The sequence below is a fragment of the Gossypium arboreum genome, chromosome 5, assembly GCF_025698485.1.
Source record: "Gossypium arboreum isolate Shixiya-1 chromosome 5, ASM2569848v2, whole genome shotgun sequence".
Taxonomy (NCBI): domain Eukaryota; kingdom Viridiplantae; phylum Streptophyta; class Magnoliopsida; order Malvales; family Malvaceae; genus Gossypium; species Gossypium arboreum.
In genome coordinates, this window is record NC_069074.1 from 38,948,204 (window position 1) to 39,020,292 (window position 72,089).

A 72,089-nucleotide genomic window follows, 5' to 3' on the forward strand; every position below is an offset into this window, starting at 1 on the left:
AGTCCTTTTTAACACTTGTGCAAGAATTAGATTCCAATTTCCCCACAATTACATTTATCTTTTAAAAAAGGCTTAATTGACAATTGTACCTTAAACAATACCTTTTTTTCCAATTTAATACTGGTACTTAAACTATTCTTATACTACTCAAATTATCTTACATCTTAATATCATTAAAAAATCATTTACCAATTATATCATGCCATATCTGCACCCAATATTATTTTTTGATTTATAACATTTATATTGAAAATAATAATATTAATATTAAAAATATATATATATATATTTTCCTCCCCACTCCTATTCTTTTCCCTTGCCCCCTCTCGGCTTCCTCCCCCACCACAACTCCCCTTTTCTTATTATTAGATTGCTTCAAAGGAAAGTGAACTCACAGCTAGTCAAGATTCCATAAATCCAATTCAGGAGCAAGCTCTTGCACGATATCATTCGGTGGCTGACCACATTATTTCATTTTCTGTATGAGGTCAATGATCCTAGTGAAGTTATGAGGATCATTTTCATAAACTCAGTTAAGTTCCTTAATTAGTTCATATTGGAGGGAGTATCATCCGTATTCTTCTTTGTTCAAACTGGTTTAAATTCATAATAGAAATAATAAATAAATAAATAAGAGGGGAGAGTAAAGGTGGGGGGGAGAGGGGACGGTGGAGAAGAGGGTGAGGGTCGGGGTAGGGAGAGCGGTAGAGAGAGGGAGGGAGCTGAGAAGAAAGAGCAGAGAGGGACGTGGTGGGAGTGGGGGTTTTTTACCTTATATTATAAAATTAAAAAAAAACTGAAATGGCATGTTTAAAATATTATGTACCAAAATGGTACATTCAAATAGGTGAAGGGTGGTGCATAGGCGGCACCACATTAGAATTCTGACACTTTAAGTTAAAATAATAATAATAATATTTTAATAGTGGTGCCAAAGTGATAGGCGGCACCACTTGTCCAGAATAGTATATACGCGGTATTTTATAGTGTCTATCTGATACGCGGCACTGGTGACCCCTATTTGATAGGCGGCATCAGTAGCGTTTCCCCCCTTCCGCTCCCCCATTCGGAACAATTTTAGTATCAGTTTAAAAAAAATAGTAGAACAAGAGAGGGAGAAGAGAAGAAAGAAAGAAAAGAGAAGAAAGAAGATGTATTATTATTTTATTGTTATTTTCAAATAGAATAAATTATGATAAGAAAAAATATTTTGTTAGTATTATATAGTTTGTTTAGTGTTATTTTTATGTTTTGTTTTAAAGTTATTTTGTTTATTGTGATTTGTTAGTAAGTTTTGTGTTTAGATTAATTATTTGTTTAAGGTTTATTTTAATTTGTTAGGTTATGAATGTTATGTTTCAAATTTTGTTTAATGTATTTGAAAGTTTTTATGTTAGTAACTATTATAAAGTAATTGTTAGTTAGTGATAACAATAGAAAAAAATAGATAAATCTGAAAATATTTCATCATAGATATTGTTAGAAATGACAATAAATTTGATATTGTTAGAAATGGTCTCTTTTATTCATTAAATTTTTTATGTAAGTATTTTTATGCTATTCGATATTGTTTTGAGAATTTTTGTTTACTTTTTAACAGACTGAGTATTGAAGATGAATAATAAGTCTTTTGTATGCGTTTATTTCAATGGAATCATCTTGACAACAACCGTTGGAAGTATATTTGAATGTTGGCAACAAATAACAATGAGATTTAATAGAAATGTTTCGTTCGATGATATGAAGGAAAGGATTAGCGCAAAAATTGTTAGACATTGCGGGAGAAGGATTTCAAAACTTTTCTACAAGTTTTTAGTTTCGACAGATCCAATCAAATTCATCGAAATAGAACTTGTAGACAATGAAGACGTAGAGACAATGATCTCTCTTATTGTAGGAATTGGAGTGACCAAAATGCACCAATTCAGTTATTTGTTGAGTTAGCTGGTATGGAGCCAACTGAAGATCTCACTGCATCTGGTGAAGAACATGGAGCTCAAGAACCATGTATGATGGCTCCAATATTGTATGTTGATAGTGAATTGACTATACGCGGGATCAATATTGATGTTAATGTTACGCCCAATATTGATGTGGTTGGTGATGATGGATACAATAGTAGTGATCCTTGTAATCAAGAGGTCGATAGTGATAGTGATCCCGATGTGGATGAGGTCCCCAATGATATTGATGACGAAGACGTGAATGACGATGAAAACATTAACGCGTCTTCAGTCGAGAACCAGTTTCTATGTATTGTGATACATAATAATCCTAGGCTACACATGTCGCTTATAGACCCCGACGCGGCGCATGTAGCCGAGTTTCCAAAGTACCCTGTAATACTACTTGCTCACCGGCTAACCGTAGATTTTGATCTTGAGGAGTTGCTCGTAGGCCAGAGATTCAAAATTAAGGAAGAATGCATTTTTGCTATTAAGCTGTATAGCATAAATATATCAATGGACTACAAAGTCGCAGTGTCTAAATGGACATTATATATTGGGGAGTGTTGGAAGTCGGCGAAGGCTACAACTGGCGGGTACGAGCTACATTTATTCAAAAGTTGCAGATGTAGGAGATACGAAAATTTGTTAAGCCTCACACATGCAGATCAACACGTATGACAGAAGATCATCGAAAACTTGATTCCAAAACTATATGTATGTCTATCATGCCAATGGTGAAGGACATGCTGACAATTAAAGTTTCGGTACTAATTGCCAAAATTTAGGCACTATTCCAGTATCGAGTATCATACCGAAAGGCGTGGATAGCTAAACAGATGACAATTGAGCAATTGTACGGGGATTTTGATGCGTCGTACAATGAGCTACATGGATGGATAGTCGCTATGCGGGAGTACGTACCGATGACTGTCATGAGCTGCAAACACGACCTTATTATGGCCCGGATGACCAACTACAACCGAAAAAAATTTCAGATGTTCTTAACGTTTGATCCATGTATACGTGCATTTCCCAACTATAAGCCGTTTGTGGAAGTAGATGAGACCTGGTTATACGAAAAATATACACAGATCCTACTTTTGGCGGTTGCTCAAGACGGGAACAAGAATGCGCTCCCGATAGCATTTGCCATCGTAGATAAGGAGAATATGAAATCGTGGGAATTCTTCATTACCAACCTGCGGAGGTATGTTATTAGCAACGTTAATATTTACATCATCTCCGATAAAGGGAAATAATTAATTTCCGCCATTAGGCGTTTCGTTGTGCCATGGAGATCCGTTTACTGCATTTGGCACATCGAGGCTAACTTTCATCGAGATTATAAGAATGCAAACTGACGGAGACAAGTTGTGAGAATGGGTAAGATAACCTTATCTTTTCAATATAAGTTTTAATGTTTTAAGCCAATATTGTAACTTATCTTTTCTTAATACATATACAGTGCACAAGCTAGAGCCACACATTTTCTGCCAAAGAATGGCTCAACTTGAGAATGACATGGAGGGTCAAACGAACATATCTTTTCGATAGAGGTTGGTTACCATGGAGCAGTGACAATGGGGTTAAAGTTTTGACGAGGGCTTTTTCTATGGTCAAATGACCACAAACTTGGTGGAGAGGATCAACTTTGTTGTTTTGAAAACACGACATCTTCCAATTTCATCTGTCTTCTTGGCTACATTCTATAGGTTGGCGACCTTAATGCCAAGAATAGGTCAGCAACAAGTCAACCAGATGGAGGCGGGACACATGTTTGTTGAAGATGTTAAGGATGCAATGTTTGCAAACTATCGGATGGCGAAGTCGATAAATGTAGAATTGTATTCACGACATCTTAAAACATTTCAAGTTAAGGAGACCATCAGTCATCGACTTGGTATACCATCTAGGTCCTATGGAGTTGATATCTGAAACAAACGGTGTGATTGTAGGAGGTTCCAAACACTTCATTATACATGTGCGCATGTCGTGGCAGCTTGTACTAAAGCCTTGCTCAATTTTGAACAATTTATCGATGATGTGTACACCCTCGAGTGCACGTTGCGTGTCTGGGAGAATGAGTTCCTCGTCGTGCTTGACCTATCTACTTAGGAGGTGCCTCCGATAACTTTCGAGCTTGTCCTAGATAAAGGGTTTCGTAGGAATCCGAAAGGTCATCCGCAATAATCCAGAATCTATAATGAAATGGAAATTAGGGAGAAATCTAACGATAAGCGTTGTAGATTATGCAGATTAACTAGTCATAATCGGAGTAAATTCCCGTAGCGAAACTACCATATTGGACAATCGTCATGATCAGGTAGAAATTGAGCTTATGTAATCCAATGTACCTAATTTATATTAAAAGTTTGTTCCAAGTTTTAATGTTGTAATGTATTTTATTTATATAACAAAATTTATATTACAAAGTTTGTTCCAAGTTTTAATGTTGCAATTAATCTAATATATGACCACAAAGTTTGGGAGAAATTTTAATGTTGCAATTAATATAATTAAATAAATACAAAGATTGTCTTTTTTTTTATTTATATTTTTTCAGAATAAAAAACGTATAAACTTTGTAATATTTAAATTGCAAGAAACCCCTAAAATTGATGGTTTGATGGTTTGGTCCTAAGGGTATATTTCTGCGGGATCGACGTTCACATTGTGGGTGATCACGGCGATCAACATCCTCTTCAGTCGCAAGTGGGGGTTTGTGAAACACAGAAGAAAAATCATATGTCCCGAACGCCATAGATGAGCTTGAGCAGGGAGGAGTACAACCCAGGAAGAGTGGAGTAATACGGTGGATACAGGCCGAAAGGAGTGTTGTACTGCAATGGTACTGGATTAAAGATATCAAACTCGGAATGATATCCGTATCCTGACGAACCCGAAAAATAGTCATTGGCCCGCAACTCTGGATGATAAGAACTATCATCGGAATGTGTATACGACTGCTCAGGCTCAAGCTCCGGCTCTGGCTCAGCCTTTATATCAGGCGCTAGCTTGTATGCCCCAAGTCGATGCATGTGCAGGGGGACTATAGTCAACTGCCCACCAAGTAAATATGGTTTTCTCGTATTAAAGTACCATTATATGTACTCTAATGATGGTTTCATATCGGAAGAAATATCTATCTGAGGTCTCCGCGCCATCCGATTATCCCACACTGTAATATATTTCTGGCCGAAAGGAAGTTTGTTGTTTAGGGAATATTAGGTGTTTAAGAAAAGATTATTATTTTTGTTATAAATTAATGTTAATTTGTTTTTGTTGTTATTATTATTGATTTAATTCAGATTTAATTTTTAATTTTATTTTTGTAAAGTATTATTTAGTTAAAAGAGCTATTAAGGTATGTTTGTATTTATTTTATATTTTCATTCATTCATAATTTATTTTTAATGTTTATTGAAGTAAAAAAGCCTATTTATGTTATGTATAAAGAATGTTTTGTTTTTTATATAATTTATTTGTTATGTGTGTTTTAAGTTGATTAGATTTATTTTTATGTAATTTATTTGGTATTTTTATTATTATTTTAATATATATTTTATTATTTTTATGTAGGTAAAAGATGAGACCATTGATATGGAATTTGTGAATGAGAGCATTGAGTTGAATTTATGAGATAATTAGAACTAATAGTTTATATGTTCTAATTTTTTAAGATTTTATAATTGAGAGTAAGAGTTTATGTTTTTAAATTTTATTTTATGTTTTTTATAAATATTATAAATGAAAATTCTTTTGAATTTTCTATGAAAAAATTACATATATACATTTTGACAATAATTAAGTTGTCATGTTATGATATATATATATATATATATATATTTTAAACCAATACATTTTACTTATTGTCATTTTAAAATAATAATAAAAATATTCAGTATTTATTATGTTGAGATAGTTTATGTTATGTTTTTGTTATATTTTTTATTAGCATGTTATTTTTATTATTTTAATATAAATTTTTGTTTTTTATGTAGGTAAAAGATTAAACCATTAAGATGGAATTTGTGAATGGAACCACTGAGTTGGAGTTTGAGTTGGAATTTATAAGATATATTTATTTTGTTAATGTAGTATAGCAAAAAATATGCCGTATACAAAAGCTGTTTGGTATTTTTTTGTAATTAAAAGTAAAATATAAAATTTAGGTATTTTGATAAATATTTAAAATGCATCAAACTTTGAAATTAATTATTGAAATTTGTTTTGAAATTGCAAATATCGCAATGGGTTCATTGATTAAAAACGATGGTCACATATCAAACACAGTTAATAATATGGTAATATATTGTTATTTGCTAATCACGGGTTCCCTTAAAAAAAGTTCTACATCATTTACGGAAATAAATTATGTTATTATAACTATTTTCTGTAATTAAATAGTGTCAGGGCTAGTACCGCGCATTGAGGGGTCAGGTGAATGGTTTAGGATATTCCCTAGATGAACGACTGATACCATACTTAGAGTTAGTTGGATTCGGGTCAGCAGCATTGATCCGGACGCTTGATTTGCGGTACAATTTAATATCCGCATTGATCGAGCGTTGGCGCCCAGAGACCCACACTTTTCATTTGTTGTGTGGGGAGTGCATTGTCACTCTGGAGGATGTTGCATTGCAACTTGGGCTTCCAATTGACGGGAGTGCCTTAACAGGCGTAAGTATGATAGTTGAGCTGGCTGCCTTTTGTTATAGCCTACTAGGAGTCTCGTCTAACAATGCCGAGTCCAAATTTACGGGGTTTGAGATTTTCATGGCTGAAAGCCAATTTTGAACATTTATCAATTAATGCCACTGAGCAGGAGGTGATATGCGCAGCTTGAGCATACATTATGCATATTATAGTGGGTGTACTGATACCGGATGCGAACAACAACAAGGTTCATTTGATGTATTTACCCCTATTAGCTGATTTGCAGAATGTTCGCTCGTATAGTTGGGGTTCCGCAGTTCTAGCTATGTTTATTATGAGCTTTGTTGGATGACAAAGCCTGATACCGTAGACATAGGCAGATGCCTTATAATGCCTCAGTCATGGGCTCTTTATCGGATGTCATTCTTGGAATTAGTTAGGCACCAAGCATACGTATTTCCACAAGTGAACAGGTGATTAAATTTAACTTGTAATAGCAATTAATTGATATTTTTTTTCTAATAATACTATTCTAACGATACTATTTTAACATGTAAATTGTTTTCATAGATGGAGTTCTTATCCGGGTATCGGCAGGTCATACACTATCTCAATATATCGTTGATGATTGAACAACATGGGGAAGGGGTGAGCTATTCCAATATTCGTGACATGTAACTACTTTGTATATCTTATTGGAACTATGTTAAATTTTAACCATGTTATTAATCATATAGTTTATCTGGATATCGTATCGGAGACCAAAAATTGCGGTTGTTATACCCTCATCTGCCCGTATTCATTCTCACATACGGTGCATTAACACACCAATTATCAATTTCCAGACAGTTGAGTGGTATAACGGGGATCGAGTACTCCAGCAGTTTGGTTGCATCTAGTAAATCCCAGCTCCACCAATACAGTTGGGGAAGATTCACGAGATTAACAAGAGAGGAAAACATGAAAATCATTGGGGGGTTGTACACTAGAAATATATTGCAGTGTGGGATAATTAAATGGCGTGAAGACCTCAGATGGATATTTCTTCCGATTTGCAACCATCGTTAGAGCACATACAATGGTTCTCTAGTACAAGAAAACTATATTTACTTGGTAGGCAGTCGACTGTAATCCCTCGCACATGCATCGACTTGGGGTATACAAGCCAGTGCTCAATATAAAAGCCGAGCCAGAGCTCGAGCCCAAGCCTGAGTTCAAGCCCGTGCCTAAACAATCACATACACATTCCGGTGATAGTTCTTATCATCCAGAGTTACGGGTCAATGACTATTTTTTGGGCTCATTAGGACACATATATCATTCCAAGTTTGATATCTTTAGTCCTGTACCACCACAGTACAGCACTCCTCCCAGCCCGTATCCACCGTATTACTTTACTCCTCCTAGATCGTATCCATAGCAGTACAACACTCTTCCTAGCTCAAGCTCATTGATTGCGTTCGAGGCATATGATTTTTCTTTCGTGTTTCGCACACGCCCACCTGTGACTGAAGAAGATGTTGATCATCGCGATCACCCACAACGTGAACATCGATCCCTGCAGAAATATACCCCTAGGATCACACCATCAAACCATCAATTTTAGGAGTTTCTTGTAATGTAAATATTGTAAAAGTTTGTACTTTTTTTATTTTAAAAAAATATAAACCAAGAAAAAGACAATCTTTGTATTTATTTAATTAGATTAATTGCAACATTAAAATTTCTTACCAAACTTTGTGGTCATAAATTAGATTAATCGTAACATTACAACATTACTACATTAAAACTTGGAACAAACTTTGTAATATAAATTTTGTAATATAAATTAAATACATTACAATATTAAAACTTGCAACAAACTTTGTAATATAAATTTTGTTATATAAATTAAATACATTACAACATTAAAACTTGGAACAAACTTTGTAATATAAATTAGGTACATTCGATTACATAAGGTCAATTTCTACCCGATCGTAACGATCGTCCAATATGATAGTTTCGTTGCGGGCATTTACTCCGATTATGACTAGCTAATCTACATAATCCACAACGCTTACCATCAGATTTCTTCCTAATGTCCATTTCATTGTGGATTCTGGATGATTGCGGATAACCTTTCAAATTCTTATGCAACTCTTTGTCTGGGACAAGCTCGAAAGTCATTGGAGGCACCTTCCACATAGACAAGTCAAGCAGGACGGGGAACTCATTCTCCCAGATACGCAGCGTACACTTGAGGGTGTACACATTATCGAAAAATTGTTCAACATTGAGAGAGACTTTAGTACACGCTGCCATGGCATGCGCACATGGATAATGAAGTGTTTGGAACCTCCTGCAATCGTACTGTCTGTTTTGGAGATCAACTTCATAAGACCTAGGTGGTATATCGGGCCAATGATCGATGGTCTCTGTAACTTTAAACGTTTCAAAACGTCGTGAATATACTTTTACATTCATTGACCTCGCCATCCGACAGTTTACAACCATTACATCTCTGACATCTTTGACAAACACATGTCCCGCTTCCATCTAGTTGACTTGTTGCTAACCCATTCTTGGCATCAAGGTAGCCAACTTGTAGAATGTAGCCGAGGATACAGATGAAATTGAAAGACATCGTGTTTTCAACAATACAGAGTTGATCCCTTCTACCAAGTTTATGGTTACTTGACCATAGCAAAATCATTCGTCAAAACTTTGAGCCCATTGCCAAGGCTCCATGGTAACCAACCATTATCGAAAAGATGTGTTCGCTTGACCCTACATGTCACTTTCAAGTAGAGTCATTCTTTGGCAGAAAATGTATGGCTCTAGCTCCTACGCTGTATATGTATTAAGAAAAGATAAGTGACAATATTGCCCTAAAACATTAAAACTTATATTGAAAAGATAAGGTTATCATTTACCTATTCTTACAACTTGTCTCCGCTAGTCTGCATTCTTATAATTTGGATGGAAGTTAGTCGCGATGTGCCAGATGCAGTAAACGGATCTCTATGGCACACCGGAACACTTAATGGCAGCAACTAATCATTTCCCTCTATTGGAGATGATGCAAATATTATCGTTGCTAATAACATACCTCCATAGGTTGGTAAGGAAGAATTCCCACGATTCCATGTTTTCCTTATCTATGATGAAAAATGCTATCAGGAGCATTTTCTTATTTCTATCTTGAGCAAACACAAGAAGTAGGATCTGTGTATATTTTCCGTATAGCCAGGTCCCATCTACTTGCACAAGTGACTTGCAGTGGGAAAATGCGCGCACACATGGATCAAATGTCCAGAACATTAGATGGAAAATTCTTTTTCCAGTTGTAGTTGGTCATCCGGGCCGTAATAAGGTCATGTCTGTAACTCAATGACAATCCCCAGTACGTACTCCCGCATAGTGGCTATCTATCCTGTAGCTCATTGTACGACGCATCGAAATCCCCGTACAATTGTACCATTTCCATTTGTTTAGTTATCCACACATTTCGCTATGATACTCGATACTAGAATCATACCTGCATTTTGACAATCAGTACCGAAACTTTAATGGTCGACATGTCTTTTACCATTAGCATGATACACGTACAAATAGTTTTGGAATCAAGTTTGCGATGATCTTCTGTCATACTTGTTGATGTGCATGTGTGAAACCCAACAAATTTTCGTATCTCCCACATTTATGACTTATGAATAAATGCAGCTAGTACCCGCCAATTACAACCTTCCGCCGACTTTCAACACTCTCCAATATATAATGTTGGTTTAGACACTGCGACTTTGTAGTCCATTGATATATTGATGCTATACTGCTTAATAATAATACGCATTCTTCCTTACTTTTGAATCTCTAGCCTATGAAAAACTCCTCATGATCAAAATTTACGGCCAGCCATGAATAGGTAGTATTTCAGGATACTCTGGGAACTCAGCTAAGTGTGTCGCGTCGGGGTCTTTAAGCTACATATGTGGCCTAGGATTATTGCGTTGCGTCGAGGTCTTTGAGCTACATATGTGGCCTAGGATTATTATGTATCACAATACGTCGAATCTGGTTCCCGACTAAAGACGTGTTAATCTTTCCATCGTCATTCACATCTTCGTTGTCAATATCATCGGGGACCTCATCTACATCGGGATCACTATCACCATCGACCTCTTGATCACAGAGATCACTACTATTGTATCTATTATCACCAACCACATCAATATCGGGAGCAATATTAAGATCGATATCGATCCCGCGTATAGTCGATTCACTATCAACGTAAAATATTGGAGCCGCCATACACAGTTTTTTAGCTCCATGTTCTTCACCAGATGCAGTGAGATCTTCAGTTGGCTCCATATTAGCTAATTCAGCAAATAACTAAATCGATATATTTTGGTCACTCCGATTCCCACAATAAAGAGTGATCATTTTCTTTACGTTTTCATTGTCTACAAGTTCTATTTCGGTGAATTTGATGGGATCTGTCGAAATTGGAAACTTGCAGAAAGGTTTTGAGATCCTTCTCCTACAACGTCTAACAATTTTTGCACTAATCCTTTACTTCATATCATCAAACGATACATTTCTATTAAATCTCATTGCTATTTGTTGCTGACATTCAAATATACACCAAATATACTCCCTAAACACTGCAATATATTTCTGGGGCACAACCCCCCAATTATTTCCATGTTTTCCTCTCTTGTTAATCCCGTGAATCTTCCCTCTCTTTCTTTTTCTATTCTTCAAAAATTTTCTTCTCCCTTCCGGCAAAAAGTGGGGCATTGGGGACCTTATAATGGTCCCCAAACACACAACTTACGGGCTACAAAGATGACCCGTCCCATCGCCTGACGGCCGCAGTTTAGTGCCGCCTGTGGAGATGGCGTGACCAGGGGTGCTGCCTTTGCACTAGGCGTGACCAGGTGATGCCGCCTCTCTAACAGGCATGACCCCCACCACTCAATTGTGTTGTCCCATCGTTGACAACGGGTTTGGTTTTAGGTTGGGTTTTTTCCATATACGAGTCGTATTTGACCTATATTTTCTTTAGATACCGCCTATTAATTTGCCTTCACTGGTTTTCTTATTTTTGTTTTTTGTTTTCAGTCATATTTTGTTAGACTTCTAGGGTGGTGCCACCTATGCACCACCTTCCACCTGTTTGAATGTACTATTTTAATACATAATTTTTTAAAACATACCATTTTAGTTTTTTTTTTACAATATTTAGGTAAAAAACTCAGGGAGTGGGGAGGAAAATCTTAATATTTTTTATTTTTAATATTAATATGATTATATATTAATATTAACATAAAATTATAAAATCAGAAAAATAACACATTGGGTGCTGATGTAATACAATATAATTGGCCAATGTTAAAATTTAAAATTTAAAATACTAAATCAAGGAAAAAAATATAATTCAAGTTGCAATTTATAGATTAAGCCTTCAAAAACATAGAATATCATAAGTCATGGCAAACTTCTTTTAATCCAAATACTTTAACTCGCTTTTAACAAAGACAGTATAATATTAGCCTCCAACAACTGTTACAAATAAATATTTATTTACTTGGTTAATTTTTATTTAATTTTATATTGGTTTTTATCCGTTTATGTATAAATTATCTAAAATTTAATATATATTTATAATTTTGTAATATATTATATACATAAACATTGTGAATTAAAATTAATAAATATAAATTGTTTTAAAATTAATTTAAATATTTTAAAAAACTTGTAATAGTATTATAATGTTTTTATTTAAAAATAATCTTATTTTAAAATAATATATCAAATTAATTATATTACATTTTAAAATTGTAAACAACATTCATAATGTTTTATTTAGTATGATTTTATAAATTCTTAATTTTAAATTTAATTATTTATTTTAACTGTTTCAATTTTTAAATAAAAATTTATTTTAAGTCAATATGTATACGGTTTTGGTTTCTTTCTTTCCCGTGGAAGCTATTGGAATTTTATTAGTGAATATTGTTAAGGATAGTTAGTGACAGTTGGTCAAGAGTATCTGTTAGTAAACGCTATTATACTTGCAGGTTTTTTACCTAAAAGATATAAAAAAAAAATTTAAAATCAAAATGGCATGTGAGTCGGATTAAATATCGAAATACTATGTCATTGGGGTGGTACCTTTTCTCAAAGGAGACACCACTATTTTTTTAAAATAAAATTTATTTATATATATTTAAAAATATTATTTTATTTAGTGAAGCCATTTATATAGCGGCACCATATGTATACTACCGAAATACGGTCAAAATATGGGTTAAATTTTGACCCATGATCAGCTCGCCCAAACTACCAGTAGTAAGTGGTGCCATATGGACTGGTGGCACTAGTCACGCCTCCCTGACATGCAACATTGGTGCCAGTCAGCCATCACCACCCTCGCCCCTGTACACTGCAATTTTGCAGTGTTTAGTCCATTCCAAGGGGAAACAAAAAAAAAAAAAAAGAGGATGGGGGACCTTAATGTAACAGTCCGGTTTTAACCCTAGTCAGGATAGTAGTTTCGGGACCACAAATTCGAGTCTAAAAAATATTTTAATATTATTTTCTGTTCTGTGATATGTGAATTTACATATGTGAAAATTTCTGTAATTTAATTTGTCTGTTTCTGTGCTTAATTATGAAAAAGGATTAAATCGCGTAAAGTGTAAAAGTTGAGTGCTAGATGCTAAAGCACCTATTTGGCTTGGCTTTTAAAATAAAGGTCCTTGCATGTCAATTGGACCATTGTACTAATGCATGGACAAATATGGTAAAATGGTAAAAGGTGATTATAATGTTAGAATAATAAAATGAAAACATGAAATTGGCCATATTATCATGCATATAGCTGAAAACCAAAGAAAAAGAAAAAGGAGAAAGTCATTTTAGGTTTCGACATTTTGATTGCTTGATTAAGGTACGGTTTTAACTCGGTTTTTGATAATTTTTACGTTTCTGTAATCGTTGCTTCGTGTTCTTCAAAACCCATGTCTGAATTTCTATTTCTGTTAAAGATTTCATAAAATGCCATTGTCGATATCATGAGTTTTGTGATGTTTTTGAATGAATTATGAAGGCTTGGTAGATGGTTCATAAGTTTTGTCTTTGAGTTTTTAATGAAATTGAGCTATTTGGATTAAATTTTGAAAATGAGGTTTAGAAGGACTAAATTATGAATTGAACATGTTGTATGGGCTTATATAGAATCCATGAAAATTCGGCTAGCCCTTGTTGCAAAGAAATTTTGCATATTGGTGATTTTATAAAAAATGGACTAAATTGTCAAAGTGTGAAAATGTAAGGGCTAAAATGTAAAGTGCCCTAAATATGTGTATATGGATTAAATTGAATGAAATGAATGATTGAATGGTTGAATTTGTATTGTATTAGATCAAGAACAAAGAAAATCGGGCTTAGATTGGGGGAAGTCCAAAATAGTTGAATAGACGACTCGTTTTATCCGAAATCCGTCCGAGGTAAGTCAAATTACAATTACATGTTAAATTTACTAATTTCTACATATATAAATTGTAATCTATATTTGATGGCCTTGAGAGCCTGATGAATATTTTTCGAGTAAAGTCTGATAATTTGTTAGTATCCTAAAAGCTCTGTATACTTCTAAAGGAATATTGACATCTATCTGAGATATCGTGTAAGACCGTGTCTGGGACACAGGCCTTGTTTGAGATTTACGTATAAGACCATGTCTAGGACATCGACATCGTATCTGATTTTGTGTAAGATCCTGTCTGGGACAGAGACATTGATATTGAATTACATGTAAGACCACGTCCGGGACGTCGGCGTTGTACTTGTTTACGAGTATCTGTATCGTTTCTGAACCGTCTGATGATAGAATACGAAATATGAGAATGAGCATATGAAATGTATAACTTATACAGGTAAGTATGAATCGTACTAAAATTCTGAATATGAAAGACTCTGTCTTTGTGAAATATGTATGGAATTTGGAAATGAAGCATAACATAAATGCAAACAAAGGAGCACGATTAAGCTTATGAATTATTCTATGAAATGGCTATAAATCTTTATGGTTGAATTGTACTTCTATGCTTTAGTAGTTAGACCAATTGTATTTGGCTTACTAAGGTCTTTGTAGCTTATTTTGTGTGATTTCTGCCTGTTTTACAGTTATTGTAGCTACTGAAGGCTCGGGGATAGTTGAGGATCTTTACCATATTATCGAACTCATTTTGGTACTTTTTGAAAGTGTAAATATTTTAAATTATGGCATGTATAGGCTAGAAGTTCTATGTATTAAGTTTTGATTTGTAAATATATGTTAGGCCATGAGAGTTGGCTAGCAAATGGTATGAATGTGTTAAGTTTTGATATGGTTTTGAATGTGTTATTGAATGATGTTGATTTAGTTGTAATGAAGCATGTTTTGAGCATGAAATTGGCTGAAAATTGTTGTATGAATGTTGTTTAACATTGCTAGTAGAAAAGACTCATATAGGGGTGACAAGTTGGCTTAAACCAAGCCTGCATTGTGCCACACGGTTAAGACACACGGGCGTGTCATATGGCCATGGGCTTAATTCTGTAGCTAGCTAAGTACCACACGGCCATGGCACACGGCCGTGTCTATTGGCCGTGTGAAAAAGTTAGTATAGGACCTCTTTTTGCCACTGTTGGATCATATGGGCGTGTTTGGTGCCCGTGTGTGTCACATGGCTTAGTCACACGGGCGTGTGACTTTAAAGTTTTGAAAGATTTGGTTAAGTTCTGAAAATTCTGAATGTGTTCCTTCTAGTCCAGACCTTTCTTAAAAGTACATTTTAGGTCTCGTAAACTATCTTAAGAGATGATTGCTTATGAAATGATGTTATATGATATCTGTGATTCTGAATTGGTTTGAAATGTTTTGTTTGTCTGGTAATGCCCCTTACCTATTCTGGCAACGGATACGGGATAGGGGTGTTACATTTTATTGCTATCAGAGCTATGGTTTAGTCAGTTCTAGGACTACCATAGCGTATGTGAGTCTAGCTATACATGCCATATATCTGAAACTGTGATAGTGTAATGAATCCTGACATTGAATTGTGCTTTTATATATAGTAATGGATCCCAATAGAGCCGTAGCTGACGATGTTGAAAGCAACGTGCTTGCCCCCGTGCAAGAGACGGTGCAAGATTATTCACAACCGGCTATGAGTAACCGTGATAACGAGGCTAAGCAAGCTTTCTATCAGATGATAAATGATTGGTTCACTCAATATATCAGAACCAATCTGGCTGTACAGCAACCTCCACCCCTAGTTAATTCTTCTCAACTTCCTGCTATGCCCTCGGTGAGTCCAGTTCAACTAAGTAGACCACCAGTTGATAAGATTAGAAAGTATGGGGCTGAAGAATTCTGAGCTACAATGAATGATGATGCTAAAAGAGCCGAATTCTGGTTAGAGAATACAATACGAGTGTTTGATAGAATCCTGAGGAATGCGTTAAATGTGCCGTTTCACTTCTGAGAGATACAGTGTATCATTGGTGAAAAACTTTAATATCTGTGGTTCCGATTGAACGGGTTACTTGAGATTTCTTCCAAGTTGAATTCCAGAAGAAATACATTAGCCAGAGATTCATTGATCAGAAACGTAAAGAGTTTCTCGAGCTTAAACAGGGTCGTATGCCTGTTACTAAATACGAATGTGAATTTGTGAGATTAAGCCAGTATGCTCGAGAATGTGTATCGAATGAAGCAATAATGTGCAAAAGGTTTGAAGATGGACTAAACGAAGATATCCGTCTGTTAGTTGGGATTTTGGAAATTAAAGAAATGGTAGTGCTCATTGAGCGAGCATGTAAAGCTGAAGAATTAAGTAAAGAGAAAATAAAAGCTGATTCTGATGCCAGAGATGCTAGAAAGAGATCTTTAAGTAGATTATTTCAATCTATGTCAAAGAAATTTCGAGATGATCAAAGCCGTCCAAATGCTAATGTGGGACATTCGAATCGAGATCGAGCTAGATCGCATTCAAACTTCAGAGTCCCTGCTACTTCTGTTGCAAGTGTTGAGAATGTCCGATCTGAGAGACCTGAATGTAAACACTGTGGTAAAAGACATCTTGGAAATTGTAGATTGAATGACCGAGCTTGTTTCTGATGTGGATCTCTAAATCATTTTGTAAGAGATTATTCTGAACCTGCTGAGAGAGAGAATGTACGAAATCCGAGATTGAGTAACACCTCAACTAGGGGTAGACTTTCTAGAGATTCGAGAAATGCAAGTGGTGGTCAAAGAGTTACTTGGGATACTGCTGTTAGATCTGAGGCCAGAGCACCTGCCAGAGCCTATGCTATCCGAGCTTGTGAGGAAGCCTCGTCTCTAGACATGATTATGAGTACTTTTACTCTTTATGACCCTGGATCGACGCATTCTTATATCTGTATGAATTTAGTGCATAGTAAGACTTTGCCTGTAGAGTCTACTGAATTCGTAATTAGAGTATCGAACCCCTTAGGTAAAAGTGTCTTGGTTGATAAAGTCTGCAAGAATTACCCATTAACGTTACGAGATATTTGTTTTCCTGCTGATCTGATGCTTTTACCTTTCGATGAATTTGACATAATTCTGGGAATGGATTGGTTAACTTTGCATGATGCTATTGTGAATTGCAAACAAAAATTCATTGATTTAAGGTGTAAGAATGATGAAATAATCTCAATTGAGTCGAGTTATCTGAATGGACTACCAATTATGGTATCTGCAATGAAAATACAGGAATTTGTGAAGAAAGGCTATGAAGCCTACTTAGTTTATGTGTTAGACTCGAAAGTGGATGATAGGAAAGTTAAATCAGTGCCCGTTGCTGTGAATTCTCTGATGTGTTTCTTGAAGAACTATCTGGTTTACCTCCGATTCGAGAAGTTGAGTTAGTATCTGGTACTACTCCGATTTTAATAGCTCCGTATAGAATGACTCCGACCGAGTTAAAGGAATTAAAATCTCAGTTGCAAGAATTGACCGATCGAGGGTTTGTTAGACCGAGTTTTTCACCATGGGGTGCTCCTGTACTATTTGTGAAAAAGAAAGATGGCACAATGAGAATGTGTATTGATTACCGACAACTTAATAAAGTGACTGTAAAGAACAAATACCCTCTGCCTAGAATTGATGATTTATTCAATCAGTTGAAATGTGCTACTCTATTTTCTAAGGTAGATTTGAGATCGGGTTACTACCAGTTGCGAGTAAAGGATTCTGGTATTCTGAAAACTGCTTTCAGAACGAGGTATGGGCATTATGAATTTTTAGTTATTCCTTTTGGTTTAACTAATGCACCTGCTGTATTTATGGATTTAATGAATAGAATTTTTGGACCGTATCTTGATCAATTTTTTGTTGTATTCATTGATGATATTTTGATTTATTCACGTGATGAATCTGAGCATGCTGAACATTTAAAAATAATACTACAGACTCTGCGAGATAAACAGTTGTATGCAAAGTTTAGTAAATGTGAATTCTGGTTACGAGAAGTTGGTTTTCTGAGTCATATTGTATGAACTTCTGGTATCCGAGTTGATCCGAGTAAGATTTCAGCTATTCTGGATTGGAAGCCTCCGAGGAATGTATCTGAAGTCTGCAGTTTTCTGGGACTTACCAATTACTACAGACGATTTGTAAAAGATTTCTCTGTGATAGCAACTCCGTTGACAAAATTGCTTCAGAAAGATGTGAAATTTGAATGGTCTGAGAAATGTCAAAGAAGTTTTGATCGGTTAAAAGCTGTGTTAACTGAAGCTCCAGTATTGGTGCAACCTGAATCAGGTAAAGAATTCGTTGTTTATAGTGATGCTTCGTTGAATGGACTAAGTTGTGTTTTAATGCAAGAAGGAAAAGTTATTGCTTATGCTTCGAGACAGTTGAAGCCGCATGAGAAGAACTATCCGACACACGACCTAGAGTTAGTTGCCATCGTGTTTGCTTTGAAGATCTGGCGTCACTATCTGTTTGGTAAAAAATGTCACGTGTTTTCTGATCATAAAAGTCTGAAATATTTAATGACGAAAAAAGATTTGAATTTGCGACAGAGAAGATGGTTAGAACTGCTAAAAGACTACGAACTTGTGATTGATTATCACCCGGGAAAAGCAAATGTGGTTGCTGATGCTTTGAGTCAAAAATCATTATTTGCAATGAATGCTCATTTAGTTCTGTCTGATGATGGTTCAGTTTTAACTGAATTAAAAGCGAGACCTTTGTTTTTACAATAGATTATCGAAACTCAGAAGATTGATAATGAGATTATGGCTAAACGAACTCAGTGTAATTCTGATTCTGATTCTGAATTCTGAATAGATGATGATGACTGTCTGAGGTTCAGAAATAAACTTTGTGTTCCAAAAAATCCAGATTTGATTCAAATGATTTTGAATGAAGTTCATAGTAGTAGATTTTCTGTACATCCGGGAAGTACGAGAATGTATAATGATTTGAGACAACTATATTGGTGGCTGGGAATGAAAAGATATATCTCTGACTTTTTTTCAAGATGTTTAATCTGTCAGCAAGTTAAAGCTGAGTATCAGGTGCCATCTGGGTTATTACAATCGATTATGATTCCGGAATGGAAATGGGATTGAGTGACCATGGATTTTGTTTCAAGTTTGCCTTTGTCTCCAAAAATGAAAGACGCAATTTGGGTTGTAGTTGATCGTTTGATGAAATCAGCTCATTTTATTTAGATTCAGTTTGATTATTCACTTGATAAGCTTGCTGAGTTGTATATTTTTGATATTGTGAGATTGCATGGTGTACCATTTTCAATAGTGTCTGACAGATACCTGAGATTTACATTGAGATTCTGAAAGAAATTGCAAGATGCTCTGGGTACTAAATTGCATTTTTGCACTGCTTTTCATCCGCAAACAGATGGACAATCAGAATGGATTATTCAAATACTCGAGGATATGTTGAGATGTTGTATTCTCGAGTTTGAAGGTGTGTGGGAACAATATCTACCTTTGATTGAATTCGCTTATAATAATAGCTTTCAATCGAGCATCAAAATGGCACCGTACGAAGCCTTATATGGTTGAAAGTGTAGAACTCCGTTATACTGGTCTGAGCTCAGTGAGAAAAAGATTTACGGTATTGATTTGATAAAAGAAACAGAACAGAAAGTGAAAGTAATCTGAGATAGTTTGAAAGCTACCTCTGATCATCAGAAATCTTATGCGGACTTAAAACGAAAAGATATTGAATTTGAGATTAAAACGAAAAGATATTGAATTTCAGATCGATGATAAAGTGTTTCTGAAAGTATTTCCGTGGAAGAAACTGTTCTGATTTGGTAAAAAATGGCAAATTGAGTCCGAGATTCATCGGACCATATGAAATTATTGAACGAGTTGGGCCGGTTGCTTATAGATTGAGGCTACCATCTGAGTTGGAAAAGATACATAATGTATTTCATGTATCGATGCTTTTACGGTACAGATCTGATCCGTCCTATATGATATCCCCTTCTGAAATTGAGATTCAATCTGATATGACTTACGAAGAAAAATTGATCCGTATTTTAGCTCGCGAGATTAAAGAATTGCGAAACAAGAAAATTCCTCTAGTTAAAGTGATGTGGCATCGTCACGGTGCTGAAGAGGCTACATGGGAGCCTAAAGATTCAATAAGACAATAATATCCGAATCTGTTTAACGGTAAGATTTTTGGGGACGAAAATCCCTAAGGGGGGAGAATTGTAACAGTCTGGTTTTGACCCTAGTTAGGATAGTGGTTTCGAGACCACAAATCCGAGTCTAAAAAATATTTTAATATTATTTTCTGTGTCTGTGATATGTGAATTTACATCTGTGAAAATTTCTGTGATTTAATTTGTCTGTTTCTGTGCTTAATTATGAAAAAGGATTAAATCGCATAAAGTGTAAAAGTTGAGTGCTAGATGCTAAAGCACCTATTTGGCTTGGATTTTAAAATAAAGGTCTTTGCATGTCGATTGGACCATTGTACTAATGCATGGACAAATATGGACATGAGTTGGTAGAAATTAATGTTATGTCATTAAGGGTAAAATGGTAAAAGGTGATTATAATGTTATAATAATAAAATGAAAACATGAAATTGGCCATATTGTCATGCATATAGCTGAAAACCAAAGAAAAAGAAAAAGGAGAAAGCCATTTTAGGTTTCGGCATTTTGATTGCTTGATTAAGGTACGATTTTAACTCGATTTTTGATAATTTCTATGTTTCTGTAATCGTTGCTTCGTGTTCTTCAAAACCCATGTTTGAATTTCTGTTTTTGTTAAAGATTTCATAAAATGTCATTGTCGATATAATGAGTTTTGTGATGTTTTTGAATGAATTATGAAGGCTTGGTATATGGTTCATAAGTTTTGTCTTTGAGTTTTTAATGAAATTGAGCTATTTGGATTAAATTTGGAAAATGAAGTTTAGAAAGACTAAATTGTGAATTGAACATGTTGTATGGGCTTATAAAGAAGCCATGAAAATTCGGCTAGCCCTTGTTGCAAGGAAATTTTGCATATTGGTGATTTTATGAAAAATGGACTAAATTGTCAAAGTGTGAAAATGTAAGGGTAAAATGTAAAGTGCCCTAAATATGTGTATATGGATTAAATTGAATGAAATGAATGATTGAATGGTTGAATTTGTATTGTATTAGATCAAGAACAAAGAAAATCAGACTTAAATCGGGAGAAGTCCAAAATAGTTGAATATACGACTCGTTTTATCCGAAATCCGTCCGAGGTAAGTCAAATTACAATTACGTGTTAAACTTACTAATTTCCACATATATAAATTGTAATCTATATTGGATGGCCTTGAGAGCCTGATGAATATCTTTCGAGTAAAGTTTGATAATTTGTTAGTATCCTAAAAGCTCTGTATACTTCTAAAGGAATATTGACATCTATCTGAGATATCGTGTAAGACCGTGTCTAGGACACAGGCCTCGATTGAGATTTACGTATAAGACCATGTCTGGGACATCGGCATTGTATCTGATTTTGTGTAAGACCCTGTCAGGGACAGAGACATTGATATTGAATTACATATAAGACCACGTCGGCATTGTATCTGATTTTTTATGAATGTAAATATTTTTTAATTATTTTAAAGTTATTTTGTTAGTAGTTTATGACTAGGTTATAAATTGTTTGGGTTTAGTTTAGTGTTTTGTGATTAGGTTATTTTGTTAGTAGTTTAGTGTTCGGAGACTCACACTTTTCATTTGCCGTGTAGGGAGTGCACCATCACTCTACAGGATGTTGCACTGCAGCTCAGGCTCCCTATCGATGGGAATACAGTCACGGGCGTAAGTTCGGCCTCTAAGCCGGCTGCCTTTTGCTGTAACTTACTTGGACGCTCGCCTTGTGAGGGAAAATTTACGGGTTTGAGGTTTTCATGGCTAAAGGTCAATTTTGAGTATTTACCGAGTACTGCTAGTGAATGGGAGATGATGCACGCTATTCGAGCTTACATTATGCACATTATAGGGGGTGTATTCATGCCAGATGCAAATGAAAACAAGATCCACTTGACGTACTTACCCTTATTATCTGATCTGCATAACATCCGGTCGCATAGTTGGGGGTCCGCAGTGTTAGCTATGTTGTATCACGAACTTTGTCAGACAACAAATCCTTCTACGGTGGACATAGATAGATGCGTCATATTGCTGCAGTCTTGGACGCTTTACCGGATGTCATGCTTGGCATCGATTAGTCACTAATCATATGTATTTTCACTCGTGAATAAGTGATGAATTTTTACTCATTATAACAATTAGTTGACATTTTTTTCAAATGATATTATTCTAACAATTTGTTTTCGTAAATGAAGCACTAATCCGGGTATCGGGAGGTCATACATGGTTTCGATATACAGCTTGATGATTGAGAATCATGCTGGAGAAGAGGTAAGTTTTTCTAATATTCATGACATTTTATTATTTTATTTTACTCGACCCTCGTTAATATAACTATGTTATTAATTGTGTAGTTCATTTGGATGTCATATTTTGTCCTGAAAATTAGGGCGGTTATTCCCTCGTCTGCCCACGTCTACTTAAACCTATGGTGCATTAACGCACCCATTATCAATTTCCAAACAGTGGAGTGGTATCATGCTGATCGAGTACTCCAACAATTCTGTTGCATACAGTATATCCTGACACTGCTTGTACAAGTAGGGGACATCCACGGGATTAACAAAAGGGGGAAACATGGAAATGATTGGGAGGAAGTGCATGAAGAATATATTGTAATGTGGAACAACTAGTTGGGACGGATACCTCAAATGGATCGTGCTTTGGATCTGCAGCCATTGTTAGAGTACATACAATGGTACTCTGAGATAGGGAAACCATATTTCTTTGGTGGACGGTCGATGGTAGTCCCCTTACATGACAAATATGGTTTCCCCATTTCAAAGTACCACTGTATGTACTCTAATGAGGGCTGCAAATCCAAAGCACGATCCATCTAAGGTATCCGCCCCAACCAGTTGTTCCACATTGCAATGTATTCTTTATGCACTTTCACCCAATCATTTCCATGTTTCCCTATCTTGTTAATCCCGTGGATGTCCCTTAATTGTACTGACAGTGGCGGGATATACTGTATGCAACCGAACTGTCAGATTACTCGATCATCGTGATACCACTCCACTGTCTGGAAATTGATAATGGGTGCGTTAATGAACCATAGATTTGAGTGGATGTGGGCAAACGAAGGAATAATTGTCATAATTTTAAGGATTCTGTAACGCCCCAATTTTCGGGAATTCTGTGAATGTTGGCATAGGTTTAATTATGTTAGTGGGCCTCAAGAAGGCCAAAGCTTAACATAGAACCCGACAATTTTAGTTAATTTTTGTTTCATAAGAAAAATGGGGTAAAATTATGAAATAGGACCTATGTGAAAATGTTTGAAAATGCTATAGGCTAAATTGAAGTGGCCAAAAAAATAGGAGTGCAAAATAGGAGGATTTGCATGACAGACCTCCCATTTTACATGAAGTGGCCAGCCATCATGTTGTTGTAGACAAAATGTGCACTTGATATCCATAATTTATGGTACAAATTGATACAAATTGATAATGGGTTAGGTAAATGTTCCATGATAATGGATTAGGTAAATGTTTCATGATAATGGGTTAGGTAAATGTTCCATGATAATGGGTTAGGTAAATGTTCATGATGGGCATTTCATGTCTTTTGTATTAAAGAATTAAATGGATGAAATATGAAATTTTATTAAAAGAAAAAGGGGTGAAAAGAATAAAGTTTTGTCCATCTTTGTTCATCATAGCCTAAAGTTAGAGAAGAGAAAGGAGAGGAGAAAGCTCTTGAATGTTCGGTCATTTGGGGAAGAAAATTGAAGGTAAGTTCATGGTAGTTTGCTTCTATCTTGATGTTCATGAGTTCTTCTTGATTCTATCTTAACTCTTGAAGCATATTTTGGTTTTTAGTTGTGTTGTGAGTATTTAGCCATGAATTAAAATGAAGGAAATGGTTGTTGTTTCATGTTCTTTTGATGAAAAATGGAAGATAGGTGAAGTTGAGCCAAACAAATGAGCATGCATGTGCCTTAGATGCTAAGGGGGAAAATTGGCTAACATGTTGTGCTATAAAATGATGAAATGGAGATTATACTTAAGTAAAATCATAGATATGTGATGATTGATTGGTGATATACATGTTTAAATAACAAGCATGCAAGTTAGGTGTGAAAGAGTGATTTGGTAATAAATCTGCTTGGGACAGCAACAGTAATGTGAATTAGGAAAATCACCATAAATTGTGGGAGATGAGTTAGAAGCTGAATAAATTATGTAATTAAAGCTTAATGAGTCTAGTTTCAAATGGAATAAACGAGAACATATTTTCAATTCTGTACAACGGGAAATTTGATTTGTAATGAAGAGTGGTCAGATTAGTCAAATAGTGAAACATGGGAAACTTTAAGAAATATCTGGTATTGATTGGCCAAACCAAAAATTCTGAAAATTTTATGGATAGAAGATATATGAGTCTATTTTTAGGAAAAATTAACAGCACTTGATTTGGAGTTCCGCAGCTCCATTTATAAATGATTTAGTGACTGATGCTCAGGAAGACAGCTTGCAGTGAAATTATGATTATGTGGTAAACATTGACAAAAATTTGTTAATGAGTTGCTTATTGATTTCTTATAAGCTTACTATGATCTGTAGGTGTGGTTGGCCGAATATTGTAAGGGGTTAATACGTAGTTCGTATTTGAATAGTTAGATTAATGTGTTAGTAATCCAATTGTAGGCAGTTCGTGTGTGGATCTCGTCAGCATATCGTCGCAAACAGGTGTGTAACTAACACCCTCTTTCTTAGTCTGGATCGGCAAAAGTCGAAAAGGCGAAATGCCGAAAATCGGTATTTTGTAGATTTGCGAGTGTGCGAATGCTCGTGAGGTAAATCGATTAATGTTTTTGGTAAGCTGCAAATTTTGGACTGTAAAGTGCATGATTTACGTGCCTCGATATTTTTGGGCTTAATGGGCCAAAATTGGAATGATAGGCCAACAGCCCAATTCGAGTAAGAACCCTCGGTATGTGATTACATTAGTACGTGAAAAGTAGGAATATACATGAAAAACCCTAAAATAGATAAATTACTGAGATACCTTTAAAAGTGGAAAATTTACAGTTTTACCCCTAGTAGATAAATTACCGAAATACCTAGGGTTAAATTGACCTAAATGCATGTTTGACTGTTGTTATTTACTGCATGCCATGTTATTACCTAATGCATGGGATTGGGATATTGACGGAGGAAGTACTGAAAGTGGCTTGTCCACGTACTGGAGGCTTTGCTTCAATTTACTATTAACTGAGCAGTAAGGCTACAACTGTGGAGTGTTGGGCTGGGTGGGTTGAGCTATTCCTACATGGAGTGTAGGGCTGGTACAGTGGAGTGTAGTGGTTGGTGGGTTGAGTAGTCTCCCAAATGGGCTTGCATATGTTATTGATGTTGCATGTATTTTGAAATGGGCCTATGGGCCATCACATTATCTGAATAAGGGCTAAGGCCCGGTTTATTATGTCTGAAAAGGGCTCGGTCCAGACCACTTGCTACTGAATGGGCTTAGGCCCAATAGGCTTGAGTGACTTGGGCTTTAAATGGGTTTTCCTTACTCACTGAGTTTCCCCAAACTCACCCCTTTTATTTTCATCAACGCAGGAAATCCCCAACCATAGTGGGCTTAGAGCTGTGAGGGAATTCGGAGTGACCATCCGTTCTGAAAGTTTAATTTTCTTCTGGTGAACTGGACATCCTTTTATTTACGCTTGAAGTTTTGGGTTTTTAAATGTAATAAGGCCGCTTAATTATTTTTGATGGTTTTAATATGTATTACTAAGATAGGTATTACTTATTTTAACTGTTGAAATTGGATAGCTTTAGGGCGCGTTTTCAAAAACAACAATTGATTTCAAAATAACACGACAACAAGCAAAGCTTCCGTAATGAAAGTATTTTCCAAAATTAATCACTTTTCCTAAATATGACTTAATCAAATCGGTTTCCTAGAAATATCCATGACGTTAAGGTGTGGCAATGGCGGTATGCATGTCTAGGATTGGATCCGAAGGGAGCTTGGTACTTAAGCAGTCCGATGGACTCACCCCCTCTTTTCTGGTTTCCTACCTGGTGCACAGCTTCCATTCACTTGGTTAGTTTAACAAAAGTCGGCTTTTAAAACACTAAAAAGGGAACACGGGTTTTTGACTTCAATGTGGCACGTCGGATCTGGCCTTAACGTCTGGGCCGGGTTTGGGGGTGCTACATTTAGTGGTATCAGAGTAAAATAGGAGGATTTGCATGACAAACCTCCCATTTTACATAAAGTGGCCAGCTATCATGTTGTTGTAGACAAAATGTGCACTTGATATCCATAATTTATGGTACAAATTGATACAAATTGATAATGGGTTAGGTAAATATTCCATGATAATGGGTTAGGTAAATGTTTCATGATAATGGGTTAGGTAAATATTCCATGATAATGGGTTAGGTAAATGTTCCATGATGGGCATTTCATGTCTTTTGTATTAAAGAATTAAATGGATGAAATATGAAATTTTATTAAAAGAAAAAGGGGTGAAAAGAACAAAGTTTTGTCCATCTTTGTTCATCATAGCCTAAAGTTAGAGAAGAGAAAGGAGAGGAGAAAGCTCTTAAATGTTCGGTCACTTGGGGAAGAAAATTGAAGGTAAGTTCATGGTAGTTTGCTTCTATCTTAATGTTCATGAGGTCTTCTTGATTCTACCTTAACTCTTGAAGCATATTTTAGTTTTTATTTGTGTTGTGAGCATTTAGTTATGAATTAAAATGAAGGAAATGGTTGTTGTTTCATGTTCTTTTGATGAAAAATGGAAGATAGGAGAAGTTGAGCCAAACAAATGAGCATGTATGTGCCTTAGATGCTAAGGGGAAAAATTGGCTAACATGTTGTGCTTTAAAATGATGAAATGGAGATTATACTTACGTAAAATAATAGATATGTGATGATTGATTGGTGATATACATGTTTAAATAACAAGCATGCAAGTTAGGTGTGAAAGAGTGATTTGGTAATAAATCTGCTTGGGACAGCAGCAGTAACGTGACTTTAGAAAATCACCACAAATTGTGGGAGATGAGTTAGAAGCTGAATAAATTATGTAATTAAAGCTTAATGAGTCTAGTTTCAAATGGAATAAACGAGAACATATTTTTGAATTCTGTACAATGAGAAATTTGATTCGTAATGAAGAGTGGTCAGATTAGTCAAACAGTGAAACATGGGAAACTTTAAGAAAAATCTGGTATTGATTGGCCAAACCAAAAATTCTAAAAATTTTATGGATAGAAGATATATGAGTCTATTTTTAAGAAAAATTAACGACATTTGATTTAGAGTTTCGTAGCGTCATTTATAAATGATTTAGTGACTGTTGCTCAGGAAGACAACTTGCAGTGAAATTATGATTATGTGGTAAACATTGACAAAAATTTGTTAATGAGTTGCTTATTGATTTCTTATAAGCTTACTATGATCTGTAGGTGTGGTTGGCCTAATATTGTAAGGGGTTAATACGTAGTTCGTATTTGAATAGTTAGATTAATGTGTTAGTAATCCAATTGTAGGCAGTTCGTGTGTGGATCTCGTCAGCATATGGTCGCAAACAGGTATGTAACTAACACCCTCTTTCTTAGTCTGGATCGGCAAAAGTCGAAAAGGTGAAATACAGAAAACCGGTATTTTGTAAATTTGCGAGTGTGCGAATGCTCGTGATGTAAATCGATTAATGTTTTTGGTAAGCTGCAAAATTTGGACTGCAAAGTGCATGATTTCTGTGCCCTCAATATTTTTGGGCTTAATGGGCCAAAATTGGAATGATGGGCCAACGAGCCCAATTCGGTAAGAACCCTCGGTACGTGATTCTGTTAGTACGTGAAAAGTAGGAATATGCATGAAAAACCCTAAAATAGATAAATTACTGAGATACCTTTAAAAGTGGAAAATTTACGCTTTTACCCTTAGTAGATAAATTACCAAAATACCCCTAAGGTTAAATTGACCTAAATGCATGTTTATTTGTTGTTATTTCTTGCATGCCATGTTGTTATTATCGATGCATGGGATTGGGATATTGACGGAGGAAGTCTTGAAAGTGGCTTGTCCATGTCTTGGAGGCTTTCTTGCAATTCTTTGATAACTGAGCAAAAAGGCGCAAATGTGGAGTGTTGGGCTAGGTGGGTTGAGCTACTCCCCACATGGAGTGTAGGGCTGGTACGGGTGGAGTGTAGTGGTTGGTGGGTTGAGTAGTCTCCCCAAATGGGCTTGCATATGTTATTGATGTTGCATGTTTTGAAATGGGCCTATGGGCCATATTGTTATCTGAATAAGGGGCTAAGACCCGGTTTATTATGTCTGAAAAGGGCTCGGTCCAATTACCATTTATTACTGAATGGGCTTAGGCCCAATAGGCTTGAGCTGACTTGGGTTTTGAATGGGTTTTCCTTATTCACTGAGTTTCCCCAAACTCACCCCTTTTATTTTCTTCAACGCAGGAAATCCCCAACCATAGTGGGCTTGGAGCTGTGAGGGAATTCGGAGTGGCCACCCGTTCTGAAAGTTTGATTTTCTTCTGGAGAACTGGACATCCTTTTATTTACGTTTGAAGTTTTGGGTTTTTAAATGTAATAAGGCCGCTTAATTATTTTTGATGGTTTTAATATGCATTACTAAGATAGGTATTACTTATTTTAACTGTTGAAATTGGATAGCTTTAGGGCGCGTTTTCAAAAACAACAATTGATTTCAAAATAACACGACAACAAGCAAAGCTTCCGCAATGAAAGTATTTTCCAAAATTAATCACTTTTCCTAAAAATGACTTAATCAAATCGGTTTCTTAGAAATATCCATGACGTTAAGGTATGGCAATGGCGGTATGCATGTCTAGGATTGGATCCGAAGGGAGCTTGGTACTTAAGCAGTCCGATGGTCTCACCACCTCTTTTCCGGTTTCCTACCTGGTGCACAGCTTCCATTCACTTTAACCTATAATGAAATTATCTTTTAAAACACTAAGTAAGTTTTTCTGGACCAACAATATAAAATGTTTTGAACGCTTCGATGTGGAATGTCGGATCCGATCATAACGTCTGGGCCGAGTTTGGGGTGTTACATTTAGTGGTATCAGAGCACAACTCGGCTGTGGAATGGGTCTACAAAAACAAAGATTTTTAAAAGCGAAAATTTTATAAAGAATGCGAAAAACTGGATTTTCAAAATTTAGATCTTTAGAAAGTGGCATTCCGAATCTCCGGCTCAAGTCTGTAAGTATTCTGAATTTTTCTAAATATTTTCCTAAATTATCTGTCTGTACTAAAATCCTTCTAGGATACTCTAGATAGGATGATACTGAAACCATAGAAAAATTTGATAAAAGACTGAAATTGTAGCTAGAGTTCGATTCTGCGAAAACAAACTCTGAACTACTGTCTGATTCATAAAACATCTGTAATAAATACTAGAATTTTAATTGATGCATAAAAATACGTAATCAAGATAATACGATATGAGTATAAGAGGCCGTGGACGGAGCCGAAAAAGTGCTCGAGCGAGATCTTCGTCTTCGAGACATATGCCGGCGGTGGATGCACCGGTACTACCGACAACAGAGGTAGAGTCTTATGCCATGCATGAGCCGAGGATGATGCCCCATCACGAGCAATGCTTCGTGTTCTGGAAAAGGTTATCGGGGCAAGTACGGGCAATGGAGTTCGAGGATCTATTTCTGAACGACTTCGGGCTAACGGAGCGGAGATCTTTAGGGGCGTATCTGGTATAGCCCTGAATATGGCGGAATATTGGTTAGAGGCCACAGAACGAATTATGGACAACTTGGACTGCTCTGAGGAGATTGTGAGTGGGGTATCTGTACTAAGTCCTTTGGGTCACTCGGTTAGGGTAGACAAAGCGTATAGGGATGTACCCTTAGAAACTCAAGGTAGGATTTTCCTAGAGATCGATGGAGTTACCGTTCGGAGAGTTTGATCTCATTTTGGGAATGGATTGGCTTGTTAAGCATAAGGCGACCCTGGATTGTGCTGCTAAACGAATGGTGTTAAGGACCACAAAAGATGAGGAGGTTATGGTGATAGGTGAGCGAAAGGATTATTTGTCCAATATGGTGTCGGTATTAAGAGCCGAGAAGTGGATTCAGAAAGGTTGTGAGGCCTATTTGGCATTTGTAAGTTAGTCGGAAGAGGAGGGATTGTCAGTGGATAAGGTTAGGACTGTAAATGAGTTCCAAGATGTTTTTCTGGAGGAGCTTCCAGGATTGCCTCCGAACCGAGAAGTGGAGTTTGGAATCGACTTATTGCCTGGAACGGCACCAGTGTCATCGCACCGTATAGAATGGCACCGAAGGAGTTGGTGGAGCTAAAGGCACAAATTCAAGAGTTGTTGGATAGGGGCTTCATTAGGCCAAGCGTGTCTCCATGGGGACCACCGGTACTATTCGTGAAGAAGAAGGATGGTACGATGCAGATGTGCATTGATTATCTCCAGTTGAACAAACTGACGATTAAGAATAAGTATCCACTGCCAAGGATTGACGATCTGTTCGACCAGCTTAGAGGAGCTTCGTATTTTCCAAGATCGACCTTGATCTGAATATCATCGATTAAGAGTCAAGGAGGCGATATTCATAAGGCGGCATTCGGGACTCGGTATGGTCATTATGAGTTTACGGTTATGCCATTTGGGTGATTTAACGCTCTGCGGCATTTATGGATCGATGAATCGTGTGTTCCAACCATTTTTTTATCGGTTCGTAGTCGTCTTTATTAACGATATCTGGTATATTCTCAAACGAAGTGAAACATGATGAGCATCTCGTATAGTCTTGCAAGTGTTAAGGAGAAGGAACTCTTTGTGAAGTTCAAGAAGTCGAACTTTGGTTGAGAGAGGTAACCTTCTTAGGACATGCGGTCTCTGCCGAAGGGATTAAGGTAGACCCTCGAAAGATTGAAGCAATTTTGGAGTGGAAGCCACCTAGGACGGTGTCGGAAATTTGAAGTTTCCTAGGGTTGGTAGAATACTACAGAAGGTTTGTGGAAGGTTTTTCTGTGATGGCAGCACCTTTCACAAAACTCATAAGGAAAGGAGTACCGTTTGTATGGACTGAGAAGCAGCAGGAAGCTTTTCAGAAATTGAAGAAAGTTCTGACTGAAGCACTTGTGTTGATTCAACCGGAGTCTGGGAAGGATGTTACTGAGTACAGTGACGCATCACACGTGGGTTTGGGCTGCGTGTTAATGCAGAAGGGTAAGGTGGTTGCATATGCATCACGACAGCTTAAACCTCACGAAGGGAACTATCTTACTCATGATTTGGAGTTGGCGGCAGTGATATTTGCACTTAAGATTTGGAGACATTACTTGTACAGGGAGAGGTGTATTATATACATAGACCACAAGGGTCTTAAGTATTTGTTGACTCAGAAGGAGCTGAAGCTTAGGCAAAGGAGATGGATTGAGTTGCTTAAGGATTATGACTATTCGATCAAGTATCACCCAGGCAAGGCTAATGTGGTAGGCGATGCTCTAATTAAGTAGAGTCAGTGTCGATCTGAGAGCAATGTTTGCTCGTCGAGTCAATATGATGATGGAAGTCTGTTGGCTGAGTTGCAAGTGAGGCCAACCTGGGTAGATCAGATTAAGGAAAAGCAGTTGAACGATGAGTCTTTGGTCTCTCATTTTCAACAAGTTAAGGAAGGGGAAACTTTTGAGTTTGGGTTAAATGGCGAAGGAGTTCTATGTTTCCGAGGAAGAATTTGTGTTCCGAAAGACTCTGATTTGAGGCAGACAATATTGAAGGAAGCTCATGGAGGACTTTGTGCCATACACCCTGGAGGGAACAAGTTGTATCACGACTTACGAGAATTATACTGGTGGCCTGGACTTAAACGAGAAGTAACGGAGTTTGTATGGAAATGTCTGACATTCCAACAAGTGAAAGCTGAGCATTAATTACCCTCTGGACTATTACAGTCAGTGAAGATACCACTTTGGAAGTAGGAGAGGGTAACCATGGACTTTGTGAGTGGACTGCCTTTGACACCATCAAAGAAAGACTCTGTGTGGGTGATTGTGGATAGGTTGACCAAATCACCCCATTTCATACTGTCGTCTTGACTTTTCGCTTCAAAAGTTAGCCAAGTTGTATGTGGCGGAGATTGTACGACTTCATGGAGTCCCGTTTGATTGTCTCGGCCGGGATCCCGATTCACATCTCAATTTTGGAAAAAGTTGCATGAGGCGTTGGGGCGCGATTGAACTTTAATCGGCTTTCCATCCCCAAACCGATGGTCGATCGAGAGGGTTATTCGATTCTGGAGGACATGTTGAAGGATGCGTGATTGACTTTCGAGGTAGTTGGGAGGATTACTTGTCGTTGGCAGAATTTGCGTACAATAACAGTTACCAGGCGGGTATTCGGATGGCACCATATGAAGCACTGTATGGACGAAGGTATCGTACACCTAGTTGTTGGACTGAACTAGGAGAGCGACAAATTCTTGGACCAGAGTTGGTAGCTGATACTAAAGATAAGGTCAAAATAATTAGGGACCGGTTAAAAGAAGCATCTGATAGGCAAAAGTCGTATCTGATTTGAAGCGTAAGGAGATTGAGTGCTCGATGGGTGATATGGTCTTCTTAAAGGTTTCTCCTTAGAAGAAGATATTAAGGTTGATGAAGAAGGGCAAGTTAGTCTGCAGTTCATTGGGCCTTATTGGGTTTTGAAGCGAGTAGGCCCGATGGCTTATCGGTTGGAATTGCCTCCAAAGTTAGATAGGATTCACGATGTTTTCACGTCTCCATGTTAAGGCGTTATCGTTCGACCACCTTTCATGTCCTGCCGATTCACGAAATTGAAGTTCGGTGATTTGACCTTTGAGGAGGAGCTGTGCAAATATTGGCTCGAGATGTTAAGGTTCTCGAAGGAAATCATCCGTTAGTGAAAGTGCTTTGGCATAATCATGGAAGGAAGAAGCTACTTGGGAATCGAAGAGACTATCGTCAACAATACCTCAACTAGTTGGATCGGGTAAATTTCGAGGATGAAATTTCTTTAAGGAGGGTAGAGTTGTAACGCCCCAATTTTCGGGAATTCTGTGAATGTTGGCATAGGTTTAATTATTTTAGTGGGCCTCTAGAAGGCCCAAGCTTAAGATAGAACTCGACAATTTTAGTTAATTTTTGTTCCATAAGAAAAAGGGGGTGAAATTATGAAATAGGACCTATGTGAAAATGTTTGAAAATGCTATAGGTTAAATTGAAGTGGCCAAATAAATAGGAGTGCAAAATAGGAGGATTTGCATGACAAACCTCCCATTTTACATGAAGTGGCCAGCCATCATGTTGTTGTAGACAAAATGTGCACTTAATATCCATAATTTATGGTACAAATTGATACAAATTGATAATGGGTTAGGTAAATGTTCCATGATAATGGGTTAGGTAAATGTTTCATGATAATGGGTTAGGTAAATGTTCCATGATAATGGGTTAGGTAAATGTTCCATGATGGGCATTTCATGTCTTTTGTATTAAAGAATTAAATGGATGAAATATGAAATTTTATTAAAAGAAAAAGGGGTGAAAAGAATAAAGTTTTGTCCATCTTTGTTCATCATAGCCTAAAGTTAGAGAAGAGAAAGCAGAGGAGAAAGCTCTTGAATGTTCGGTCACTTGGGGAAGAAAATTGAAGGTAAGTTCATGGTAGTTTGCTTCTATCTTGATGTTCATGAGTTCTTCTTGATTCTATCTTAACTCTTGAAGCATATTTTGGTTTTTAGTTGTGTTGTGAGCATTTATTCATGAATTAAAATGAAGGAAATGGTTGTTGTTTTATGTTCTTTTGATGAAAAATGGAAGATAGGTGAAGTTGAGCCAAACAAATGAGCATGCATGTGCCTTAGATGCTAAGGGGAAAAATCGGCTAACATGTTGTGCTTTAAAATGATGAAATGGAGATTATACTTAAGTAAAATCATAGATATGTGATGATTGATTGGTGATATACATGTTTAAATAACAAGCATGTAAGTTAGGTGTGAAAGAGTGATTTGGTAATAAATCGCTTGGGACAAAGACGATAATGTGACTTTGGAAAATCACCATAAAGTGGGAGATGAGTTAGAAGCTAAATAAATTATGTAATTAAATCTTAATGAGTCTAGTTTCAAATGGAATAAACGAGAACATATTTTGAATTCTGTACAATGAGAAATTTGATTCGTAATGAAAGTGGTCAGATTAGTCAAACAGTGAAACATGGGAAACTTTAAGAAAAATCTGGTATTTATTGGCCAAAACAAAAATTCTGAAAATTTTATGGATAGAAGATATATGAGTCTATTTTCAGGAAAAATTAACGGCACTTGATTTGGAGTTTCGTAGCTTCATTTATAAATGATTTAGTGACTGTTGCTCAGGAAGACAGCTTGCAGTGAAATTATGATTATGTGGTAAACATTGACAAAACTTTGTTAATGAGTTGCTTCTTGATTTCTTATAAGCTTACTATGATCTGTAGGTGTGGTTGGCCGAATATTGTAAGGGGTTAATACGTAGTTCGTATTTGAATAGTTAGATTAATGTGTTAGTAATCCAATTGTAGGCGGTTCGTGTGTGGATCTCAATCGACATATAAATCGCAAACATGTGTGTAACTAACACCCTCTTTCTTAATCGGATCGGCAAAAGTTGAAAAGCGAAATCTGAAAATCGATATTTTGTAGATTTGCAAGTGTGCGAATGCTCGTGAGGTAAATCGATTAATGTTTTTGGTAAGCTGCAAAATTTGGACTGCAAAGTGCATGATTTACGTGCCCTCGATATTTTTGGGCTTAATGGGCCAAAATTGGAATGATGGGCCAACGGCCCAATTCAGTAAGAACCCTCGATGCGTGATTACATTAGTACGTGAAAAGTAGGAATATGCATGAAAAACCCTAAAATAGATAAATTATTGAGATACCTTTAAAAGTGGAAAATTTACGCTTTACCCTAGTAGATAAATTACGAAAATACCCCTAGGGTTAAATTGACCTAAATGCATGTTTGACTGTTATTATTTACTGCATGCCATGTTGTTATTATCTGATGCATGGGATTGGGATATTGACGGAGGAAGTAATGAAAGTGAAAAGATCGTACATAATATTTAGTATGGAAAAGAAACAAATTCTTTTAAAAAAATAAAATTCTTTCCCGTTTAACGGTCATTCTCTCTTTTTTTTTTAACACAATTCTTTTTAAATTAACAAAATTTTAATAAAAATTATATTAAAACATAATAATATTATTATAAATGCTTAATGGCTCAAGACCTTAATTTCCCGTAAAAGAGAGATGATCAATAGATATAATGTTTGCAAGCATTATTTATTAAAAATTTAAACAGAATTTTGAATTTAAAACTCATAACCTTGACTAAATTTTGCTGCGCATTTAAAAAAAATTAATATTAAAAATTTAAAACCAATCGACACTTTAAAAAAGTTCATGCATTCACTTAATAATCATCATTTAATAATTTTTCAAATAAGTATATAGAATACTAATTATGAAAATCATGTAATAATTTATTTCAAGCATAATTATATCACATTTAATAAATGGATATCATATATAACATGTGAATAAATAATTTGTGATATAATAATTTTACCGTTTTGTTTATCCTCGGTGTAGTGCGATCGACAATTTCAAATAAAAAAATATTTTGATATATGCATAATTTAAAAAAACCACTTAATAAATTATTAAACATTACATTATAATAATTACTTTAATTTAATTTACATACATTAATCGTATTAACTTTAAATTTCAAATAACACAAACTAAAACTAACCTAACTAACTAATAAATTAATAATAATAATAATAATAATAATAATAACATCATTGTAATCTACTAACTATTTCTTCTAAGCATGCGGGACCAAACCAAAAACCCCCCTTTTATACTAGAACCGTGAGAGAGAAAGCTTCAAAAATTTGAATTTTTTTTTAAAACTACAAAAGGCTAAAAAATTATTGACTTGTCACATCATTACTATTGCTAACGCAGCTGATGTGATGTGATCGGTCAATTATGATTTCTCATATTTAATTTTTGGTCCTTATTTTTTTAATTTTTTCAAACAATAGCTCAATAATTTTTATTTTTTTACGTAAATGACTTTTTTTTTTCTTTCTTCGCCCTCACTCCCTCTTCCACTTTCTTTTTTTTCTTTTTCATTCATTATTTCCCCACTTTTGTTTTTTTCTTTTTCTCATCTTTCCCTTTTTCTTCTATTTAAAATTCCCCCTAATGGTTATTTTTTCACCGTTCTACTCCCAATTCCTTTTTTCTCCAATTTTTTAATTATATCACTCATTTCATTTATAAAGTTGAATTTATTATATCTAATTAAATAACTATTTACTATCACGAAAATAATTTAAATAGGAAAAATATCAAATACACTATTAATTTTCCTAAAGCTTTTTCTCTAATTACAATTCCACCTTTTATCTTTCTATTTTTAAGTTACATCCCTTTTAAACGATTAATTCATATTTCAAAAATAATTAAAATAGAAATTTTACAATGGCAACATTTCAAATAACTGTTAATTTCAGAACTAATATTTTACAAAATAAAATTTGACATTCACAACATTACAAAATAATTTTAAATAATTTACTTTAGTACGCGATTTTCATTTTCCTACATTTAAAAAAAAAGAAGACTAAAAATTGAAACATAAAAAATACAACGAAACATAAACGATGAACTATATTTTGTTCAAAACCGGAAGCATTGCATCTTACAAATTAAAAATGACCATGTTTAATGGCAACACGAGCAAATTTCTCAAAACTAATAAAACAGAAATAAATGATTAATTCAATTTTATTCAAGACTGACAGCATTGTGTCTTACAAACTGAAAAAGCCCATGTTTAACGACAACATGAGCAAGTTCCTCAAGCAAATTTCTCAGTACTAATATTTGCAGCTCAGATGATGCCGACCAAGATAATCTCACCCGTAGTATTATTCAACTGAGATTCTATAGGGACCTTCAAACATCCCTTGACCCAGAGAATTCCAGATAATACCACCCGTTGAATGCATAACCAATTCAAACCAGTTATGGCCTTACCATAACCAACGAAAAGACCTACATAACCATTTTGAACTCATTACCTAATAAATTACTAGAAACCGAGACCCCTATTTTTACTTGAAACTGTCACATCATATAAAATTAAAGAATCAAATCCACAATCTCGAAAAGGACCACTAAATTTGCCTATGTTCAAGTTCCACCATATCACCGTTAAATAAAATATACATTTAAATTATAAATTTTTTAACTCAACATAAACATAAAAAAAAAATCGGTCCTAATCTCCCTCCCCTTCATCCTTTAACATAATAAAATTCTAAAACATATATATTTACTTTATACTGATCTTTCATCGGAGTATGGATATATATAGCCTTTTGGTGACGCCAATGATCCTGACACCACCAAAAAAATTCAAACTTTTAGACATCAGTGACGCTAATAACATTGGTATAAAAAAAAATACATTTTTTAATCACTGATGATGCCAATGTCACTAGCACCAGTAAAAACTAAAAAAACCATTTAAAAAAAAAAACTTGATTTTGGTGTTGCCAATTACATTGACATCTTAAGGAAAAAATCAATTTTCTTAAGGTCACACCATTGACATTGATACCATCAAATAAAAGATTATTTAAAAAAAACCTGACACTAATCACGTCAATTACATTGGCACCACCAGAAAAAATCATTTTTTTAGAGTCACGCCAATTACATTGACACAACCAAATAAAAATTATTTTTTAAAAAAAATTCCTGAACCCCATAGCCACCATAGAAGAAAATCAAATTTTTTTAGTATCACACGAATTACATTCGCACCATAAAAAATTGTACGGTAGAGTTGGACCAAAGGAATTCAATTTTTTTCATGCGAAATTTTAGTGCTACCAATAAGTAATGGACCGGTTTCTATGTTACTGCGAAATGGGGTTTGCAGGACTTTGGGAATTCTTCAACTTCTTAAAAATACGTGCAGGAAGAAGTTTTGAGGAAATTAGTAGAACCTCATTACGAATTTACAAATCCAGGCCAGGGAGATGATTGATGGGGGAGGATCGGGTTTTCGTTTTCTTTTCCCAATAGATACATATATCTTAGGGACCTTTAGTCTCACTTCAGCATGCATGGATGTTATGAACTGTTGGAACAACTATATGGAGGTATTTTCGGTTGTCTAGGTTTCTAACACTTAGGATCATCAGATTATGTCAACTTTTTCTTCCTTTAATTTATTGGTGCCCAAATGTTATAAACTTGAATGGTAGCAAATCAGACTTAACCCGAGCTGATCTTAAGGCAATCCCCTCTCGGAGTTAGGCTATTTTGGTTTGTTTTAACATACTATTGCACCACGGAAACTTTCCTGCCTTTTGTAGGAAAAGTGATCAGCTGGGGTTTGATGTCTCAGATTCAGACCCATTCATTAGGTTGAGACACGTCCACAGTCCACAACCGCAAGCCCATGGTTTCCATGTTACCCCTAAGATTCAACCAGCCCACATATAGGATCTTGGTTTGAAAGTTGAAACTAGACAATTGTCCCGCATCAGCTGGGAATACAACAATAAAATCTCTTAAATAGAAGAAAAGAACCATGATTCACGTATATTCGGGAAATTCGATGAAATTGGAATGATACAAAAAGGATAAGCATGCGCAAGACACACAAATTGAGAAATGACAGATTTTTTTTTCTGTATTTCCCCCGAATTTCTTTCTATCTATTTGTATGTTTTATTTGCATTTTTATGCTTAGTTTAATGCTCTTGTTTACGGGTTTTGCTCATTTCAGAGTGCAATTTAGAGTGTTTTTCTGGGTTTGGGCTGTTGTACTCTCTTTAACTATGAATAACTTAATATCCACTATTCAGATTTTAGATAGTTTTTGCTGTCTGAGTTTGCTGATCTTTACTTGAATTTTTGTAGCTCTGTTTCTCTCTTTTTTTCTTTCTTTGCATTTTGGTGCTTAGTATGATGTTAATGTTCAAGGCTTTTGAGTCTCAGTTTGAAACCATTCAAGTATCCGGCACCGTTCAGGAACAGTACAGTAAAAGCTTTTATATAAGAGAAACCAGGATAGAAACTTTGTCCCTTCGGGGACATCCGATAAAATTGGAACGATACAGAGAAGATTAGCATGCCCCTGCGGCCATGCGCAAGGATGACACGCATAAATCGAGAAATGGTCTAAATTTTTTTCTTTGGCATCTCTTCCCCAGTTTTCTTTGCATTTCTATGCGGTCTATATTTGTAATGCTTTAGGTGTTAAATACTTAAAATTGCTAAAATTCTTTTAGTTTTTGCATCTAAAAGACATTTTGAGGACCCATTTTCTATCTTAATTACTTTTTTGCCTTTTGTTCTCATTTTCCCAATTTCAACTCTGATGATTTTGCAGGAGTAAGTTTAACATGCTTTACTGCAAGATATATATTAAGTTAGGGTGTTAGACCAATTTAAGTAGGAAATATAGAAGCTTTGAGCTTCATATATTGCAAAAAGAAAAAAGAAATGCAGCCTACTGAATAATAACTGATAAACTGGCTCATGGTAGTTTAAATTTAGCTCGGCTTGGGATGATTGATCTTTTTATAATTCACAGTTAGTCAATTCTGTGTTTATCATGGCAATTTCTTTTATTATTATTTCTTTATTTTCATTTTGCTGAATAATGTCTTCTTTTTTGCAACTGCTGCAATATCTGTTGTATGCTTTGCTTGCTCTAATGTTTATATTCTTTTGAGTATTCAATGGAAACTGGGGAGTGAGAAGTAGACTGTATTGAGCAAGTCCTTCTGCAGATGAAAGGTTTCTTCCCACAACTACATGTCCAAGGTTTTTGTGCCACCTCAAAGACTCAACAAGCCCATGTGTTAGGGTCATAGTGTCAAACCAACCTAAAATGTTGCATGCTTTTGATTGCTCTAATATTTGCATTATTTGAGTGTTTGATGGAAACTGGGAAGTGAGAAGTAGCCTGTATTGAGCAGGTCCTTCTGCAGCTGAAAGGGTTCCCACAAGCACAAGCCCAAGGTTTTTGTGCCACCTCCTAGGCTCAACCAGCCCATGTGTCAGAATCATAGTTTTAAACCAACCTTGGCTAGGAACAGAAAGACGAAGCCTTTTATATACAAGAAAGCAACCTACAAAAACCTTTCGGGAACATCCGATAAAATTGGAACAATATAGAGAACATCATCATGGCTCCTCCGCAAGGATGATATGCACAAATCGAGAAATGGTCCAAAAATTTTTTCCCTGAATTTTTTCTGGGTTTAGTGTGCTTTTCTGGGTTTAACCTCTTCTACTCTCCTGACCTGTGAATGCCTCAATTCATTGTTCATATTTTAGATAGTTTTTGATGTTTAGAGTTGTCTGATGAATTTTTGCAGGTCTGTTCCATAGTTTTCTTTGCATTTGTGTGCTTGATTGGCGTTTGTGCCATTCAACCAGCCCATCTGTTTTTTTGGGTCACTTTTACTCTTCTGAACATTAACTAGCTCAACATTCATTATTTAAAGAGACTTGAAATAGTTTTTACTGTGACAGTTCGCTGAATTAGTTGTAGGGAGTAGTACATTACAAAAATAAATGTATTCATATGGTATCTATTTTATAATAGATTGAAAGAATCAACTGATCAAAGATTGGGAATTTTTGGTTGTGACAAATAAAAATAAACTTTTCATAATCAAATTAAAGGGTGCTGGCTGGTTTGCTTTCTATATTAATCTGATTTGGGTGAGTTTCTCATATAGATGTGTGTTTTATAGGTTTCTTTTTAATGTATTTTCATATATTTCGAGGTACATATTGGAATATGTATCATATAAATATTTAAATTAAAAATATATTAGTATTAAAGTTATCAGCTTGATTTTACCCTTTGACTTGAAAAGTAGTAAATTACTACTACAATGAGAATTTTGTTCGAAGAACAGTACGTGTGTGTTTTTAGAAATATGCATACATCTCATTGGATCCGAATGGTAAAAAGAGAAATCGAGTTCGAAGGTTTGTTTTATTACTCGAAATATATTCTATTGCCATTTACGGTCGCCGTCAACTATCACAGTTTCTCCGGCAAAAAAACAAACCCCCCTGCAATAAAAGAAAACCTTTTGACTCAGTTAATATAATTTATTAGGGTTTTACTTTAAAAATAATTTGAAGAAGAAACAAAAAGTACCGGCGTATTTGGGGCGAGATCTTTGATCACATAAATAATTCCTTGAAAACTTTATTTCAGCGTGAGAAAAATGTCATTGCAATTTTTTTTAATGAACAAAAGGTTTAATCAATACGATTAGTATAACTCGAATCTAAGTCACACATAAATGATGAATATCTTGACCATCAAGTTAATAAACAGAGTTTATGTTGTTAGATATTTTATTTCTTTTGCTTTTGTGATTTACTATGTATACTTTAAAGCATTTGTTGTAAAAACTAACTAATGCGTTGTACCTTATTCTTTCTGCCCTCATCATTTCATTTGAGGCATGGTTGATTGTTGGTTGTAAGGTTAGCATGAATGATAAATTACAAGCAATTCTTGGAGGAATGTTTGGGTGCTTAGTATTTCAAGCAGGATAAACTTAGTGGGAGAGAAATATTGGAAAAAGAGGAAGAAAAAGAAAATTAAGTTCAATTAATCTTTTTGCCACATATTGCGATTTGATTCATCCAAAATGCCTCATGTGCTTTTTTCGTAACAGAGTTATTGTCCAGAGGCCATAAGTGACGGAATAAAACGTTAAGAACTATTCATGATTAAAAGAAAACATTGAAGACCAATTTGGTAATTAAGGTATAGTTCAAAGGCTTATAATCTAAAGGAGCAAGCCACATAAAGGAAAATCAATGGTGAATGGTGATCACTGATGTTTATGACCAATAACTCCAACTTAGCAATGATAATTGAAAGCCAAAAGCTACAATCCTATAGAGGAAATGTAATGTCTTGGAAGCTAACAACCATGACAAGTGAAGAAGCAAGAAAATATGGAATGAATGGAAGAAAGTATGCAAAAGAACCCCAAGTTCCTCTGCAAAATTTAGTTGGAGTACCAAAAAACAAAAATTCATTGCTCAACATGGAGATAGCATTGATGTCGATGTTCAAGAAAAAACCGCTTCCTACAAGGAGTATGTCTCGACGCATTTTAGTTGTCTATTGGAAGTGTAAACTTTTCCAGTTTATACCTTTGCTGTGATTGTATTTCGTCTATAATGTAATCTTTCGGCAGAATTTTCTTCCCATCAACCAAAGCCCAGATTCCTCAGAGATCACCTTCACCCCACCACGTGCTTTCACACAGCCGTTAGCCCATTTATCCCGGGGTAGAGCAGGGAGTAAGTATAGACCTTTCATGGTGCTTTAAACCAGCATTTCAGCTACTGCTGCTGAAAAACTGGTGTAAAGCTACATATTAGATGCTACTCCTGTACCAACCTTATGTTCTTTACGTAACATTAATTGAGTTCAATAAAGTTCTAATTTAAAGTGTTTATAACTCAATTGGATCCCAAATTCTATGACGTTTTTGGAGGAAGAATTTATAACTTTTAGAGATTTTTGGAATTATAACCTTTTAAAATGCATCATTTCAGTACTTGTAATTATTTGTTTCGATAAATGATTTTTTATAAAAAAATCTGACGATTTTATTTAATTTTGGCACTGTTGGTCTCTTTATTTATTTTAATTTTGTAAGTGAAAAATTGGCAGTCAACCTTCAAGGCAACAGCTTTACACGTGTCCGCATCTCATTGGGCACAAACACCATGTCATCAAAAAATAACACAGTTTGGGGTTAGGGGCCACTTTAGCTATTGGAAGTAAAGTATAGAGAGCTAATTGGGACATTTTGAAAGTATAAGGGCCACATTAGAACAAACCCTAAAATACAAGGGCCAATGGTGCCTTTAACTCTTAAATTTAAATTGGTGACTGAATTTCAAGGCTAAATTAGAAAAATATGCTAATTATTTTTTAAATAAGTGTTTAGCTCGTTTTAAAGTTTAATTAGGTAAATAGACCGTTTTTAGGAGAGAGAATATGAAAGGAGAGAGAATATGAAAGCATAAGAAAGTTGGTCTAGTTGGGTGCGCTTTCCCTCAATAGTAAAATGCAACAATTTTTTGACTATTGTCGCACCAAACGGTAAAAAAAATTAAAATCTCAACGATAATATTTTTTAATCTATAAATACCCCCAAATTTTATTTTTTTCATTCACATCCTTTTCTCAAACTCTCTCAAGCTTTTTATTCAATAATTATTTATATTTCATTTAAAAATATTGTTTTTTTAATTATATCGTATTTTATTCGTTCAAATTGATTTCTCGAGAATAGACGCCTCTCTGATCTCCTTCGACGACAACCATATTTCCGTCGCCCAATTAGTAATGGTAAGGCGAAATTTAAAATTTTATTTTTTAATTATGTTAAATTTTTTTTATAAATATAAATAATTTTTTATGTTATAAATAGGCAAATGACCATGTGCTGAAGGCATTCATACATAATATGGGGGAGCCTTCTGTCCTTGAAATTCGTGGTTACTTGCAAGAGCCTAGATTATTGTATGTGTCTCACATGTAAGGGGGTTGCAAACTCGATCCCACACTAATCACCGCATTGGTGGAAATATGGAGGCCTAAAACATACACATTTCACATTTCATGAGGCTAGTGTACAATCACACTCGAAGATATAGCATTACAGCTTGGTCTGCCGTTGAATGGGCCAGTCATTACAGGATCAACGGTGGTTCGGGGGAAAGTAGACCTCTACATGGGAATATTGGGAAAGGTCCCGAATAAGTCCGTAGGTGGTTGGATGTCAATCAACTAGTTAGAGACAAATTTTGATAAGCTTCTCGACGACACAACGGAGGAGGTCATATAACAATACGCTCGATCATTCATCATTAGGTTAATCGGGGGCATTTTAATGCCCGATAAATCTAGAAATTTGGTGCATGTAAGGTGGCTTCTACATCTAGCGGACTTCAATGAATGCATAAAACTAAGTTAGAGATCTACCGTGTTGTCCACGTTATACCGGGAGCTTTGTCGGGTAACACAATCAGATAGATATCGATTAGTGGTTGCCTGCTACTGCTGCAACCGTGGGCCCGGTGGCGAATACCGTTTCTATGTCCTAAAATGATTGACCCATACATGTTCTCGTTGGTGACGAGGTAAAAATCATTTATTAATAAATATGTAATTTGTGCAACAAATATTTTTATTTATTATATGTTTCGACTAATATATCATTTGTATAGGTGGAACCATGAGCCGAGTTTCGTGAGACTGCCTGACAAGTTGGAAAATGTTAGGCTACTGTTACGAAAATTGAGGACAATTACCGATCCTTTTTGAACCTATATTAATTACACAATGATTCATTAAAAAATTAGTACGTAATGATATTTACAATTCTATTTTTCAGTTTGAATGAATGTCGTATGTCGACCTCGAGATTATATCTTACATCTCGTCGAAAATGTTACTCAATCGGGAGATGTGAGACTCGAAAGTACCATTGATCGTGCATGCGATAATAGAAATGCATGAATCGGACCAGGTTCTATGGTAGTTCAGGTATAAGCAACAAATTCCATTGCCACTACGAGACATGAAAGAACTGCACAAGGTGGACATGTGAGGGAAGAACGACGAGGATAGGGCGGAGAAGCACAAGGAACATATTTAGACTTCAGATCGTAGGATGGAATCCATACGAGCCTGCGAACCATTTTTCTTGGCAGACATAGTTACAACTAATAATTACTTGACATGGTTCAAAATCGTTGGTAAGTCGTATTTGCTACCACCGAAGGTAAGGAGTAAGCAAATTCGGCCTAAGAGGTAACATCGATTGCTACAGTAGCATAGGAGAGGACGCGATCGTACGACGGGTTTGTCATTGGCTCCAGCAGAAGATACATCGCTTGTGGCTATGCAATATCCAGGTCAACTCACTCTATATATTCTTATTCAATTCACTAACCCCATGTTTTTTTCACAAGCACCACCGCATTACGGACCACCACCACACGTGGCCGGTTCTTCTGTTCCTGTAGGTACATATTTCAAGGCACCAACATCTCCCGTATATTACACCTCCATATCGATGTCGATACCGAACTTCATGTCGAGACAAATTTTGATGTATGGACTGCCACTAATGACGATACCGATGCAAACACCTATGTAACAGTCGATACTGATGTCAATGCTCGGATCGATATCGACTTACCAGGAATTTGGGGCACCTTATGATTACACGCCTACATTGACTCAAACACTGCGCACATTACTATTTTACCGGGGTGGCTCATCGTCGCAACCACCGAACATGGGAGTGGTGGATACACAATGGCGGGCGAGGATGACATAGCAATCGATCATGGAGGAAGATGATAACACTATCGAACCCAAAGAAATAATTGCCTAGGGGTAGTGCTAGGTATATATTTAGGTGACAATGACGATGAGAAGGAAGTCTATAGGTTTGCACCTCCAGATACACCTCCGAATGCACCTCCGGTTGTACGCAAAAAATTTTCATGCAACCTTAGTCCACTGCCTTATGGCACACATTCTCTCTGACGACATGATTGAGTGTATTTTTTGTTATAAATATTGTAATGTAAATATAAATATGTCATAAATAAAAAAACTGAGATTATTCATTCAAAAATACATTTGTCTTTATTACTATCTATCATGAGTTATGCGTAAGTTAACAATAAATTACAAATTAAACTAAAAGGAATACGCAAAGCATGCTAATGAATATGAAATTTGGTAGAAAGTAATGTTATCGATGCTGAGGCCCTAAAGTATCCCAGTACAGAGAAGATGTTGTCTTCATATGCCTTGGGTTTCTACAAACTCGTATAATTTCTATTGATCATGTTTCTTCCAAATATATATATTGTTCCTTATCCAGGTGAAATTCAAGTGCCCTTTCGAAAGTAACTTAGGTCCTTGTTTGGCACTAACTTGAACAGCGCTCTGGATATCAGTTGCCATATACTTTTATCTGGGATGAGTGGAAATTTAGAACTCTATACACTATGAATGCATTCTAATTGGTAGACGTCGTTGATGTAAAGTATGTACTCAATCAGTACATTCCCACATGGGGCAATTATATGTGCGTATAAGAATCGAAGTGCTTGGAATTTCTCACAATCATAGGCCCCTTCCATTAGGTTTACACGATAAGATACATCTGACATTTCCTGGTCAAGCCTAGCATGCTCTGTAACTCAAAAATCAAGGTTCCGATGCGAGTGGCACACTATATCCATGGTGTTTGCTCTCGCTGTACTTTGTCGAATCTCTTTCATCACGTCATTGTATAATGTACCGCCGCTCATTATCTGTCCAGCATACGCCATCGTCCTCTCAAAAAACAAGACAATTAGTCAAAAATATGTCTCTTTGACAATCGATGTTACCGAAAAATGACGTGCCCCCTTCAATACAGAATTGATACACTCGGCCAAGCTTAACATTATGTGCTCGTATCGTAAACCCCCGTCGTACGACTATGTCCACTTTTCAAATGGTATATTTGACACATATGCCGCCCCGTAGGCATTAATAGTGCTCAAGTTGTTCAACATTTGATGGAATCGATGTTTAACGAGCTCGTAACCTATCAAGAAATAGCTATCGATTAGTACAATAAAATAACCTGGTGTGAATATTCGATGTGCAGTGAATACATAGTTTGAACTACAAACCCATGTCGATAACTAGATCTCACTCAATTGCCAAATGATAGTTTTTATGGTACTTAGATCCCACATGTTTTATGCAATACTGATGATGAGTGTGATCCTAAAGGGCTCCATGACGATCAATTGCTGAGAGTATTTCAATTCCCTTGTCTAATATGATACATATGTTGCACTGCGGGCAAAAGCGGTAATGCAACCGGCTTAGGAAGAAATCCAAATCATCTGTCGTTTCTCTGAGAGTTATTGTGAATGCTATAGGCAAAATCATCCAATTACCATCCTGAGCAACAAGCAACAGATTCTGTTGATACCTACCATACAGCCAGGTGCCATCAATTTGAACCATAGGCTTATAGTACTGAAATGCCTCTATGCATTACTCAAATGTCCAAAAGAACTGGTGGAATACTCTTTTCCCAAGAACCAATTGATCGTCGTAGTATGTTGAGCGGGTTTTGAGATCGGTTACGGAACTTGGTACGTACCGATCCAATACCTAACACCATTGCCATAGATAGTTATATGAACTATCCCACTCGTGATACAATTTCTCCATAGCCATCTATTTTGCAACCCACACTTTGTAGTACGTTAGAGTGTACTAGTACTAGCTACATATATTAGCAATTAACATTGGTATTTGAATCTAGGGACTGGCCTTCAGCATCAATAGAATAATGTCAGCAATTATGTCCGAGTCAAGCCTTGGATGGTCCTGACTTGCACCCGTCGCAACAAATGTATGAGGACTGGAATACTTTTTTATCATCCACATCCTAATTTTTCTCCGGTAAGACGTCATAATTTTTCACCTACACCTCTCGTCCTCTGTTGCCCACTTTTTGTTGAATTTCTCAGAACATGACTTCGTAACGTAGTAGTTCATACCGTTCTTGAAACTGTACTACTTCAATGCAGCAAGGAACACATCTTTTTCAGGTATTCCATTCTAACTTCCAGTACTCGTACATCACGATATATTCTGTATGACCATGTGTTATGTGCAAAAGCCATGAAAACTCTAAACCAACCTCAACCGATAAGTCGGTGTTCATTATGTAGGGAAAATGTTCATACATTATGAATCGTGCATCTAGATCCAGAGCATTTTTTGAGGTATTATCGTCAGACTTGCAAGGTTCTGACTCCATTGTAACTGGATCCAGTTCGGACTTCTGAACCATCCAGCCTGCGCTACCAGATTAGCTGAGGTTCTGACTCATCTCCCTTGTTTGTGTCTACAGCCCCTTCATCCTCATGTGCATCTCCTTCCTCATCCGGGCCTTTATTCTCACTTTCGAGCAAAGTGTTGGATGTACCCTCCCCGACCCCCATCGAAAGGAGTAGGTCATTGTTTCTCCTGTAACCCATGTGTTTGTCAAAATATTCAATGGGTTCATGTTCAATGTACGTCAATGATCCCTTGTTATAACTACTTCTGTTTGATAACATTGACCCAATGCCGAAGTTAAAATTGAACACACTAATTGAATATTGAGCTCGAGTGTCTAGATTTTGGTTATGCTGATACCCTAACTGGTACTGACCCCTAAAGTTTAGATCGATGCCAAAGATCGATAAGTGTGTTTATAGATGTTTCAGGAATATCGTAGTAGCCACTTTGTAGCAATCCAGAAAACCCACAGCACAATTATGAAGTAGGACTTTCTACTTCAACTTCGATACCCGTACCGTAAGGGTAGTCAAAGATGGGTCAGATCCATCAGCATCGGTGAACTTAACGCACAACTCAATAACAACATTTTTGCTTAAGATGTGCGATGACATAATCATCTCGAGATGCGTGCCATTAGTCATATCGAACAGCAAAAGTAAGAAATATGCATTGCAACTTCCCCGGGTCGATCCCTTGACTTTCCTTCTAATTCTAGTCCGTAGCTCACGCATTTGAATGGTACTATTGAATGTAAATTTCACAGACTTCACTCCTACAAGCACCACTTCGACATCTGTGTTACAAATTTGACTATCGTAGTATATAAAAGATTTCACTCGTCGACTTATTTCAATATCAGTCATGAATTGGATAAACAAACGCAAAAAAAAAAAGTTGAGAGTTGTCCAAAGGAGTACAAACAACTCTCACCCGTGATGTAAGGTTTTTTCTGTTTGATATTAACTTGATGCGTGTCTATGTTATGAAAATTACGCCACTTTATAAGAGAATTATATAGGGAGAAAGAAAATATCTGCTTTGAATTTTGTTTACGAATGCACACATTCATTCCATATTGTATGGTGCAAATAAAATATTAGAATGCGTTCAGAAGTGATATAATTTCATCACGCCTATGCTCTTGAGAGATTTTGCGCTGCAAAACATGCTCTACAGACATCTGAAAAGGTATTTTCACTCTCAGAAGACATGAAATTTGTTAAAGAAAGCTCGCCCGCTTGAGGAAGTTTCTATGTTGACATGGCAGGAAAGCTCCCTTAGCTGGGCAAGTTTTTTCTAACAAATTTCCTATTTCCCGAGGTGAAAAGCCTGACTCTTTGAATAATTTAGATGTTTTAAACACGTTTAGAATATGTTCGTCACTCCTACAGCGTGCTTTCGAGGTTTTTCTTTGCAAACAGACCCTTCCTTGCAGTTATAAAAGGGCTCACACACACCAAGCTTCATCATCCTTCAGTCATATAATTTCTCCCCAATCCTCTCAATTCCTCCACTATAAATCATTTTCGGTCTTAAAAATTTCAGTTGCTAAAAATATTTGGTTTACGTTCGAGCTATTCTTGAGACATCGATGATGCGATATCGCTCCGAGCTGCATACATTTCATATATCATGTCGAGATGAGATCATTGCCTCCGAAGCTTATCCTAGAAAAGTCAGTTATAGGGTGATTTTATTTTTTATAGTCAATGGTGGAAGTTGGTGTGGAGGTCTCAATCAACGACTGTTATGCAGTAATGGATCGGGGTATAACGGATGAGCCATTTGATAGTTGTCATGCGGCCACGAACTCAATCTTTTTGAATACCCCAAAATGATGTCCTATAAATATCATACAGAAGTTTGAGGGCATATTCATACGGAAAAACTCTAGGGCTTCTAACTATAATCGGTATACTTTTTTTTCTCTATTTTCTGGTAATCGATACATTTAACCTTCCTTCTTATTCTAATGTCAGCATCGTCATGGATGCAAGAGGACTCTTAGCAAGGAGCGGCTATTGCGGTGCAGTAAAAGTGATACTCCTTTTGGGACGACGACGGTTGTTGTTATTAAACAATCCATTAATAACTACAATCGCTGTCGCGTCGACCCAAGTTTGACCTCTACTGTGTCGGAACATCCGTTCTCCACCTGAAAGTTCTCTTGTGTCCACATCGGTGTCAGCCTTCGGAAATGTTACAACGAAAATCCCTAGAGTTTTATCGTATGGTTATGACCTCAATATTATGTATAGTATTTATAAGGCATCATTTGTGGGTATCTAAAATGCTTGACCTCCTGATCGCTTAACGACCGTCACTTTGGTCCTAGTTATACTCGAACCCGTGACTGCATCACGGCCGCCAACTAGGACTTCCACCCTTGGTCATATCGAGCATTATTACCTCAAAATCAGATTTCCCCATGATGGGTTCCTTAGGTGATGGTCTTATCCAACCATTAGACCTATCCATAAGTCGGGCCACTCGACCAGGTCTGAAAGCCCGCTTAAAAAATGGGAGGATTTGGATAAAAATATAGGCCCAAAAATAGGCTTGGGCAAAAAAAATAAAGCCTGTTTTGAAAATGGGTCGGCCTCAGTAAGGCTTTTTTAGCCCAAACCCAACCCGGCCCGAATATACAAAAAAAATGTTATTTTTTTTTACTGTTTTCTTGTTTTCATATTATTTTCTTTCTTTTTTTCCACTATTTTACTACTATTTCACAATTATGTTGTTTTTATTTTGTTGTTATTGTTTGATTATTGTATAAATCTTGTTTTATTGTTAATTTTGTTATTATTTTAGAGGCATTTGCTTGTTAAGTTGCATATATCTTAGTGTTATTAAAGTATACGTATTTTTAATTTATTTTCAATTTGTTAGGAAATATTTTTTAATGTTTTTAGTATTTTGATATATTATATATTTTGAAAAATATATAAAAAATTAATATGGGCGGGTAGGGTTGGGCTCGGGTTTTTACATTTTTATCCGAGCCGGGCTTTGGCAAAATTTTAAACTCATTTTTTGGGTCAGGCTCGGGCCTAACAAACGGGCCTTAAATTTTTGTTGGGCACGACCCATGGGCACCTCTACTCGCTATGACATATGAAATGTATGTGTACCGAGGCGCGTTATCACATCCCCAACCCCTCAAAACTACTTAACTTTTATCGTTTTAGTCAAAAACCCTGAATACTTTTAAAATACCCTAACCCCTAACAACACCAAAAACCCTAAAAACTCAAACCCTAAGGGCAAGTTTGGTTAGGGGGAATGGAATAGAGCTGTAATGTAATAGAGCTATAATGGAATAGACCTGTAATGAATAATTCAGTTGTTTGGTTGAATGGAATGGAATAGAGTTGTAATAGTATTCTTGTGTTTGGTTGAATGGAATAGATGTTGTAATAGCATAAGGAAAAAGACTTAAATGACTAAAATACCCTTAGTAAAAAAATTTTAGATAGATGATTATTATTTTAAATTTTAATAAAATTATTATTAAATATAATTTAATAAAATAAAAATAAATAATAAATAATTTAATCATATTTTAACATAAGTATTATTAAATACAATTTAATAACATTCTTAATATTATTATTAAATTATGAATTAATAAAAATCATAATAATAATATTATAAAAATAATATATAACTACTTTATTATTTTTAAACACATATTTAATGTGCTAAATGTTCCATTATCCATTTATTTTTCCTTGCACTCTTTTTCTTCCTTTACTAAATTTCTTTTATCTTTTATATAATAAAAATCAAGTTTATATAATCTTCAATTGAGTTAATTGGAAGATCCATCTACAACCATGGCTGAATCAACATATTATCATCTTTATAAACATATCATTTATATTTTTATATAATTAAATTAAAACACTTATTCCTTATCAAACAACTGTAAGGAAAGTCACTCCAAGCTAAGGTGTTATACTGTAAACAAGCATCAAAAGAGCACATAAAATATATATTTCAAAGTTTCATCTCAAATTGAATTATCCTCCTCATTCATGCAACCAAGCATTGCAAATGACACACATATCTACATACAATTTACATTCTGATCAACTACATGTTGGAAGAATACTCAATAGCAGTACTTTGTCGAGTAATCTTTCGGAGCAATTACCAAACCACGACATTTTCTTGCCTCACGGTATACAGTCCCAATAATGTCTATGAACTCCTGTTTGTCCTTGAGAGCCCAGTTAATCTTGTTATTATCGATGCCAAGATCAATCATAATGTGCTTGTTTCTGAAAAAAAAGTTCACTTTACATTAAATCAGCTTAATAGCATCACATTCAAACTGTTTTATTAGCCCTATCCGAACAGCTTAATTAACACTAATTTACATCCCCTTTAACAACGAATTTAACCCTTTCGATCAGCAACAAAAACTAATATTTAACAACTATTGTTTTCTTTTATTTCATACATGCAGCAGACCAATTGCTCTACATATTACAGCACATTCAAATAAGTATTTACATGCTGGAATAATGAGCTTTCAAGCTGTAGTTTCCAGCAGTCATTTAAGCATTTAATTGTCAAATTTTTACTTCACTACTAACAACCGAACTTAGTAAGAATAACATAATATTTTAGCTACTAGACTCGATTTATAAACCCCTACAACCATAGCTTACCTGCAGGGGCAAAGCTAGAAAATTTTTTTAGGGGGTCGGATGAAATTTTAATTTTTTATAGTTTATATCTTTATAATTTGTAAAGGATTAAATTGAATTTTTATAATTTTAGAGGGGGCCAAAGTGCAATTTTGCCTTTACTAATTTAAAATTTTTAAAAAAGTTTAAGGGCCAAAATAATAATTTTCCATTTTAGGGGGTAGGGCCCATGCCACCCACAACCCATCAAACTTACTGCATGCAAACTTCAGAATTTAAACATGAGATTTTGCAAAGTTTCCTTTGAAAAACACACTCACAAGCACATTCAATTTGTCCTATTTTGGACAGCACAAGACAGCAACATGCAGGGCATTTGTATCCCGCAAGAACACACTTAATAGTATTAAAATTTATTAGTTCATCACAGCAACAATCCATGATTTTTAATCCAGTAATACTCAATTATTTGATCCCAAAACTGAATAGCATAATGCAACAAATGGGACTGTCTTTACAGCCCTCAATCGACATGAAAATAGAACCATTAATTTGTTCAAATTTTGGACAGCATAATAGGGGCACAAAATTGGATAGCAGTAATTTTTACACTATTTCCGAGCAGCATTTAAACTTACAATAAACGAATCTAGCTAATGCTAGATAGTAAGTAGCCTTGAAATTTTAAAGAACATTTTCAGCCATTAAATCGAAACCGAAACATCAATGCTAATTTAATATATATATTTTAAGCATGAAAATAACAAAACGAGTTTAAAGAAAACTCACCATTAGCAACACTCAATTTGTACTTCTAAAATAACAAGTCATTCGTCAAATAAAACGTAATTTACTCATTAACGACACATCATCAATATCAATCCCAGAGTTATACATTTTAACCACAGCACCAAAGCACTATAAATCACAGCTATAACCCCTCCCAATTTGTCGTTTGAAGATACCACAATTTCATTATTAAGACCGTTTAAATTACGACAAGACAACATAAATACTTACAGCATAAATAATTACATTTTAATCAAGACCAAGCAGTAGGAAATCTTAATTATAACAATGACATCTTCTAATTTCAGCTTAGGACATTAATATTTAATCAATTCCAGTAGCAGGTTACCTTAATTTTATTATAAAAAGTCATATTCTTATAGCATGCATGGAGTTTGCACTCCTCGATAGTTCACTCAACAACTAACAACCATCAAGACTTTTCCTTCAATTTTCATCACACATTCCAGCATTAGAGTACAATAAATCATTCAAGAAATAACTTCAACTCACACCATAACCAAAAACAGCCTTTTTTTTTTTTATTTACAACCATTTCTTCAAATTTCCAACATGATTTATTTGCTCCTAACCAAAAATCAATAGCAGCTAATTGACAGTTTAATAATAAAATTTAGAAAACTCAATTGAAGTCACCAACTAGTTTAATTCGACTTGACAATTAACTAATCGAGTAAGTGTGTGTGAATTTCAAGGAATACTTACCGAATTCTTCCTTACGAGCATAAAATTTCTCCTTGCCTTTACCACTTTAACCGTCTCCCACCTCTCTAACTTCTTAATTTGAAGAACCAACTATTTAATATGCCAAATCCATGGCCTCTCCCTCCATGCTAAAAGACAATGAGTAACCCTTTTTGAACCCCTGTGATGCCTATGATTCCTCAACAACAATGCCATGATCAAATTACAACATAAACCAAAATATCAGACTTTTTAGGGAAAAATAGATAAATACTATGATCTAAGCACAAAGATGAAAGGATCATCTTTCAAAAGAAAAAAAAACTAGGTTATGCCATTAAGTAGAACTTGTGAGATCTGGCTTTAATTCCCAAAAGGTGCTTTCAATCTAAGTACAAACTGCAACAAATTAAACCCAATAAACCTAATTGAAAATTTTTGCGGAATCAAAATTTCTCCCAAAAGAGGAAAAATTCTTCCACAGGAATTCAGAATCAAAACTGAAATTCGAAAGATCAAAAGGTATTTCTCTAAATCCAATGAAAAAGAACAATCCAAAATCAACATTGAGAAACCAGAAAGAAAATAGAGGAAGAAAAGTAATGGGAAATTGGAACGATTAGAAAGAGGTACCCTTGGACATTCTTGAGGGTTTGATTAAACCTGGAATCAAGGCTTTCTTTGTTACGCTAATCTTCTTCACTATGGCTGTTGCTGTTGTTCTTTCAAACCCCTATTCTTGCTCACTCCAAATGTTCTATACAGGTATATTGGGAGAATGGTGAGGGTAAAGAGAAAGTAAGAAGAAAAAGTTTAAATAAAATAGAGAAATTTCATACCGCACGATAATCTAGATTTGTTGAAAAAATCTCAGATGGGAGTAGAAAGTTTGAAGAGATGTGAGATGGGTAGAAAAGGAAAGAAAAATAATTTTGTGTATTACTGGAAGTGTTGAATAGCCATTCATTAGTGATGGCGTTGAATTGCTATTCAGTGATTTTGAGGAATAAGGCTGTAATAGCTATTCCATTGAATAGGCTTTACAGCCAACCAAACCCTGAATAAGACCGTTGTGTTGAATAAGGGAGGAATGGCTAAGCCATTCATGTGACCCAAACAAGGCCTAAAAAAATAAAAAGCCTTAACCTTGGAGAGAGAAAGTGAAAGCGTGCCCAGTTAGATGCGCTTTTACTTTCTCTCTCCTAAAAATGGCCTATTTCCTTAATTAAAGTTTAAAACGACCTCAAGACCTAATTAAAAAAAATAGTATATTCTGCTAATTTAGCCGAATTTCAAATAATTCTAATTAAGTCTATTATTATCATTTCAATTGGATTTTTTGTTTGTAAGACTTTCTGGTTTTAATTTTTTTTCCCTTTTTCATTAGTTATTTTAAAAAATAAATGCAAATAAAATATATTAATACTAGTCTTTGAAGATTATATTTTGTATTCATGTTCGAATGTATCATACATAAATATTTAAATTTAAAAATATAAGTATGAAAGTATGTAATGTAAGTTATCAGCTTGTTTTTACCTCGACTTGAAAATTACTACTACAATGAGAATTTTGTTCAAAGAACCTGCAATATGAGTTGATCGAATTGATGTGTGTTTTAGAAATATGCATTGATCGCATCAGATCTGAATGGTAAAAAAAGATTTGCTTATAAATCGAGTTCGAACGTTTACTTTGCTACTTGAAATATATTCTATTTTCATTAACTGTGGGAATTAGAGAAGCAAAAATCTTAAATTGCATAACATCCAATGGCAGGAGTTAAAAGTCTAAGCACATAACATGTTAAGAATAAGCTGTTGGAGTTATATGCATTTCAATTTCATCTCCAAATAAATTTACAGTGTGTAACGCAGTTGATATCGACGAAGCCAGTCCTCTCCCTTCTCGTAATAATCCACCCTACTGAATGTTTGCTGTTGGAACTGCAAGTTTGCAGCATATGCCGAAGCGCCGCGCCATGCATCAAGAACTGGATCCAATGCTCTTGCCACCTTAATCGGTGACCCACATGGGAGAAGCATCCGGACTCCAGCTTCCAAACGTTCATTTAAACCAGGGAAGAGACTGCAGCCACCTGTCATAAAGATAGAACTGGTTAACCTATCCTCCAATGCCTCATTCTTACTCGCCAACCTCCTTATCGAGGCCCCTGTCATCTCATCTAAACCTGCTTGATCAATTCCAACCAAGTTGGGGTGGAATAATATTTCCGGACATCGAAACCTTTCAACCCCAAGTACAACTTGGAAATCTTCCTTAGTGAGCAGGCGAACACGTGGTACCTCTGTGGTAGCCACCTCTGAAGGTGTTGGTTCCGGTTTAGCGACAAATGTTGGGTCAATTGCCTGCAGAGAGATAGTAATAAACCATTTATCTTACAGAATTATGGAGAAAACCACATAAATTTTTATGTGCCAAGGCAAAAAAAACTGACCTGGAGCCTAGAACAAACCCGAGCCAGCTCTGCTTCATCTTCATCGGCTCCATCATCGTCATCATCATTATCTTTGCTCATTAGTTTGTAAAGCTGCCAATCTTCATCTTTGGCACCAAAGTTATCCTCACCCTTCCCACGATCAAAGGCTGCTGTTGTCAGAAGGCGCATTCTTTCTCTTTGAGCAGCATTCAATCTTTCCCCACGACCAACGGCCCCCGAATTATTCCCATTTGCATGGCCTCCATTTGTCTTGAGTCTTTTGCGCTGCTCAACCTTCTCGTACAACTCTTTGTATTTAGTACGCATCTGTTCTAGATAAAGCTCTGGATTCTCCCTGTTAATGGGGGGGAGGGGGGAAAGCAATGAAATAGACGAATTGTCCATCAGAAAAGCAAATTAGAACCTGCAGTCAGAAAATCTTTATAAGGTTGAGACATACAAACGTCTTTCTTCATCTTCCCGGGTTTTCTTTTCACGTTCTAATTCTTCTTCGAAGCGTTTCTGTTTAGCACGCTGCCGTCCCTCGGTCGTTGTTTTAAGAAAAATCTGCCTCTTCTTTTCCTTCAGCTGTCATAATAATAGAGCCAAGAGTAAATACTATCATCAACTTCAGCCAAAAGAAATAAGAAATGACAATAAACCTGACAAAGAACTTTATTTTTGAGTAGGCTGATCATTACAGTCCCCAAGGCCTTAACAAAAAAACCCTTTGTTTACTTTTTCCCATATATCCTGATTGAATACAACTTGTTGACTTGATTGATGTATTTGCCTAACAAAGCCAAAACCCTAAACAGCAATGGATATTAAATATTTGTTATTAAAGGTAGGAGTACCTGCTCGGGCGTAAGCATGTTATCAGGAACGTTGATAAGAGGATACTTATCACTCGTTGAAGAATCTGCCTTCTCCTCATTTTCAGCTTGTTCAACCTTTGATTCACCTTTTGCTTTTCTTAATGACTGTGACACTTTCGTAAGAGTTGATTCTATTTCCTGTTTAGAAACATAACCGGTTTTTGAAAGGAAAGACGAGATTTCTTCCTCTTCAACTTGTGCAAGTTGTTGCAAAAGAAATTCCAATCCATGCAATTGATTTTCGAGTTCATTTATTCTCGAAGACCTCTTCGCTTCAGCCATTTCTCTCAATCTTTGTCCTTGCCTTTCCTTTATAGCAGCCTTTCTCGCAATCTCTTCTTCTGAAGGAGGTTCTTCAATTGGTGGCGGAACCCATGGCAGCTGCCAACACCTGGTTTTATCTTCAGCTTCCTTGCTCCCTTTCTGTTATAATAATCAAACTTTTAGCAGTTCCAAAAAGTATAGCAGAAGAAAAAACAAAGCTGAAGCCATTACCAGAAATAATCGAGCTTCTAAAGCATAATCAGGTGCAATATAGCAGTGTTCCATCTTCAAGTCTTCAATCTTTTCCCATGTGAATCTAGCCCTATTACAAGCATAAAAAATCATTATCAGAAGTTCTATGCAAGCAGGTCCAGATTCTTGCAATCCAGCTTGATATATACTCACATATGATGAGGATACTTAAGTGAAAGAAGTTGCTTCAAATTGTCTGTGACATGATATCCACCAATGTTAGTTCGGCAGCATCCTCTGTATACAGGCTCCCCATCAACAAACTGAAGTCAAACAAACCACACCATAAATCTGAACTTCAATGCTTGCATCTTGTTAATTGAATCTAATATTCGGTGCCTCGGTCACAATGCTTTACATTTTTAATGATGCTAAAATATAACAAGAATTTTAAGGAAAATTCTATGAAGAAACTAACTTATCATGTTAATCTCATCATGCCAACTATTCAGCATGCTCGAAAATTAAATAATGACGACTTCAGCTTTGCAAGTATATGCATTGAGGTAATTTATGAAGGCTGGGAAACAAACCGGAATGACATGAGTTGTGGTAAATCCTGGGCAGATAGCTAGACCGTCTTTCTGACAAATGCCACGCTGCTGATTATACTTATAGCTGAATGCAGCATCAACACCAAATGCTGCAATCACAAGGCGAAAAATTTAAACATCATACATATATATGGTGAGAGAGCAAGACCATATATTGCTTAGTATGAGCCTGATATGTTGTGCAACATAAAAAAGAGTACTTTATACCTACAGATGGAACACCATAAGTCTCAAAAAGAAGTTCTGCCATTTTACTGCGAGACTGAACTGGGTTGCACACACATTCTGTGATCAGGATAGGATGATCGATCTGTTCTGCCCTCAAATAATAAATGAAATAGTAAAGAATAAATTAAATTTATGCATCAAATATAGAAAGTATTGATCGTGAAAATGGCAGCCAATAAAACAATGCAACATCAAGGAAAAATGTGAAAACCAAGTCCATGCCCTAAACATTTTCCGGTATACGAATGTTCAAAGAAGACACATTTTAAGTTCCCCTAGAAACTACCATCCAATGACAATTCACATACTGCTAAACTATTCCTAATTGCCAAAAAAAAGGAGGCACATTAGATCATTCAAGAGATGAAACTTATCATTGTACCTGAGATTCACATACTGCTAAACTTGTCCTAATTACCAACAAAACTAGAAGAACATTAGATCATTCAAAAGAAGCCATAAACTTATCATGATACCCGAGATCCATTTGCGCCCAACCGATCAAAAGCAAAGTCAAGAATCTGCAAAGACAAGAACAAAAGCATTTCTATTTCAGATTCGGACTCAATTTTGATTTCATTACTTCTCATAATTTCATACAATAGAAAAACATCAATAAGTTAAAATTTTACATACATATTCCATGATTTCAAACTGAAAAACAACATTGCTATCGAAAGCGGATCGAGGGCCTGAACGGGTGCAATCAAAGTGTTTCAGTAAAGCAGTATCATGGTCACCAACAACTGTCACAGTTTCCCCTGCAAAAAAAAAAAAGAGTAAAAGACCCCAAAAAATTAATTTTTGACCTCAGTTAATATAATTTATTAAGGTTTTACTTAAAATAATTAGTAGAAGAAACAAAAAAATACCGGTGGATTTGTGGCGTGGTCTTTGAACAATGTTACGGAAAATAACCCGTGGCTCAGTCTCTCCTGCCCAACTGAGAAATGGAGAAAAAATAATTCAGGGGAAGAAATGTACGTAGATAAAATTATTAAAAACAGAAAGGAAAAAGGTTAGGTTTTTGTTTGGTTAAATTACCCAATACGAAAATAGGAAGCGCCATTATCGATGACAATGGGAGTTGATGAAGGAAATCGATTGTAATCCGTTTGCCTTTGGATTTTCGATATGAATGGCATTTTTGTTAACGGTTTTTCTTTGGTTTTTGTTTTTATTTATCTCAGAGTCGGAAAAGGGTTTTTCTGGGAGGAAAGGGAAGAAGACAGTGGAAGCTAGGAAAAAAGTAAATCAATGATATTATAATAGGGTAAATTGCACCAACAATCACTCAACCTTTGATGTTATTGACAAAATAGTTACTCTGCTTTCAATTCAATCACTCAACTTTTAAAAAATAATAAATCAGTCACTACATTAACATTTTTCAGTATAGGCTTAACAAGAAAGCTAACGTGGCCAATTAATTTGTCATGTTGGACGAGGAGCCGAAGGATTAAATGTTTAGACAAGTTTTGAGGAAAAAAAAAAAGAAAAGATGGATTAGTTTAGGGTAAAAAAATCGATTGGAATTAAAGAGAAGAAAAGAAAATCGGTTGGGATTAACGGGCTTAGGGTTGGAAATCAATTTTAGGGTTCAAGGTTGGACGATTGAAAGATTGGAACTTCCAAGTTAAGGGTAAGAGTGAACGATTGAAGTTGAAGTATTGATATTTTGGGTTTCGAGAGAAAAGAAGACAACAAAAGATATCGGTGATTAGGGTTGACAGCCACAATGGTTAATAGAAAAGAAGCAGTCGATGTTGTTGCATATACTGTAATGGGTAAGTTTTTTTATTTAGTGTATGATTTGTTTGGATTTAAGGGGATTTGGGTTTAGGGTTTTTTGGATTTCAATTTTGAATAATGTTGCATCCACATGGGGTTTATGCACTGTGTATGTTTATTGCTTGTATTAAACTGTATGCCAAATTTTGATTTCGAAGGTTATTAAAGTGTAAGATAGGTTTGGATTTTTCTAAAGTTATGGTCTGCCATGTGCATATAAATAGCTTTAGGGTTTAGTGACAAATCAATTCCCATTTGACAAATAAGTTTTTATTGAATTATTTGAAATTGTGTATGTCGTTGAATTATTCAAATATCATTTGAAATATTTTTTAAATGTTGATTGAAATATGATTATTATTTATATCAAATTGAATTGCAGGTTTGAATTTTTGTAAACTTATTGTCTGTCATGTGCATGTTAATGGCCTTAGGTAATAGACAATTCAGTTCCTATTTTTATGACTCATAGTATCAAGCTTCTTTGGATTCAAATATGATATGAATCAAATTGTATTAAATTAGTTCCTAGTTGTCAATAACATTTTTCTAAATGTTGATTCAAATATGCTTATTGTTTATATCAAATTGTATGTCAGGTTTAGATTTTTTTGGTTATTGTTTGTCATGTGCATGATACTATTTTGGATTTGTTTGTATTTAATTGTTTGGTTATTGTACATGACAGAAATGCATTTCTTTGTGTTAAATTATTTTTGTATTGGTTATTATCTGCCATTGCTTAGGTTGTATTAAAGTGTTTGGTTATTGTCTGCTATGTATATGACAGAAATGAATTTATTTGTATTAAATTATTTGGTTATTGTACATAACAGAAATGGATTTGTTTGTATTAAATTGTTCTTGTATTGGTTATTGTCTGACATTGCTTAGGTTGTATTAAAATGTTTGGTTATTATCTACCACTGCCTTTATTGATGTTAAATTTGTTTAGCAGGTTTAATTGATGATGAATTTAATGAGAGTGAAAAAGAAATGTCTAATTTTGATGTGTCTGATAGTGAAGTGTCTAATAGGATTAGGGTTAATCTATCTGGCTTAAACATGGATGATATAGAAGTAGGGGAACTGTCTTATAGTGATGATTCTGAGAAGTTAAATAGTGCACATGAATCTGACTCAGTTGGTCAAAATTGGCCTGAGTTCAACCTAGACAGTGACATGAGTAATCCAAAACTTCGTGTTGGAATGTTATTTTTGACCAATGACAATCTAAAAGAAGCTGCCAGGCAATATGGTAGGCTGAATAGTTATTTTATTAAGTTCCCAAAAAATGATCTAAAGAGGTTAAAGGCAATTTTTAGTTCAAACTATTCTTGGTACATATAGGCCTTTAGGGTAAATCTTAATAACCCTACTGACCAGACTTGGCAAGTTAAGAGTACAAACCCTAAGCATACTTGCTCTAAGGTCTATAAAAATAAGAATATAACCTTAGCTTGGCTAGGTCAATATTATAAAGACAAGTTCACTGTCGATCCTGATTATTCTTTGACATCATTGCAATAAGATGTCAAAAGAGATTTCTTTTACCTTGTCTCACTAACCAAATGTAGGAGGCTAAACTTATGAAATTGAAATTACTTGAAGGAGTTCATAAAGCTCAATATGAGAAGATTTATAAGTACCTGTTGGAGGTTTGGACCTAAATGTTGTAACAACAACAATATGTTATCTGGATAACAGGTTGTTTCAAAGGATGTATGTCTATCTACAGACATGCAAATATAAGTATAGGTTGGTTGTAGGAGGATAATAGGTTTAGATGGATGTTTCTTAAAGGGCCACTTTTGTGGCTACCTACTGACAATTGTTGGGATAAATACAAATAATGGCATCTATCCTATTGCATATGCTGTTGTTGAAAGTAAAAACCAAGCATCATGACTCTGGTTCTTGAAGTTGCTTGCATTGGACTTGGAACTTGTGAGCTCATATCAGATATCTTTCATGTCTGACAAACATAAGGTAAAACTCCATTTGTCTACTTTATTTTATGTTGTTTTTGTTTAGGATGGTGTAACACCCCTTACCCAAGTCCGAGGCAGGGATCGGGCACGAGGCATTACCTGACTTAAATGCATGCATACAATCATTTTCGAGTTATAAAAACTAGATCAAATTTATAACTTTCCACTCTTAATCTAGAAATTCTTAATATGGGCCTATAAGGCCCAAATCACACTTAGGAAACGATCTGGGATTTATCTGAGCACCGTTGAAAACTTTGAAATATGTCACTTGAAACAGGGGTATACGACTGTGTGGCCATTTTGACATGGTCGTGCTGAATGCCCGTGGCCAAAGGCCATGTCCTCCATACGACTGAGACACACGGTCGTGTCTCTGCCCGTGTGTTTACTACCATGCATACTGACTTTCAAATTTGAGGTGCAGGGGACACACGACTGAACAACACGCCCATGGGGCTAACTGTGTGTCATACATGGCCTAGGCACACAATGTGTGGACAAAAACAAGTTATTTACCAAGCCTTTTTGCCACCTTTACTTGCATCAAACTATACTACACCAAGACAAACCAATTTCATACACAACCACATGGCTAAATTAGCCCCCAACCGAACAATTCACACATTAGGGCCACTCTACTTATTCACAAACAAACTCAACAACATGCAAAATCATTCAATTTACTCATTCCCAAAAGAAGATCATCATTTGCATTTAGCAATAACCAATATTAGCCACCATCCATGGCATTATACAAAATGACTCAATAACTATGACAAGCCACTCGTTTGGCCCAAAACAATGTGATCATTACAAAAATACTAGTTCTTATACATGCCATAATTAAACTGATAAAACTAGCTATACCAAATGCTTCAGGGATAGTGTGACTGGCTTCTCCAACGTAAGGCGATGATCCATGAGCTACTTTGGCGGCACTAAAAGAAAATAGAAAGGAAAAGAGGTAAGCATAAAGCTTAGTAAGTCGCATGTAAATAATGAAATAACTATAAGTTACCATAAGGGATCTTGCTCCCAATATAACTCAATTTGCACATGAAAGTGAGGATTCATAAATATTAATTATTCATATTCATCTCTCACCAAGCATACAACGTTGATTGAATTCACATTCATATTTCATGAAAAATACACAGACAGTCATAAGCATAGCTTACTCACTTTCCTTCCTTACTAAACATACAACGTAAATGAAGCTCGTATTTTGAAATTCTAATTTAGGTACTTGTACCAGTCACCACATGTCATAAGTTCCCTCATTTTGAAATATATATATACCATAAATCTCCCGTTGAACTATTTGGAATACTACAGGATATTCAATAGCCCCAAACATGGGATAAGATGCCGACGCCATGTCCCAAACATGGTCTTACACTGGCTAACACATCAAAGTCGATGTCATGTCCCAGACATGTGACAGCCCTAATTTGACCCTAGTCGGAAAGTGGTTTCAGGACCACAAAAACTGAGTTGTAAAAATAATTAACCGTCATATTTGATGCTTATTATATGTATATATGCATGTGTGAAAATTTCATGTTTGAATTTTGTTAATTGTAAGTGAATTTTATTAAATAGGACTTATATGAGAAAATTTAGAAATGTGCTAGACAAAGGTAAAAGTGATCTAATAGTGCATGATGTCAAAAAAAATGTACTTGCATGTCAAATTAGCCAAATTTTAGATAGTGGCCGGCCATGTTATAGATTAAAGAATATTATAACTATTTTATGCTAATAGTTTATGTTACAAAATGAAATAATGAATAAGGTTAATAAAATACTAGTTAGTGGGAGGAGAAACCAAAGTTAGCCTATGTTTTCTCCTCCATTGCCGTAACTAGAGAAAGAAGAGGAAGAAAAGTCTTTGGGGAAGAAAATTCGGCTAAGGTGGATAGCTAAAGTAAGGTAAGTTCAATGTCATTCTTGGAAAACTTATGCACCATTTGGATGATTAGTTTAAATTCTACCTATTTTATGGTTTGAAGATAGGTTTTGTATGAGTTAAGTTTCGGTTAAGGTGGATTGTTTTGATGTCATTAGCATGCTAAGTGTGAAGCTTTGTAATGATACATGTGATGGTGGATTGATTAATTGGGTTTTATAAGGAAATTATGCCATAGCCGAATGTGTCTTGAAGAAGATGTCATTTGTGCTTATTATAAGTATATGTGTGTTCGGCTAATGAGTTTGAATTGAAGTTTCGATAGGTTGTGGGTTGAGTGGCCGAGTGAACTATAGGCTTTGCAATGATGGAATTTACTTATAAGTTGTGTGTGTATGGCTTTATTTGTTAATGACATTTAACATTATTTTTCATTTATATATATTTGTGCATTCGTTTTTTTTTGGGAGATATGGTAAGGGATAGATTGATGTTCTAACGGTTTAATGGAGTTTGAACTAGTAAATACTTAATTGTTGGTATTTATATGTGAAAGAGATGAACTTGAACTTATTAAGTTGCATGAATAAATCTTTTGTTTATCTTAGGGTTAAATTAAAGAAAATGCCATTGGGTGCTTGAATAAAATAATTAGAGATTATTTTATATATATAAATCAAAAGGTTCGGCTTTGTAAATGAATTTAAGAGTTTAAATCTTGAATAATGTTATGCATAGGTTTCGGCTATGAATCCTTGTGTTATAACACTTGCTTAATAATGAAAGAACATGAGCTTAAAGCTTGAGTAACACTCGGCTTTAGTGTAAGTTAAAATTTGTTAAAAAATAATTTCCAAGTTAGTAGATTATGTGATAAGTGAGGGATTTAGATTATATATATATGTATACGTATTTATATTGAAATATTAATGCTATGATAGCCAATTGAGGGTTTCGGCCAAAATATTAAAATAAATTGGTGTGAATGTTTGAGTGATGAATTTGACTCTTGTGTCGATTCGGGACGATATGTGTATTTATATGAAACTAAATGATGTTAAATAAATTCGATTATGCATGGTATTAAGCTAGTATTATGTTCGTTGGTACATGAGTAGGGCATATGTATGATGTTTAATATCTAGTTAATAACATCATTTGTACTTAATTGTATGGTATACATGTATTAAATCGAATAGCTAAATTGATAAGTTATTTAATAAAATCTATTTGTTGCATCAAGCTCAAGAGCTAAGAGGGTCAAAATCAGATAAAGGAAAAGAAAAAGCAATCGAGTAGTCCATCCGCAACTATTCAAAATATCCGAGGTAAGTCTTTGAGTAACGGAACTTAGCTTATGATTTTATAGGTATCATATAAAAGCATAGTAGATAAATTGTGATCTTATGGTTCTATATAAATTACATAGTGAAACAAATGATTTTTATTTTATATGACTTGGAGCCGAATGGTTAAAGAATTCATGTGGAATAGCGAAATGATATCGTATTACGTGTATGTAGCTATTGAGTCGTAAGAGTAAGGGTTGATAAGCATGTTGAACTTGTTTTCTAGTAATGTAATGGAAATGCTAATGGGTTATGATATATATGTGCATAGCATTCGTGCGGGTTATTATAACCGGGTTAAGTCCCGAAGGCATTCGTGCGGGTTATTATAACCGGGTTAAGTCCCGAAGGCATTCGTGCGAGTTATTATAACCGGGTTAAGTCCCGAAGGCATTCGTGCTGGTTGTTACATCCGAGCCAAATTCCGAAAGTATTTATGTTTGGAAAGGTGCGATTCTGTCGTAATAATTCCGATTAATGTGCTCATAATCCCTAATATGACCAGGTATGGATCGTATATGCATTGGAAAAATTTGGTACAGTATAAGTTGTGATTATGTAATCGAATAATGCTCTCCCGGCAATTTCTTAGGGTTATATGAAGTCTATAGCTGACTCGAGTTACATGAAATTGATTCAAATGAAATTTAGTTAAGTTTGACTTCGAGTGTGTAAACATATTGATAGAAGTGTAAATTAAAATGAATATGTGATCTTGTGCATAGGCATTTATTTATCCTTATGAATGCTATTTCTTTTGTGTTTTTGTTTCAAATGATTTCCTTACTTATAAACTTACTAAGCATCAAACACTTACTCATTGCTTAAATTCTCAGATTATAGATTTTGTTCGTCACCATCGGACTCGGAAGTGTCAAAGTCAAGTCATCCACACTATCTAAGCCCCTTTTTGGTACTCTTTTAGTTAAACTTTGATAATGGCATGTATAGGACTGACCTTTTTTGTTAATTAAGTATCTTTTGGTAATGTATATTCGTATAGCCATGCGAAAATGGCTTGTATATATTGAGTATAGCATTATAATCATTTTGTACATATGGTCTTATGATATGGTTATTGAGTGGTATGGAAATGCTTGGTAATGATTAGCCATTGGAATGGCTAATCATGATCATATTTGGTGCTATGTATGTCAAATTGCTAGCTAATCCATGGAAACCATGAAATAGGTAAAATTTACCACAAAATAGATTCAGACAGCAGTAGTGATGTGAATTTGAAAAATCACTAAAAATAGTAGAAATTTAATTAAATAATGAATAAGTTATGGAATCGAACCTTGATGAGTCTATTTTCATATGGAAGAAGCAAAACAGGTATATGAGCTATATTTTATGAGATGTTTAATTTTTTGTGAAACAGGGCCAGAGCGATTTCTGGATCCCCTGTTATGACTTTGGAAATTCACCATAAATTTTACAAAGATAATTATAAGTCATGATTTATATGTTCAGTTTCATTATTGTGTCTAGTTTTATTAGAGACAAACGGCATAGTCATTGAAGCTCTGTACAGGAAGATATCTGATTCGTAATACACAGAGGTCAGAGTAGTCAAACCCTAAAACAGGGGAGACTTTAACTAATAAATTGTACTAATTTGCCCGACCAAAAATTCTGGAAAAAATTAGTAGATAGATGTATGAGTCTAGTTTTAGGAAAAATTTACGGAACTGGATTTCGAGTTTTGGAACTCGAGATATGATTTTAAAGCGACGTGATGCGTTAGCCACTTGTCTGGAAATTTTAAAACGAATTGTCGAAAGCTGTTTAAGTAATGAATTAAGTCCGTTAACACCTCGTGTTCGACTCCGGCAACGGTCTCGGGTACGGGGCGTTACAAGACATGTTTTACACTGGCTCTCATCTATCAGTGTCAATGTCATGTCCCAGATAGGTCTTACACTAGCTTGTATATCTCGAGGCTGATGCATGTCCCAGATATATCTTACACTAGCTTGTATATCTCGAGGCCGATGCATGTCCCAGACATGTCTTACACTAGCACACATATCACCCAATGTCATGGCATGAATATCCAAATTTATTCCTAATGTTCAACCAGGAGTCTTTATTACATTAATTTCTCAACATGTATACTCATATCCACAATCAAAACAATTTATGCAATATCAATTCAATCACACATCATAACAATATAGTTGCATTATTAACATACAACTTACCTCGATGTACAAAATGTGAGCAACTAATCGGACTAGTCCACAAGCTTGGCCTTTTCCCGGTCCAAGTCTTTCGTATTCCTTGATCTAAAATGGCAAAATTTAGTCATTTAAGTATCAATTAAATCTAAACGCTTAATAATTTATAATTTTGGAAAAATGACCATTTTGTCCCTAGACTTTCACAAAATGACCATTTTACCCCTTGGCCCAGAAATCGATTTTTATCGAATTTCCTTATTAGACAAGCCTAATCGACCATTTATTACTCTTATGACAACCCCAAATTTCCAATATTTCACACAAGTACAACATATTTTATAACTTTTATAAAATGGTCTTTTTAGGTGTTTTCCATGATAATCACTTTACAAATGTTATTTATCTCACAACCATAACTCATATTCTTCCATAAAATTTTAGTTAAAAACACATATGATTTCATGAAAAAACCCTAGACCCTCAACCATTTTGCAAAATAGTCCCCTCAATAGCTAGATTAAGCTTTAAGGATTCCAAAAACACAAAAATTATCAAGAAAGACCACCAAGAAGACTTACTTGCAAGAGTTTAAGGTTGCTGAAAATTTTAAGCTTTCATAGCTATTTTTTTGAAGAGAAATCGATGGAGAAAGAAAAAGAGAGATGAGAAAAATGATAACTTTTCCTATTTGTTTTATTTTATTCAATTTTATCACCTAATTTAACCAAATGTTGACTTTTCTATTTCTTTGTCTCCCATGGCAGGCCACCTCTCTCAAAAGGGTCTATTTGTCCTTTAAAGACCTCCACTATATGATTCATAGTCAATTTACACCTTTAGCTAGGAAAACAGGACTTTTGCACTTTATGCGATTTAGTCCTTTTTCACAATTAAGCATGAAATCGCTAAAATTAACTCACCAAATTTTTCATGCACTCATATAATCATACCATGACACCAAAATAATAATAAAAAATTTCTCAGCCTTGAATTTTTGGTCTTGAAACCACTATTTCGACTAAGCCTGAATTGGGCTGTTACAGATGGTATGCTAACGAATTAAATTGTTTTTGTTCTATTTGCAGGGACATGTAGAAGCAATATCCATGTTGTTTTGAAATGCTAAAACAAGACACTGTGTTAGACACGTACATGTCAATTTTAAGAAAGCTGGTTTCCGAACAAAGGAATTGAAAGATTTGTTTAGGAAAGCTGCCAAAACAAGCACTCTAAGGGATTTTGAGGATGTCATGGTTGAACTGAAGAATACCAATCAACATGCTTATGATTGGTTGAATGGAAAGAACCCTACTCACTGGTCAAGGTCTCACTTCTCAATTAGGAGCCAATCTGACATGGTGAACAATCTTTTTGAATGTTTTAACAAGGTAAACCCCTATTGTAACACCATAAAAATTAAGGGGTTAGAATTTCTAAAATCATCATGAAATGAGCTTTAATATTGGTAGTTAAGAGCTTAGTAGATTGCCTAGAGAACTAAGGTTCAAACTCTACTCTTTGCATTTTTCCTCTTTTGTTTTTTAACAATTAAGGATGAAAACCAAATTAGTATAAGAAATAAATGTGGTATAAAATGGCCAAGAAATGGGAAATAGCCCAATGGCCAAGCATCATTCCATTCTCCATAGAGTCCCAAGTTTATTCACACCAATTCCCTTCCATTTGTTTTAATTTTCGGTATGAAGGTTTATTTTCCAAAACATCACCTAAAATTTGCATAACTTAGCCTTTTAACTCCTTTCCTAGTCATATTAGGATTTTGGTTTCTCTAAACAACCCTAATTAGAATTTTTTTCCCTATTTCTTTCCTATTCTTTCTTCATCCTTTCCTTTGCAAAATTTTTCTCTACATTGCTAGAAATTTTAGTATGATCCCGAGCTATGGATCAATCCTATTCAATCCATTTTCATGTCGGTTTAGTGTCAAATGCATCCTATTGTGCCAAGACCGGTAAGTAATCTCATTCCTAATTTTGTAAAACCCAATGAATTTGTCCAAACATCGTTCTTGATAATTTTTCTAAAATTAATTCTAAATCTTTCTTAGGTTTCCCTAAAATCTTGTTAAAACTCGTTAAATCTTGAACATCAATAGTAATTCTTGTGTTTTCGTTGATCAAAAGGCCCATTGTAGGTGACCCGGATCAGATTTGGATGTAAGTATTGTTGTACGAGACCTAGAAGTTAGGTGTGTGTTCTTTTACGAGAAAATCGAGGCAAAATTGAACCTAGCCCAGACCACACGGCCGTGTGCCCCTATTTCCTAAATTTTACAATTTTGCTTAGAATTTTATGTTTTGTGCAGATTAGTTCTTGAATAGTTCTCGAACTAATTTTAGTGCTTATTTATGCAGTTAAGTCCCTATTAGTTTGAATAATGCTTGAATCTGTGATTTAATTAATTGAATTATTGCTAAATATATACCCAATGGCATGAATTACGAATAATCATTTTAATTGTTTTCATACTTGTGATTTTCGTATTACATGCCTTATGAAACTGCTAAATTGAACATTTGAAAAAGATATGATTTTGCTATTGAATTAATTGTTTGAAAGCATAATTATTGTTGCAATATTTGATTATTTTTAATCACAATAATTGTTATGTTATGATCTGTTATAAGCATGTCTTATTTTGTTACATGGGTTAGGACGTTTCAAAAATGAGGAAGTTCCTACAGACTATACATCCGCAAATTTGGTGGTTCATCCACATATTTTTTTATGGCAGCTTTTATATGCAATTATGTTGTGTATTCACAACCATCTAGTAACGTATTAACTTGTATTTTTTGGTGGTTTATCCACAAATCAGTGTGTAAGGATGGATGAGTTATGGGGAGCTCTTATGGTGTGTAGCGATGGGGTAGGTGTTAAACTGAACCTGTTTGTATTTGTAAAGCATGTGTTTGGGATTCTGAAATCACCAATATGATATATTAAGTGCATGTTTATACAATATTAAATTGCTTTGTATTTTCGATATACCGAATGTGCTATGTGAACTATGCTATGAATTGTGCCTTTATATGTTATCAGTTGCTCCTATTTTCTTGTGATTTAACTCACATTGAGCTTTTATAGCTCACCCTATTATTTTCCTTCTCTATAAATAACTCACAAGGTTAAGACGCATGTGCGACATTCAGAGGTATCGTCTCGAAATACCAATTTTTATATAAAAGTATTTTAAACTAATTATTTAAAATTCCGGTGATTTGAAACTATATTATTATTGTGGCATGGGATTTAGTTTATGATTCTTACTTAGGCAACATTTAAATCATTTAGGCTATTAGAATATGGATTTTTATTTAATTATGCATGAAACATTATTTTTATTAAAATTACGTTAATATCACTTTTCCACTACTAAATTGTAAATGTGTTTTATTAAGAAAGTAATTCGGATTTTCAACTAAGTTTTCAATAGTAAACATTGTTATGATGAAGAAGTTAAACTTAATCGTTTTGTTTAAACTCTTGTGTTTTTCTAAAAAAAGAATAAAATTTCTTCTAAAATAAACAAATGTTTTAATTAACTATTTTTAAAACTTCGATAATTTTGCTGGGCCATTTTGGTGGCCAATGTAATCTTCAAAATTCGAGTCTAACATTTAGACCGTGTTGGGGAGGTTACACCTATTTATTTTCTACATGCAATTCATTAAGGACCTTGTCTCACTAATCATTTATGTTACTTACTGTTAGGTGATATTGGAAGCAAGATGGAAGCCCATTCTGACCATGATGAAAATAATTAG

General features: G+C 35.2%; 1 protein-coding gene, 1 long non-coding RNA gene, 1 other non-coding gene and 1 pseudogene across 3 annotated transcripts; 3 read left to right on the forward strand and 1 right to left on the reverse strand.

Moving 5' to 3' along the window:
• The first annotated feature begins 26,699 nt into the window (after positions 1 to 26,699).
• On the forward strand, positions 26,700 to 28,927 carry LOC128292696 (uncharacterized). Its single transcript, XR_008282637.1, has 3 exons — positions 26,700 to 26,884; positions 27,802 to 27,843; positions 28,729 to 28,927. It is a non-coding gene; the product is annotated as an uncharacterized LOC128292696 (long non-coding RNA).
• A 10,522-nt stretch (positions 28,928 to 39,449) lies between these two features.
• On the forward strand, positions 39,450 to 39,559 carry LOC128293453 (U6 spliceosomal RNA; annotated as a pseudogene).
• Positions 39,560 to 40,511: 952 nt separating this feature from the next.
• On the forward strand, positions 40,512 to 40,615 carry LOC128293464 (U6 spliceosomal RNA). Its single transcript, XR_008283646.1, has one exon. It is a non-coding gene; the product is annotated as a U6 spliceosomal RNA (small nuclear RNA).
• Positions 40,616 to 56,145: 15,530 nt separating this feature from the next.
• On the reverse strand, positions 56,146 to 60,369 carry LOC108450019 (actin-related protein 5-like). Its single transcript, XM_017747443.2, has 12 exons — positions 60,117 to 60,369; positions 59,945 to 60,015; positions 59,709 to 59,833; positions 59,549 to 59,593; positions 59,052 to 59,154; positions 58,824 to 58,933; positions 58,444 to 58,553; positions 58,270 to 58,360; positions 57,754 to 58,197; positions 57,357 to 57,484; positions 56,915 to 57,251; positions 56,146 to 56,825 (listed from the first exon to the last, which is right to left on the reverse strand). Exons 1-12 carry the CDS (start codon positions 60,215 to 60,217, stop codon positions 56,316 to 56,318), a joined length of 2,175 nt encoding a protein of 724 aa, XP_017602932.1. The 5' UTR covers positions 60,218 to 60,369; the 3' UTR covers positions 56,146 to 56,315.
• Positions 60,370 to 72,089: the final 11,720 nt, after the last annotated feature.

Excerpts from the sequence above, each read along its gene's own strand:
- LOC108450019 (XM_017747443.2), bottom strand. The coding sequence starts at position 60,217 with ATGCCATTCATATCGAAAATCCAAAGGCAAACGGATTACAATCGATTT. Across the intron at positions 60,016-60,116 it reads GCTTCCTATTTTCGTATTGG|TTGGGCAGGAGAGACTGAGC; the intron begins GTAATTTAACCA and ends TCCATTTCTCAG. Across the intron at positions 57,252-57,356 it reads GAAGATGAAGAAAGACGTTT|GGAGAATCCAGAGCTTTATC; the intron begins GTATGTCTCAAC and ends CCCCATTAACAG.